This window comes from Phaethon aethereus (assembly GCF_964289735.1).
Source record: "Phaethon aethereus genome assembly, chromosome: 4".
In the NCBI taxonomy this organism is placed as follows: domain Eukaryota; kingdom Metazoa; phylum Chordata; class Aves; order Phaethontiformes; family Phaethontidae; genus Phaethon; species Phaethon aethereus.
This window is the reverse complement of record NC_138578.1, coordinates 73,843,349-73,915,437: the sequence shown is the minus strand read 5'-3', so window position 1 is coordinate 73,915,437 and position 72,089 is coordinate 73,843,349. Positions and strand designations below refer to the sequence as shown.

General features: G+C 45.9%; 2 protein-coding genes across 2 annotated transcripts; both read left to right on the top strand.

The window, feature by feature from the left end:
• Window positions 1–37,212: 37,212 nt before the first annotated feature.
• Window positions 37,213–40,314, top strand: LOC309405059 (homeobox protein HMX1; the record flags this gene model as incomplete). The annotated part of the gene is made up of 2 exons (XM_081999742.1): window positions 37,213–37,477; window positions 39,098–40,314. The coding sequence occupies 2 exons, from the start codon at window positions 37,213–37,215 to the stop codon at window positions 39,670–39,672; spliced, it is 840 nt and encodes a 279-aa protein (XP_081855868.1). The 3' UTR covers window positions 39,673–40,314.
• Window positions 40,315–47,470: 7,156 nt separating this feature from the next.
• On the top strand, window positions 47,471–48,830 carry LOC309404968 (homeobox protein Nkx-2.6-like; the record flags this gene model as incomplete). The annotated part of the gene is made up of 2 exons (XM_081999625.1): window positions 47,471–47,651; window positions 48,247–48,830. 2 exons carry the CDS (start codon window positions 47,471–47,473, stop codon window positions 48,828–48,830), a joined length of 765 nt encoding a protein of 254 aa, XP_081855751.1.
• Between the last annotated feature and the right edge of the window lie 23,259 nt (window positions 48,831–72,089).

Here is a 72,089-nt window from a genome sequence, read left to right as displayed (position 1 = left end):
TTCTCGTCTCTTGTCAATGTGCTTACAGTGGTAGAAGTAAGATTAAATTTGGGCTCAGAAAATATTCCACTAATATGCAGCGGCAATCAATGTTATAGCAATGGTAATAATAAGAAACATACAAACCAGCTGGTGCTTTTATACTATAAATGCTGCACAAATGCTTATTTAAAAGAGAATTTCAGAAGCAGAAATATTAATTTAAAAGCACAAATCTCTTCTAACGGGAGCTAGTTCAAAAATGTTTGGTAGGGTTCCTTCTCATGAAGATTTTAAAGGATTTGAAAAATGGTTTTGACCTAAATCAGAATGTATAATTTTTATTTTTTCAACAGAAATCTTCCCAGAACAGCCTAGGTTGAACAAAACATCTTGTTTCAGTAACTTAGAGCAATATCATTATTTACCTTTATTGTTTAAAAATGAAAAGCGACTATTAACTGAAATATGAAAATAAAAGTTCTATCACATGAAAAAATCCAACCTTTTTCTATTTTATGTATAGAAACACCAGAAATTCTCAGGCATAAAGATATGATTTTGTTCAATTAATGTTTTTGACTGATTTTGATTGATTAAATATTTCATTAGCTTTCGACTGGGCAATAATCAGATTTAGGCATGTATAAAAAATTAAAGCTCTTGATTTTTAGGACAGAAGATTTTTACTAAGATGTATTCCGATATATTTGAATTCTGAATTACTGGATTAATTCTTTGGGTCTGTGCTCTGCAGTAGATAGGATTACAATAATGGCCCTTCTGGCTTTAAAATTAATTGACTGCATCACTTCATATAAAATCATTCGCTCTTTTCTATGCTGAATTGCAAAAGATAGAAGGCTCCAGCTCCAAATCAAATACCTGAAAGTGCACAGAAGGTTTTTATTTATTCTCAGTGGGAGCACTGGGCAATCAGTATTTCTAAGAAACTTCAGGAAGTTGATGAAAGAAGATAAGTGCATCGGAAAAAATCTGACACTGGAGATTATCAGTGGGCATCCCGTAAGCATAATACACCCAAGGGTAGCACGGCTTCCAGGCACACGTCTGGTGCCCACATCAGGCTTACACACCCTGAAGTCAACACATCTTAAACGTCCTGCATAAATTTTCACTATAATCCATTTCTTTGTTTTTCCCTGGACATGCGCTTTCTCTCTGTGACTCCTTCCCAAAGCTTTTGATTTTTTGAGCATTTCAAGGCTGGCGTTCTTTTCTCCAGTGTGCAGGTTGAGGCAGATGCACCTGGGTTTACAGAGCTTTTAAATACTGTAGTCCCTGAATCTGGGCAGTAGAGAGAACAAATACATAATGTTCAGCAACAAAAGAGGGAAGAGCATTTCTCTTCTTCAGTTTTCTCACCATCTGTATATTTTTCAAATTTAAGTCTGTTTTGGGGGAGGTGTAACATTGCTCTCCTGGATATTTTTTCCCAAATCTTGGAGTTTCAACTGACCTAAGTGATTTGTCATTCACCTGGATTGGTCCAACTGTCACAAATAGTCTCTTCCACAAAAGCAGATCTTTTTTCATTTTCTTGCCTGAAATTTTTTTTTCCCTGTGTGTTCTTCCTCTCGGCATTTAGTTGGGTTTTTTCCTGGTGTTGCTCTATAGGGATCTCTAACCTTGAAATCCCAATCCTTACTGACAAACTTGTCTTTTGGTAGAGAGGATCACCATGGTCCCTAAACGTTCCTCCCTGTGTGAGTGTTTCAAGGCTTAACAATCTTCCGCTCTTCCTGGTTAGGGATTTATATGGCAAGGTTCTGCCATCACATGCTGGATCTCAGTTACCCAGGAATTCCGTGCATACTCATAATAAAGCCAATTCAGAAATTCACTGAATCAGAATTCACAACTCGGACATAGGTTGCCTAATTTGTCTTGTCACCTTTAGAGCAGTAGATAGGAGTATTTGTCTTGGATCCTTACCAATGAGGAAATTAAGGGGAAAAAATAAAGGCATTTACCAGAAGAAGTGTAAAGGTTCCTTACGAAGATTATTTTTTTTCCGTAAATAATTGCCATTGTATCAGAATCCCCCAAAAGAAATTCTTCCCTTTGTCCTTCCTGAGGCATGAGAAACGCTGGGGAAGTCTTCTCCAGGACTCGTAATATCCAAAGTGAGACATGATTCACTACCACGGTGATAGGGGAGGGTACATTTAACATTCCTTCCTGAGTGAGCTTCCCCTGTAGTCCTAACAAAACAGGGTAGAACTGTTTTGTCAGTTCTACAAAGTCACACTTTGTAGACACACAGTCACACTCACTCCTCTTGAGGCTTTTCTGCTGCTTACAGTCTAAGATCCACAACAGTGTTTTCTAACTCGAAATCAGGAAAAAGGAGCGGGGCATATTATAAGAAAACACTGCTAGTGAAGTGCTGTAGAAGAGCAAAGTATTCCTGACCCCACACAGTGACAACAGTAGAAATAAAATTTTCACTGACTTCCTCTGCTGTTCACTAGGCCAAAGTTTCTCCAGTGGAAACATGCACATAATTCATGAAAATGTTACTTGTCTTGGCTTTGTTTTATAGTCACGCTCATGCTCTTTTCTTTTTCAAGGATAGTCTTATATCGCCGATGACACATGCAAAACAAACCAACAGCCGCTCTGCAACTCTCTGCTGGTTTCATAGTCTCAAATTCAGGCGAGTTCAGTCCAGATGTAGAGGTAACAAACACATGGACAACCACTATAAGGGTCGCAATGCAGTAAAAAATATAAAGCAGTCTTTTCTGTTGCTGTCATTGGGGTCCGAGAGACGAACTAGCGGCTGGTAGCAAGCCATAGTCAGCTTTTCTGAAGGGCACGTGTGGTAATACTCTAATATAAGTCCTACCCAAATGTATGAGATAGGTATTCACCCTTTTGACCAAGGAGCAGTGAATAAAAATAGAGGTGTGATTTGTATCTGTATGTGGGGTGCTGAAATCGATACAAAAATCATGTGTCCAGAGTTGGTTGTCCCAGATTTCTGAAAGATTTCTGAAAAGTAGGAAGCAGTAGAAAATGGGGGAAGGGAAAAAGAGCATGAAAAGAATAACAAACAAAAAAATGTCTGGCAACTGAAAATGAAGCCAGACAAACTCAAATTGCAAAGAAAACAGGTTTTAACCATCATGGTGATTCAGCAGGGGAATGTTCTACCAAAGGCAGCCATGTGAGGTCCATCTTTTATGTCCTTGATTGAAGGCAGCCTGCCTTTCTACAAGAGGCACGTCTGCCCCATAGAAACTGTGCCTCTAGCCAAGCACGAGCTAATCGGTTCAGCAGGACAGAAAGCAAACAAGTGAAGTTTGCAGAGGTACAATAGATTGAGCAGAGCCCCTGATCTAAACCTCCTTGTACTTCTGCATTTAAAAGCTTATATAAACCACCACCTCCAACTGGAAAAAAAAAATGAAATCACAGTTGTCCTTGGCTGTCAGTCAGTGTTGGCAAACAGGGGGTAGATTTCCCTGAACAGAAATTCCAGTCCCTACTGGTTTCATCCAAGAGTTTTCCTGCTCTGGCGGAATAACATTTATCTTTCTTTGAATGAGTTTTTGCCACTTAGACCAATATATCTTGGTTAAGATAAGTAGAGAATAGTCTTTGGATCTTAAGGCAGGGAAAAAAACAAAACAAAGAAAAAGAAATAGTTCTTTTGATTCATGGGAACCAAGGAGGAAAGTTGCTCTTGTAAAACTGAGGACTAGAGACTGCAATAACTGTGTATTTTTCAAGAGCATTTGGCAGGTTAGCTGGTGCTAAATAGTGATGACAAAATGTTCAACAAATCAAAAATATTCCATCTGTTCACTAGAAAATGGAATTCTGTGAAGCAAGACAAATAACAGGAAATACAGAATTCTTCCCCTCCTCAAGACGTTTCGACACTAGCCTCTCAACCCACCCACTTAACTGGTATTAAAAATCATTAAACCCGGTCTTTGAAACCAACTACATCTAGCCCAAGCCTCAGCAAAGCGGAGGGCAGGACATCGGAAGGGCCATTCCCAGGAGACGTGGCTAAAAGCGGGGCTGAGCCCTGCGTCCCCGCGGGGATTTCAGCACAGTAGGCAGCACCGCTGCAGGGCATCTTCAGCCTCTGGAGGCAAGAGGAGTCTTACTTGTGAAGAAACCCAGGCTCTTTGGGGAGGAGCGGCTGTGTGGGCTCTGCTGGGCTTTTCCTTCCACCGCCGTCCTCCTCGCCGCGCCGTGCTCAGGTGGGTGGCTCTGCGGGGGCACGGCGTGCAACAGGAGAGAAAAGGGGCTGCCTGCTCAGCAGTACCGCTCCGTGGCTGGTTTTGACAGCAACGCTTGCAAAGGCTGTGACAAATTCCCTCCGGTGAATTAATCTGGGACTCCCTTGAAGAAAAGTTGGGTGAAACAGACCTTTTCGAGCTGCCTGTCACCTCAGGCAAAGGAAACAATCTTCCCTGGTTTGATTTCATGCCTCTGCTTGAGGTTCAGCTTTACTGGTACTAGTTTTAAGCACACACGTGCCAAGTGCACAGGCTGTGTGCTACGTATCGCGATGCCCTTCTAAACCCTTCCTTGCTGCTAGCCTCCATCCCATCTCATCCTACTTCTCAGCAAAGACAGCTCCAATTTCTACCCGTTTCCATCCACTTCAAACTGACAATGTTAATTCATCTCACTAATTACTAAGGGTGTAGCAGAGGTACGAAGAAAAAGAACAGATACTGCAGTCTCCAAAATATCAGAGTCCTGTGACTGCTTTGAGGTATAGCTCATATATATATGCTTTTATATCTCACATATATATGCAACTCATATATGCTTTGAGATATATCTCAGATATATAGGTGTATATCTCAGATATATAGGTATATATCTGCAGATACCCCAACAGGTATTAATGGCATTTCTTGTATTTACAGGTAAATTGATTTTCTTTCTCCCAGGAAAAGAAAGAAAATGTAAGTCTGAAGATTCATCTTCTGCAGTATCTGAGAATATATTTGATTGCAGTAACCAGGTTCCAAACCATTTACAGTGAGAGCAGAGGGGACCGAACCGAGGAACCGCAGTGACTGCTGGTGTCCAAGTTTGATGACGATGAGGATCAGTTGTCTCCTGACGCAAAGTACTACACGGCTGCACATAGCCACAGCAAAGTGTGTAGCTCACTTGGTAGATTCAGACATCAAGGCTTTGAAAGATTTATGGAAATTTTAAAATCAAGTGACTTTAAGGTAATGTTTTTCAGGATAAAATTCTAACTCGCCCAAAGAATTGTCCCCATCCCTCTGGCAGACGCTGTTTTTCCTCAGGGGGGGACAGCAAACCTTTCCTGAGTCATATCCACCCAGCTTTGGGCCCATGAAACCTCACGGACAGGTGGGACATCACTCTTCCAGGTGCTGCATCATCCCTCAGCAGGGTGTGATGAGGTCAGCTTTTATGTCACATCAACCAGAGCTCTGCAGGTAGCAAGAGTTGGTTCTAAATGTTGGGGTTTTTTTCATTTTGGACTCAGAAAGGAGTGTCAAAAAAGGAAACTGTGGGGGAAAACTCCTCAGCCCCTCTCTGAACTGAAACGAAAGGGAGGTTTCACAAATGACGAGTCACTGGAACATAATTCTATGATGCTGCCAATTATTCATTTGCATTTTGAATCACTTTGAGATCCTACACGTGGACAAACCCAGAATTTTAGCTAGTATAAATGCATTACTCTCAATGCAATGATGCTACTTTCTTTCCTTAAAAAACATAATATACTTTTAAGGAAAGATTATACTTTGAGCAGGGTACTTTTCCCTAACATCTGCATAGAGGTGTCTCTTTTGGGATAAGATCTTGTTTATAAATGGGGCAGGCATTCTTAGCAGGCAGGAACAAAGAAAAGCATTTTTATTAGCAGCAGGAACCACATGAACAGCTTTGACCTCAATTTAGGATTTAGCTTATCATTTCACACAGAGGCTTGCATCAAGAATTTGACACTGGTGCCCTTTTCTAATTTGTAAAGCAAACTAAAAGGAAAATAATGGAGTACGGATAAGTGCTGTTCATGAACCACTGAGCAGGCTCTATTCCATTCTGCCCAAATTACTCCACAATCAGTCAGAAATCTCACGACAGACTAGGTTGTCTTTTTGTTATTTTTATTCCTCTAGGAAAAAAAAAAAGGGGGGCAAATTAAACTGCCAGGCCTGTCTGTCCCTATCCTGCTGGTGACCAGGAGTATTGTGGAATCGGCATTCCTTGCGCTCATCGCTGCGTCCGCGGAGGGAAGCGCTGCCGGGGCGTGGGGGGAATATTCGCCTGCGAACGTTAGGGCCACAGTCGTGTGATCGCAGAGCAACCTAAGGTTAGGTCTTAAGCGTGGTAAAGCCCTGGCAGCTTTGCTCCAATTGGCTCCATGACATTCCCTGCTCGGCCGTGATCCTAATGGCTTGAGACTGGCTGAATTCTTCTAACCCCAGCAATTAGTTCTTTCATTTTCTAGAACTCCACTCACTTGAAGTGTTATTTTTTGCACACGGAGGGCGTGTTGGAGTTGGGGCTTAACCAACCCGAATGTGCTCACTGTGTGAATCATCTTTCAGGCAAAGCCACAATGCCCTACACCCCCCTCCCCATGCTGACTCAGCTGGATTTTTGTCCCTGACAGCAACAAAAAAAAAGATTCACAGATTTCATTAGATTTTCCTGAACAAAAAACCAAGAGCTGTGCGGGAGCAAAACCATCCAAATGATCTTACCAGATACATGGTATTGATGTCTCAGCAAGGGAGAATTTTAGTCTTTCTCTTCTCTAGCTGAAGGATGGCACAAGGCAAGCCCAAATAGCATTATTTTTGGTCCCCCCCAGCAATGACACCCACTTACACACCAATATCCCGTTCCTCTGTGCCAGGGCAGCCTCACAACTTAAAGCTCCTTTGTAGCCACATTTACATGGGCACCCCTTCCCCAGTCCTGTACCTCCCTGGCAGCTACTGCTGAAATAAGGAAGACTTTTCTAAACACAGACAGACATCTACATTGCTCAAAGTAATATATGTATATATTACATGGGAACTGCTGAGTGGCTTTTCCTCACATTGCTGAGAATCACGTATTTCCTCCATGCATTTCACAATGCCAGGCTTATGGCCCCTACCCCTTGAGTTATGAAAGGGTTTGCTGTGGTTGATTTTATGGAGCACAGCAGGACCAAGGGCTCCTCGGGAACTCTGCTTTCAGCTGCGCTGCCCTGGTAGGAGGGAAGAGCAAAGGGTATGCAATATGTGTCTTTGAATCAATTTGTGGATGTACGGAAAACACATGCAAACACACAAACTGCCATCTGTTTACATGGTTTTGTATCATTTGGGGGAAGAAGCAGCACAACAAAGGAGGTTTAGGCTCTGACTCTTGTTGGGGAAAGTTGGATGTAGGACAGGAAGAGAAAGTGAAGACAAATTAAAAACCCAAAGCAGGGCAGGTTGCAGGCCTAGCGAGGAGAGAAATATAAATATGACTGAGTGAATAAAGAGAAAATACGTGCCATAGCTGTCTCCTGGCTGTGTCTTCCTCTCAGTTTGTTGCCCAGCTCTGCTGGTCTGCTTGGTGCTCAACACCGTTGTGAGTCCCAGGTTTCCCTGTCACGCTGCCTTGGCATGATACATCTGGAAAAGTGTGTGCAACCACTGTTCACGCTCCAGATGTGCCAGCCTCATGCCAGCCTCATGCCACCAAGCTCTCTCTGAGCTCAAGCACAATTTGACTGCTGACTTTTCTAGAGATTTATTCTCTCTTTGATCTTCTTGTGACACGTAACATTTTGGAAGTGATGTTGTCTGTGACAACCCATCATAAAGACTAGTTCTGGAGGGTACTTTGGAGCACTGGGAGAATACAGCTGTACTGCCCACAGACCTGACTGAACTGAGATGGCATCACTGGCAACTTGAGCAACAGTTTAAAATTACTTTTGAAGCCAAAGCAGTGCACTTCAAATTAAATAATGTGTGATTAAATCTAGCCCTTGCCCTTGACTCAACATTAGTATCAGGAAGGCTTGCTCTGATAACTCCTCCCAAGCGATAGGTCAGTGTGAGGGGAGGATGGGGAATCCTTTGCAAGGAATCTTTAGCTTGCAGACATCAACCAGGTGTTCAGAAACAGAAAAAACAAGATTGGAGGGTCACTGAAACTTGCCAAGTTCAGAAAGCCTTCTTGCTAATCGGCACACTGGTGACGGAAAAAATCAGCACGGTTTTCCCAGCTACGGCCTGCCAGATCCATGCCCTGAGCATGGCTAAGGAAGCCTGTGCAATGCGAACCGGGGGTGACAGGGAAAGGCTGAGCCCTTCGCCAGCTGGGCAGGTCTCACGATGGCTAGTAGGCACCCCGCGTGGGGCTGCGGGGCTGTGACATGAGGCTGTGGCTGAAGTGATGCTTTAGCCGTATGTCTCCCATTCCCGGCAGTAGCCGCAGTACCATTTGCATTTCCAGGCCCTTTCACAGCCCTTCTCCAAGGTTAATTTAAGCACAGTCAGCAAAAGTAACTCGTTCTGCAGCTGGAAGAGGGAAAGGATCAGAAAATGTTCCCAGCTGTTTTGGTGTGTCTGTGAAATGACCCTCTTGATCTGATTCTTCTGGACTCATCATTTTCCTTCTATCCTCTCTGCTGACAAGTCTCGCTGCAGAAAAAAAGAATAAAAACCATGGCTCAGCAAGTTTGGCCCGAAATGGTAAAATCAAGTGATAAATTAATCCATTGCAGGCAATGCAAGCCTGTGCTCAACAAACTGCCCTTTGCTGAAGACAGGACTACCTGTGCCTTTGCTTTCCCCTCCATCTGCCAGCAGAGCGTACTAAGGGGGTGATATTCCTGTTGCAGTAGCTCTTTCCTATGGTTGACTCCCCAGACTTAATCTTCATTATGCAGCAGGCAGGAGTTAATTTTACAACTGGGCAAGACAATGTGAACAACAGAGATGAGTTTCTAGTATCTGAGGTGGGAATGGAGGAGCAGGAACTGGGATGTGTCTCAGCACCATGTCTGCAGCCCATGGCCAGGACTGGGAAATTCAGAGAGGAGAAACCCATGTGCTCACAGTCCACCTGGCTTGCAGGTGGCAGAACCAGGCACCTCCAGAGGATGACTTGGGGCCCCTGTGCTGAACTGCTGCCTGGAGGGTCTTAAATCCTTTCATTGTTTACCTGCGAGACTCACTTCCATCCAGGGGACCTAAATTTAACACTCAAGCTTAGCATGAATATGCCTCCTGATCACCGTTACCTTTTGTCCAAAAAAAAAAGATATCTAAGAAATGTGGGATGGGGTAATAGTTTTGAATAGGAAAATTAAAATTAAAAACTTTGAAAACAAAATATACAGCTCTGAAATGACATTGTGAAGTGACACAAACGCTGCCATTTCTATACAAAATGTCTCATTTTAATTTTTTTTCCCCAGAAATACACAGTTTTGATTTGTCTTATTTTGAGGTGACGACAGATAGCCAAATTTCCCAAAAGAAAGTCTGTTGGGAAAAATGCAGCAACATGCTGGCAGAATGGAGGATTTATAGCAAATTATCTGTGTTAAATAGCTTAAATATCTTCCTTGCTTTCTTCTATGTAATCCTATAATTGGTTTTCTGGTGCAGTTAGAAATAACAGTTGTTCTTTAATTCTTTGTGCCTGTTACGAACAAAAAAATGCTAAGAAAATGTTTGCTGAAACAGTTCAGGACCATGTGAGAGTAGGAGTGATTCTTCCTAGAGGGTACTTCTCATTCCACTTTGACCTTGATAGGCTATAGAAATACCTGAGTAGTATCTTTTCTGGCTCAGCACATTTTTTAAAAACCCCACAGTTGTGCTTTCTTTTAGAAATCTGCATTAGCTAAAAAAACCTTACTGGATGGCCTAGTTTCCCGTGGAATTATTAAAAAAACAAAATGTGCCTTGGGCAGAATGACCTTATTCATTGCATTCCTATTGCCTGCAGCTCTTCCTCATGCTTTTTACTGCTGTGATGTGTTGGATTGTGTTTTGCATCAGTCAGTGGATAAAGTAAGGAACTGGACATGGAAGTGGGAGCCATGTGGGAGACAAGACCTTTCCAAGATATAAGTTCCCATCAGTGGGTGTGTGGGCTTTCCCATCCATTCAACTTCATCCGTTCAACCTTCTCACCAACTTGAGCAGAAGCAGCAGAACGTGCCCTGGCAGCTGCAGTCTCCTGGGAAGCGCAGGTTCTGCCTGTGTCTTTTCCTTCCTAGGCGACTATTTCTAATTGTTTGGCAAATATATGAAGGGTAGACATCAATGCCATCAGCTGTAAAAATGTGTAGGTGACTACACCTTGGGGATGGGAAAAGTGGGAAGACAAGAGCTGCCTCCCTCTGTCTCAGGACTCTGCTAAAGAGAAGCATCCATCCAACACAACCCCCTCTCTCACGTGCCAAGGGCTTTCGTCCACGGGGACTCAAACACTGGTGGAAAAATAGACAAACCATTGAGCTAGAGCTTTTGCAAGGTGCCTGGTTTTCACTCCCTCCCGTTGGAGCTGCTTCACTTTGTATAGGCGATTAAATATTCATCGGGCCAGAGAGAGAAAAGCAAGAGATTGATTCTATTGCCCGGTTGTTTGGATGCTCACCTGGGACGCGAGAGATGCAGGGTCAAGTCCTTGCTCCGAAGATGATTCAATTATTTATACAAAATGGAAGAGCTCCAGCAAGAACGATGTACGTGCCGGCAAGCCTGATGGCCCTCTCCTGCACTGCACCAAACCTCTTCCCTTTTAGCCGAGGCAGTGAGTTGATGCAGGTTTTCTCCTTGCCAAGTAAATGTTTCCTGTTTGCACTGTGATTTGTTAACTTCTCATTCTTGCTCGCTGAGCCAGGGCCAGCTTGGGCACCCTGCTCCACGGCAGGATCGATGGCCGAGGCTCCTCGCCGAGGGAGGCACCGGTCCCTTGCCCGCCAGAGACCCATTTCTCACAAGGGCCAAGGATTAGTCTGTTACTAAGCCATGTGCCCACCTCGCTCCCTGCCATCTCGGCTCTCTTCGCCGTCTAGGCAGCAGCGGAAGCCCCGGCGGCTGCAGCGAGGGCCGTGCTCTGAGAGGCAGCAGGGAGCCCGAATTTCCACAGGGATTTCCAGGGCTGGCAGGGGCTGCTGTGAACCGAGGGGCCGTGAAAATAAGGAACTTCTTCTATCATAAGGAAACCTGTAAAATTCTCTCACCCTGCTGGTTTCTCCCCAAGTGCTTGTATGTGGATTATTTATTTTACTGGCCTAAAGACACTGTTGCTCCTGTTATTTTTTCTGGCAGCGGACACCGTTATCTAAAATTAATTGAGATGGAGAACTAGCCTTTTCCCTTGCAAGCGCTGGTGGGAATGGCCTGTGCCATGTTATCCTCAACACATGAAAGATCTTGATTTCAGTAGCCTCCCACAAACTTTAAAAGTGTCTGGATTAACACAGTGATTAAATAACCTAGCCTGCTTTACAGAAAGGATATTTAAGTAGCCAGCCTCTAACACAGCCAGTTTTCCATGGGGTGTTTAAATTGACCGTGCCACCTTCAACAATGAGCACAATAAAATACAGTAGAAATATGAATATTCTTTACAATAATTATTTTAAAAAAAAACAAAGCCAAACAAAACAAAATTTTTAAAATAGCTATTATAAAAGAAAATATGTAGTGCTTATACTTGCTATCAAAATCTGGTGCTGTTGATTTTGACTGATGGCTTACGCACTCAACAGAGATGGCATTGTTTACTTTCTTACCAAGTTTACATTCATTATTACTGCTAAGTTTTGTGTTAACACATGCTGTTTTAAACTAAATGAATTTCCAAATACTGGTTTGAAGTTGCTAATGGCACCATATGTACTGCATTAACTTGCATACTATTTAAAGAAAAAGTCTTAATTGTACTACCATCGCCTGAGGATATTTTTGCGGTAAGCAGTTAAGATTCATTTTCTCGTTCATGTAGAAAACCACTTCATGAAGACTTTGGAATACAATAACTTTTGTCCAATTTATGCATTTTTGCTTTGATCATTTGGATTAAGGGAAAAGAGAACTATCATTTAAAATCTGAGTATCTCGATAAGTGTTTAATGGTTATTTCTAACTAATAGTTCCTTCCCTATCCATAAAACAAAGAACGTAACAAAATGTAAACATTGACTTCTAAACTTCACCAGTGAGTCTATTTGTCCTCTGGTTCCACCGCTAAGCAGTCCACGGAAGGTGTAAAATAAGCAATATAAACCCAAACGTTGGCTGAAGGATTTAGCATCAAAAAAACCCTCAAAAAACTAACAACCCCATAAGTGCATCTAATATTTGGGAACTACTGGAGGTGAGAGCCCTCACTTTAAGCAGGGAGGTGAATCGCGGGCGGCCCGGCAATGTGTCACATCCGTGCCACCAGCACAGCCACCCACACCAGGTCCTCCTTTCGTGGGGGTCAAAACTCACAGCTGCTGCATGAAGCTGTGGGACTGGTGGGATGCAGAAAAGGGTCCTTGTTCTTCTGCTCCTCGCCGGGGCTGGACCCATCCCCGGGTGTCCAACGGCGGAGGAGTAAGAGGCTGGGAGGCACTCCGCCAGTCCCACACTTTGACATTGTTTCGGAGTGATTTGTTCTTCATGACAGGGTCAAGCTGCTGTGAAAAGGTTAAACAAACGGACTTTGTAAGCTCCTTTTAGGAGAAAGCTGGCCAGAAGGCCCCTTTAATCACCAATCCCCCTTAGCCCTGGGAAAAGGCATCGGCCAGACTCACTTGTGCGGCTGCGGGGAGCCGGGGTGAGGGTGGGGTGGAGGCTCCCTGCCCTCCTGCAGCCACCTTCGGATGGAAAAAAAGAAATCCTGCAAGGGAAGGTGTTTAGCTGGGAGTGCTGGTGTGCCTCCCCCGTGCTGAGGTGCCGCCGCAGAGGAGGAGGAGGAGGACGACGACATTCCTCTGCGGCCGGTGTGTAGCCCAGCGTCCCTAATGCTGTCTGCACCCATCCTGTCAGGAGGGTAATGAGGGGAAAGTTCCCAGACGAAACAGAAAAGCACCTCGGTCTTCAGCGGGGGCTTGGAGGAACCTTGTCATAGCAGCCTCCACCTTCCCTCCGCTGCGGCTGCAGGTCTGGGCTGTGCTGGGAGAGGAACCCTCGCGGGTTAATCCCCACACACCGGCGGCTTTTGGTTCAGCTTCTCCTGCCCCATTTTAAGGTGTGACTATCTACCGGATACCCAGTGCATTGTGCACCTGAACTGCACCTTCTTGGAGCTGCCCTAGAGCAGGCAGGGTTTCTCCTAACACGTTTTTCACGGGAAGGCTTAATAAATAATACCGGCCCCACGCAGCAGCCAAGGGTGGTGTCGTTCCTCCCGCTGCGGGCTGGACGGGTGGTGGAGGCGGCAGGAGATGGCAGTGAGGGTCACTGGCCCAAAGCGGCGTATGGAAGGGCGAGAGGATGTTTGGTGGGAGCCGAGCTGGGCAGCCAGGGTCACAGGCGCTGCGCGCTCTGCCCTGAGCTCCCCGGCCCTTCGCAGCCGCGTGATCTGTTACCTTGGGCCCTCGCCTCCTTCCTGCTCGCACCACGAAGCTTCCTCCTTTCCCACCCTCCAACCCCAAGCCTTAGCTACGAGCTGCCCGACATCCACACACAGACATGGGCTTTGCGGGAAAGCCCAGGGGCTGTTATGAGCAAACCCTGCCATCTCCCATGGCCAATTCCAGCCATGCCAGGACCGTGTTTCCACCTGTTTCCTCCCTTCAATCCTTACATCCCTCACCTTATTCTCTTCAGCTGCTTTCTTCTCACCACAAGCTGCTTTGGTAGTGATTTTCCACTGTGACTCCAAACATATTTGGTTCCTACTCTCCAACCTGCGACTGTTTCATCCTCCTCTCCTTACTGCATTCACCTTCCTAACTTCCTTTCCTTCTCTCCACCTCACTGTCCACCCATCCCACCGCCTTCTTGCTTCACATACACTCTCCCCCTTATGTTGCAGATAAATTCAAAATAAAAAAAGTTCCCACCTCCCTTCTGTTAATTGCCATGCCCCATCAGAGGTGGCAGAGAGTGCTTGTCTGAGCACTCCTCACCTATTCCAGTGCAAAATAAAACAAATCAATCCAGCCAAACCATAAAGCTGATTTCCCCCAGTTGCCATGGAAGAGAGACTGGCTGTTACAGAGTTCCAGCAATAGGACCAGCTGAGGACCATGACTCCCCAGTTGTTCTGGCTGGATGCTGAAGTGCATGAGTGCCTCTTAGGGTGTCAGCGAGAGTCCCCTGACCGTGCTGCCAGGCAGCAGGGGCTTTTCTTTCCCCTCTGAATCAGGATTTTCTAGATCTTCCTACTTTTCTGAAAATCACCAGGAATCAGCAGACAGGTTAATAACTGGAGAACAGTTTGAGGGGATTTGTTTATGAGGAGCTTCTTTAATTCCATTCAAACTTTGCCTAAAACATCTTTTGCGCCTATGTTATCCATGACATCACTTTCATTTGTATGTGAAATGTGTCCTCCATGACCAAAATTTAGAAGGACACTACAGTGCTTCTTTACTTCTTCAAGTAACCTTCTTGATGATTGAAATAAAAATGCAGATCATCGTCCTATAAACAGGTCAATTCTGCATCCTTTCTGTACTACTGAGGCCATTTCTCGGGGAATAACTTCAGTGTCCAAGGCCTGGATTACGATTATTCAAATAAAACAATGAAGGGGAGAATGAAAAGGTTAATACTTCCATTTAGTAACGTAGATGTGAACTTAGTAGCCTAACCACCTTCTGCACTCCTCTGACCTCTTACTGTCATACAGCTCATGCTGAAATAGCCGTCGTATTTCACAAAGCTGGAATGGATTTGGTAAGAAGCCAATCTTGCAGTATTTCTTCAAAACACAGCAAAATGGACAGGGTAGCGACTGCCAGCTAAGGACCCGGTACTGAGCTAGTGAAGTCAGCAGCGGCTCTGCCAGTGATTTGGGTGTGAATTAAGAGCCTGAGTTCCCAAGGAATCAACATATTTCTATCACCATAGTCAGTCTTCAGCTGAATTTAATCTCCATCCTGCATCAACTGTCAGCCAGCTGAACAGTTGCCTTGCCTGTGGGGATGATAGCTTTGTGGCAACGAGGCACTGAAAGAGAATACAAGAAATCATCCAGGACACTCTCCCACCATCCCACCCCCGTGTGGAAGTTAAGTAAATCACTTTAGATAATCTCTTACGGGTATTTCTTCTAACCTGCATTTCTGTAGCACAAATCCTGAGATTTTTATCAAATCCTTTTCTTGAATACCACTTTAAGAGACAGACTGCATTTCTAATATTTATCCTGGTTTTCTTTGCATGTATTTAAGTGATTTCTTCTTCTTCAGTTAGTCACAAGTGATAACCAGCAAATTTAAAACAACATTTTACATACAGAAAACTGTTGTCTCCCTACTCTTTTTTTTTTTTTCCAGTTTAAACAAAGCTACATCCTTCACCCCTCATGTTTTCCAGATTTCCTTTATCCTGTAGACTCTTTCCTGTTGATCAGTATGAGGGCAGCCAAGATTCCCAAACCTGCAAGCAACATGCAAAAATGCCATTAGGCTGGGAGCTGTGAAGCACGTACCTTGGAAAGATGAGCAGGGAGGGAACCAGTGCTCTGGAAACGACTTGCAGTGCAAAAGGATGTGGTTCCTGTGAAAAGTGGTTCCTATGAAAATCTGGAATTCCTACAAAAATCTGAAAATCTGGGGCAGCTATTCCCCAGAGTGACTCAGTGAGTGCAATCACACCACAGCTCAAGACACCTTGTTTTCTCTATATTGGGGATTTGGACTATTCAGTAGCCCCAAGGCAAGTGGAGACTGATGTCTCCAGGTAGGAGAGATACACTTGGACTGTTCAAGAGCAAGAATGTGGCCATCCCTGCTTAAAGCCTCTGTGTACCAAATCCCTTAAAAGAGAGAGACAAGTCTCTTAAAAGAAAGAGAAATTATTTCTTGGCCCGAAATAATGTTGCCACACATGTCATATAGACATTTTCATCCAGATGAATGATACACATGTTTTTGCATTAAGCTTAATTTTCTCTTCCTTGTCAAAAAGATGCAGATGCCGCAAACATGCATCTCTACTAGTGGTGCATAGAAGTGGTCCTGTGTGTTATCCATAATTACATATAGGATCAGATCTGAATTAACTCAGCTTGATGCTCAAACCTAGACCCTGAAAACATGTGGTTTGTGTTTTGGAGTACTGAAGCCTAGGCAGTAAGTTCAGTCTTCTCTAATTTTGTCATGTGTTCTTAACACTAATTGCTTGTACGTCTGACTTTCCAAAAACATGATCATAAAGAGCAAATTTGCAAAGTTAATTCCAGCATTTCCTCACTCTGATGAACTTTGTAGGTAAGATCTCACGCTGATATTAATGAGTTCCCAAGCAGTCAAAATTGATTTCAGAAAGTAGTAAAACTGGGGCTTACATATCTTACAGAGCTGGAAAAGCTCCAAAATGTAAAACCTCAGAGATGTTCAGAGTATGAACAGATTTGCATCTCCCTAATACCAAGGTCCATGAAGAACATATCACATTGCCAGGAGACAGCCAGGGGTTACAGCCTACCCCAAGAGTGACCTTTGGTTTGTGTCTCACGAAGTTGTGCAAGCACAGACAATATTAATCTTTGGCAATAGTTATTTTCTAGTTTTGGCACAGAGGGGTCAGGTTAGCATGTCTGTTGCTACAGCTGTTATAGTTAGGTGCAGGAAATTCTGTCGGCAATATAGTGATACCACTTCTGAGACCCCTGATAACTTAAATACTAACTCAGAATAATATCTTACAGCTCCAGAAGGCTCTCCAAGAAGGGTAAAAGACAGAGATCACCTTCCAGATTGGAAGAGTCTGGTGTATGTTGTATTCTGATTATCTTTTATACATTTTATTTACATCTGCCTTTTTAAAAATATTGTCGATGTTGACAGTATTGTGGGACAGAACAGAGTTCAGAAACAGCGGCCAGCATTTTCTGGGTAAGAAGAAAACAAAAACGTGGAGGAGTGATGTGAAAGGCAGTGAGCGTGGGGTAAACCAACATAAGAACTAAACACGGGGTAGTAACAAAAAGGTTTGGCTGGAGAAGGGCTCAGCGTAGCCTCGGTGGTGAGGGAAAGAGGATGAAAGTGTGGTTGCAGAAGCGAGAAGAGAAAATCTTCTGCAAACTGCCTGTGCAGAAAGTCAGCTGTCACTGACATTTCATGGGGAGTTCTGTGTCCACGCTCAGACGCTGTTATCACGGCTCACAGGGAGCAGAGCACATCTCTCTCGGATTTTTCCCAGAGAAAAATACTTGTTCTGTTATTGATTTTCACCAAAAAAAATGAAGGTAGAAGTTTCTTATGTGATGGATCTGAGCAAGGCTCCAGAGCAAAGAAATTACTGAGGATGCACACACTAGAGAAGCATCAAAACTTATTTTAAAAGACCTTTGCCTTCATAAAGTCAAACCTGGAAAAGATCAGGGAGCACCAGGACTCAGGGGCTTCCTACATGACACCTGTGTAGCTGGGTATGTACCTTTCATTGGACAGTCACCTATTTTTTGCGTATTAATTTAAGACCAGAGTCTTTGAGTGCTAGCAAAAAAATTAAAATAGTATAAGATTTTTATTTGAACGAAACCAAATACTCTGGAAATGCTCTCTTTCTATTTTTCCATTTTCCAAACAGCCAATAAAGACAGCAACACCTCTGAATATGAAAATTTAAAAAACCGCGAACAAAAAGACCAAAAAATCTTCCCCCTAAATCCGAAGGAGGGAAGAGACAGATTCCTGAAGTAAAATTTTTTGGAAGATCCCCCTTCGGGAGGGCTCTGTAAGGATCCCCTCGCCCTGCGTCATGCTCTGCTCTGCGTTCGCCTTCAAAATTGACGGGATAATCATCATTTTTATTCGGAGGCGAGGGGAAGTGATCGAATAAACAACCCCCGGCTGGCCGGGACTTGGTTACTCTGCAGCCAGAAGCCGCGGCTCGGGTACCGGCGCCCGGCCGGGACGCGGGGCCCCGCCGGGAAGGGGGGTCTCTGGGGCGGGAGTGCCGCAGAGGGGCGGCCCGCCCGGCCGGAGGGCACGGGGCGCTGAACGAATTCACCTCCCAGCTGGGCAGAGAAGCTGCTTTTTTATTTGAGATGGGGCAGAATTTTACTCCCCTGTCTCCCAGCCCTCCCTGCCTCGCCGCTTGCCAACGGGACTGCCCGGGGGCCGCGTGCCCCGGCTCGGCGCTGGGACAGCGGTGGGGACCCCGAAAGGTGTCGGGAGGGGGGCAATCACCTCATTGCTTCTGCCTAAGGGAGGCCGTGAAACCCGGGGCTCCAGGGCCGAGAGGGTCTGACAAAACTAAATGAACTTGAAAAATTGGTTTCCCTCAAAAAATGAAGTGAATGGAATGGAACGGAACGGAACAGAACAGAATACTATAACATAACATAGCGTAACATAAATAAGTTAAAACAAAACAAAATAATTTCCTCTGCCCCTGATGGCTCTCAGGAGTGGAAGTGGGCGCGGGGCGCAGCACCCAGGGCATCCGGTGCCGCTGGAGGAGCGAGGGGGACCTGCAGGCGCTCCGGGGCCGGTTATGGGTCCGGACTGTCGGGGAGAGCTTCAGGATCCCTCCTCGCGCTCCTTCCCGACAGCAGCTCCGCTCGTGGGGGAAAAGGACACGACAGCTGGAGACGCAGACGTGGGGACCCCCTGCTCTGACCCCGAGCACGGCCGGGAGCTGGTCCCGGGCCTGGGGACGACACCGCAGGAGCTGCGGGACCTGCGGCTCACCTGGGAGCCGGGCCGGATCGACGGGGCGGAGGCAGACACGGGTGGCAATTCCGCTTCCCCAGAAGCGGCCGTAGAGGGTTTGGGGCTGGTCTGAGCATCAGCCTGCAGTCGTGGGGTCGTCGGGGGCTCTGCGCTGCCCCTCTGCCCCCGGCCGGCCCCTCCAGCGTGGCTCGGTGCTTTCCCACCCTTCCCCTCCCTCCCGGCCGGTACCGCAGCCTCCTCCGTCTCCTTAAATTAGCCCACAAAGGCCATCTCTCGCCCAGAAGTAGGACACAGGAGCCGGAAGGTTTTTGTCGTTGGCTGCAAGACATCAGAAAGCCCCTGTTCATTATGAACAGCCCAGTTCCTACCCAGGGGCGGGGGGGGGGTGACGGACGGTCCTCCTGCCCTTCTCTATGCACACCCCGTTCCCCCCAACCTTGGCAGGGCGAGACACGGCGGGCCCGCCCGCCCCGGCCCTGCGCCGCCTTCCCGGAGGAGCCTGGCCCGGCCCCGGCCCTCCCCACGGCCCGGGGCTCTCCGGGGCCCAGACGCTTCCCCGCCTTACCTCCTGCCCCCGGGCGAAAAGCAGCGACCCCCGCCCGGCTCGCCGCCCGCAGGGGGAGCCCTGCGGGCAGGGCCAGCCCGGAGAGGCAGGGAGAGGAGCCGGAGAGGGACAAAGCAGGGGTGAGGAATAACCCCTTTTCCTCGAGAGAAATGCAACATGTAAAGAGCTACACGTCTGGATTCCTCCCCCCGCCCCCAACACGAGGCGGGGGGGGCCCGTCCAGGACCCCCTGTGCCCCTGGGACGCCGGGAGCCCAGGACAGGCCTGCCCTGCTTGCACTTGCTCGCTCTCTCACTCAGTGATCGTCCCACTCCGTGGCTGTGTCCAACAAACGCACACTGAAACCTGTAACGTGCTGCCTACTGCAATATTTCTTACAGACGCCGTGCAGAGGTTAACCGTGATTTTGATGAGAACTTTTCGATGAAATTATCTTCTTGCTGTAAAACTGTGTGTACTGAAACTTGGCAAATCTGGCAGTTTTAGTACTGAAGAATTTTTCTTTCCCAAAGACTAATGAAAACCTCAAGTGTCACCACGTTGTTGGTCTTTCTAATGAAGCAAAGGCAGGAGAACGTGTGCTTTCCCATCAGTGCTGCAAGATGCAGTACCCACAGTTGAAGGGATCCCATGGATTTGAGGGAACATGGTGAAGGCAACGCTGGATGTGAAGACCCTCCCTAAAGTAAAGCATCATCCTTCTCTTCGCAACAAGAGGGCAGGAAAGAGGAACTGCATCTTTCCTCCATTTATTACCCAGCAAACAAAGGGCAGAAACTGTTATTGTGTTTCTTAGAGGCTAAACATTCCCATAAAGAACTTAAAGTCACTTTACAGCCCGCCTTGCACAGATACCATGGGTGGGCAATGTAAGGGATGGGGCTCTGTCTGCCTCCACTTCACCTCCCAACAGCTCCAGACCAGAAAACTGTTGTGCAGGACTTTGCTGTTGATTTGCCTGTGGACTATAGAAAAAAATAAATAAATTGAGGAATAAACAAACAATGCAAACGACATTTCGTTAGGGTATATAACAGTAGGTGATTACGATGACATTATAAAGTGTACTGAGTATTTCTCGTTGCATTTTCTTGTGATTTTAACACTCACTGAGCCCAGATTTGTTTGGTTTACAAGTGAAACAGAAACAGCTGCTAGAGCCTAATAACTCATCTATTTCTTTTGACTTAACTACATTTTGCTTGTCTTAAGAACATATATTCAAGTCAAGTAGATAATGAAATATAATTTATCTAGAAAATTCTTTGTCTCTTTCAAGGTTAAAAACCAGAGAATTAAAATATGCTGTTTGAACGTACTAATGGAAATAAAGTAGGTCTTTCTATCGAGGAGATTGAAAAAAAAACAAAACACATGAAAAAGTTGAAATAAACAATATGAAACAGGTGTTACAGTGAAACCTTTTAAAGAAAATTTAAGAGCCTATCTGAGGAAAGATTCGATCAGACACAAAGGGTGCCACTGGGAGGAGGTTGGCTGTCGCATTTTGAATTGATAGCCTAATTTTGACACGTGTCAAAACTTGAAGACAGTGCCAAGGGAAAAACCAGGAGGAGAAGAATTTGCTGCAATTTCAGCACCAGAAAAAGAGCATTCCCGATGTGAGGAAGGGCTAGGTCGCCGCTAGGTAATTGATAGGTTTTAAAATGTGCCTGAAGATGGTGCTGTTTAGATGGCAGAAGTAAGGTCTCGGACAGCTGAAGTGATACATTATGAAACAAAAATTGCTCACCCACAGTTGTGTAACAGCAGATTCCAAAATCTAAAGAGTGGAGATGCATAGAGAAAAGGCTTAGCAAGCAACTTGATTTTAGAATAATTTCACTGCGGTACAGCAATTTCTGGTAAGGTGAAATTCCAGTCCCCCATCGGCAGCTCTCCCTCTCCCACTTCAGCCTGGCTGCAGTCCTGCTGCCCACCCTCCCCACGCCCACCCCAGTACAGCCTTTTCCCACTTGCATCTCTGCACCGTGCACCCTAAGGAAAAGAGGAGTCAAAGGGAAATACTCACAGCTGATTTTTATTCAACAGATGGTGAAGGAATTTAAAGTGGAATTTCCCACTATGTACAAGCTTTAATGTTATTAAGCTTGATTTTAATGTGAATGCAAAGCGATCTGCTATAGTTTATGACAGTCAGTTCTACTCTCTTGGCCAGACTGGGAACCAGATTTTCTTCTGATGGTTTTAATAAGGTAATTTTTAAAAGGGCACCAAGAACTGGACTAGTAGATTCAAAAAGAAATGCACTGGCATATGTAAGACACCTCCCTGCAATTAGCAGTAAATAATCTGAGGGGAAAGCTAGCTTTCTGGCAAAATACAGTTCTTGCAGAATTTATGTTTTCTGCTAAAATGTATAACGCTTTTTAACACCATATGCCAATCTGGGAATCTCAAGCATAGTAATTAGCTTTGAGTTTTTGGAACACTTCATAAGGCCTGGATTAATCCCAACTGTATTATCTGGTGTCAGTTACTGTAAGTTGGAGACGCAGCATACCGAGTTACCAGCCAGTGAATTGTGCAATGATGACCATATGCCATATGCTATTTTGTGTCTTTTCTGTATACATATTCCACCTATAACTTGCCCTACATCCAGTTAAGGGGAAAGCCATGTTTGCTCCTCACACAAAGCAAAGCGCACTGCATTTTGCATACAACGGATGTCTCCCAAATGGCAGGCCTTAAGTTAACCTCCTGGCAAGTCATTGTACTGAAGTGCATGTTGCTTTTTTTTAGTAAAATTTTACTAAATTTACTTCCTCCTGAGAAAAATATTATCCCAGTGCTAATGGCCAGCCATAGGACCTTAACCTTAACCTTAATCCTTCTTAGGGTCCCAGTCGTGAATGGAAGTGCAACCTTGGCGTGGATTAAGGTATAGGAAGCCCTATAGGAAGCCTGTTGTCATCTCCTGTGCTGCCTCACTGTAACAGCTTTGGTTTTGCTTCTCCCATCAATAGTCCCTGGTCTGTGCTGCCCTGTGTGAAGAATTTGTCGGAGCAGGGTCAGCAATCCACATTAGTCTTGCGATGAAGACTCCACTTCAGAGGAGTCAGGAGCAGCTGAGAGGTTTGCATAGGAGCCTGCCTGTACAGCTCATTGTCTCATGGTACTTTCATTATCTATCTTACTTTTTCCCCAAACCAAGTTGAAGGTGACCTCCTAAGCGTCACTAGAGGGACTGTAAATAGACAGCTAATGCAACTGAATTGCTCTATCATGGGGTTTTGCTTTCTTGATCCGTAGCAGGAGCATGTAGCCCTCACCCCAGGGAGCTTCTGCCCACAGGGCTTATATCCAGCAGGCAGAATCAAACCCAGAGTGAATAGTTGCCTATGATTTGATGAATCTCTTTGCTTTCCAGTGTGTCCTCTGAACAAAATACAGACATTAATGATGGCATTTGTCTCATCGCTTTTGCAGGTGGGAATCTGTTGTCAAAGCAATATGTCTGGTGTCTTTTGAACCATATAGCATTAAAAGGTCCTGCTCTGGCACCACCTGAGTCTCCCAGAGTTCCTGTGTCATATTTGAAGTCCTATGCAAATAACTTGGATGTCTTTGGGAATATCAAAGGGCACTAAGTTGCCACATTGAAACAACCTAACTAGGTTCGGGATGTGTGTACCCCAGCCAGTCACCATGGGATCTCCTCCCAGTTGGTGGAGGGTAGTAGGCACTTTTACGGCACAGCGTATCGTATGAATGTGTTCTGTGGATGAGATAGGCTGTGTGCTAGGTTCAGGTGTTTTTGTGGTGTCTAGGATAGCTGTAAATGGCTAGATTATAGATTATTTCCACTCCAAATAACCCAGGTTCTGTTCTTCTGCTTTGTGAAGCAATAAAAATGGAAGTGGTGCTGGCGGACCCAAAACATCTGTGTTTCTCATTCTCCAAAGGCCTCACAGATTTTCGTTGGGAGAGACAAAATAGCTTTTCCAAAAAAGTCATGAGAATGCTTCTCAAGAATGTGATGATGTTTCCAAGGCATTAAAAGGGGGGAAAAAAACCAACTAAGGAGGAACACAAACTCATTCTTTCAGAAGAACCTTATTGGTGGGTTGTCCATATGGAGTGGTTTGCTCTGTGTTGTGTTGGGGCTTCTAATTTAGACCCAAGGCTAAGCACCCAGTAAGACGAAAAGATGGTGACCTAAAAAGAAGAAAAGGCTCTGGGGAGACCTTATTGCAGCCTTTCAGTACTTAAAGAGGGCTTATAAGAAAGATGGGGACAGACTTTTTAGCAGGGCCTGTAGCGACAGGACAAGGGGTAATGGTTTTGAACTAAAAGATGGTAGATTTAGACTAGATATCAGGAAGAAATTTTTGACAATGAGGGTGGTGAAACACTGGCACAGGTTGCCCAGAGAGGTGGTAGACGCCCCATCCCTGGAAACATTCCAGGACAGGTTGGATGGGGCTCTGAGCAACCTGGTCTGGTTGAAGATGTCCCTGCTCACCACAGCGGGGTTGGACTAGATGTCTTTTAAAGGTCCCTTCCAACACAAACCATTCTATGATTCTATGATCAATTAAGACAACAGGAAAAGAAGGAGACATATGAGGCTATCAGTTTTCAGGCAGTGGTGGAAGAAGGCAGGCTAAATATTTATTAGTCCAAGATCAGAGGTTGTCTCAGGTAGGGTCAGAACTTGAACACAGTATTCCTTTGACTTCCCTAGTCAAATGACTTGTTTTCATCTTTGTACGCACATGTGGTTTTGGCAGTGTAGCGTGTAGGATTTTTTCAACTAGATGTGAAATTTAAGGCAGGCTTTATAGCAAAACTCCGTAGGTTCTTTTTTTTTTACTTTTTGTCTTTTTTCACATTTCTTTTTTCTTCTTTTTTTTAATAGACAGAAAGACTGTGTGGCTCATGAAAAAATCAACACTTGGAAACACTATTCTTTGAGTTCAGTTATTAACTTCTAAATCATTTTTAAACCAGGTCTGCTTCCTATTTTTTCCATTTCCAAATATAAAATATGTCACTGTTTTGTCTTGTGTGTTAAGATGTTAGATCAATATCTGAATAATTAAATGCAGCAGGACAATGAACGGTTTAATTAGCCTTGAGGTTTTCAGAGTATTAGCTATTAAAACTCAATAGGAAAATTGGCTTGCTCTGAACCCTTTTATTTATAAATTGCAACTTGGCAAAAGTACAGATCTAAGTTTATTATGCATTTGGATTGCGAAATACAGAACTGCTAGGAAAAATCTTAATCCATCTAGACCACAGCAATCATTTTTGTTTGGGATCGGTTACAGGCACTACGCGCTCGCAACATCTGTGAACACCCCGACGGGTTCAGAAGTACCAGGACCGGTTTGGAGCCCTTTAACACCACAGGACCTTACCTGTGTTTCGCTTTGACTCAACTTTGAGTAAGGGAAACGAGAAAACCGCAACCCTGGGCCCGGGTTGAAGGCGCTTTACGGAGGTCTGGGCTTGAGCCGGGGAGGGCTTTGGCCTCGCGGTGGCACTGTGATAAGGCCTGTTGGGTCTTCGGTTACGCTAACGCAGCGAGGTAGCTTTCTGCCCTGGTTTTTAAGCAATTAAAGCACATCTACACATCGTATCTATGGGCGAGGGTTATCCAAGATGTTCTGCTATGTCATTGAATTGTCACTTATGTTTCGCTTACATTAATATTTGCGTTTTCTTCCATGCAAGTAAATACAGGCACACGTTTTGAAAGCAAATGAAAACACTCTGATAGAGCAATCCAGTACAAGAAGAGGAAACTAAGAGGGGGGGGAGATAAAGATTTTAATCTCTTTCAAAAGAAGCACAGAGTCATCAGACGCTTTTTTTGTTGACTTTATTTACACAAGGAAAAGATGCAAAGTGCTGATTCCTGCTAGCAAAAAAAATTTCCCCGGGTGTTGCTTCACAGGTGTACTCTTTCATACCAAGGCAGTCTGGCTAAACGTGCACCTGGGAGAAGCATCAGGTAAGACTGCAGAATAGAAATAAATCAAGTCCAGAACAAAGATCACATGGCCTATGGTCAAAGATCACTGTCTTGAAATAGGTCAGATCCAGACACTTACTCAGAAGATTCCCAACTCGGGGAAAGGCACAGATTTTGGACTATGTTCATCAGATCTCATCCAGATGCAAACTACTCTTGCTAAATGAAAGCCATATAAACTAACATGCCAGCTAATAATTTCCCCGATTCAGACTCTGTGAAAGACCACCTTAGGATTTTTACACTTCTTTTCTTAAATATGCTGATTATGGCAGAATGTTAACTAGTCTGCATCTACATATCCTGCTTAATTTCTGATTATCTACAGACATTACCTTTAGGACTTATTAGTGTTTGCAAAATTGGTAGCAGTAATCTAACCTGGAATATTAATCTGAGTTCAAATGGAATCTAAACAATCTATAGGTCCCCATTAGGTGTCAGCAAGGCTCCTAAAGCTCTCTAAATAACACTGGGGGTTACTTAGGATCACCAAGATGCGAGTACTGCTTAAATCCCAATTAAGCCTTCCCATGCCTCATGCAAACAGTAGATTTGGTCCTTATGGAAAGAAGTTGTCCAGATTCCCCAGACGGGTTTCTCAAGGATAATCCACACTTAAATCTGTACCTTGTAAGGCTAACATAGCTTTTTATGAGCCAAATCTCAGTGGATTTCAGATTTTTTTAAATTGGCCTTAGTAGATATATCAAAGGGGAAAACCTGTATGTAGGATCACTTGGAATATCAGCACAGGACAGAAAGCAACAACCCAACATCAGACAAAAAGATGCTTGCTGTTTCTGACGCAGAATCAAAGTCTCTTTTTAATCCACTGTTGATCCCAGAGGTGCCCACAAGACTTCACTGACCATCACAAAGTCCAAGGAAATATTTAATTGTCACTTTTTTTTTTCCTGTGAGGTTAAGTTACACATAACCAAACATATTTAATTCAGAATAATATAGTTGTTGTGCTTAATAAAACAATTAAAATTATGCTGGAAATTAAGAGTTCCAGATGAATCAATTGGGTTTTTTCCCCTGTGGACCAAAATAACAACAAATCTAAGCAAACACTGTGGTTTTTATCCTCAACTGAACTGATTTTGACTGTATCATGTAATAATTTCAACACAATCACACTAAACTTGCCATTTTATGTAAAGGCGTGGCCGCCATGCACCTTTGTTTTGAGGCTATATGCATATATTTTGGAGGATAAGCAAAAGATAGAGTGATGAGTCAGGTCCTTAGTCTGCTTCTGCTGTTCTTTGCACCTAAAAGGCAGTGGGGGAAGAGGAAAGGACTACTCCAGCTAGACGACCTACAAGCAGCTAGAAAATGAAGAAATAAAGGTAGGCTTCATTTCAACCAGCATCAACCAGCTAGAAGTTAGGTGTTCGGTTTAATGTTGTTGTCCTGTACAGTGACCTTTGGCAGCACGTGCAGTAACGTTCATCCTTGTTGAGTAGGGGTGCACGGAGAAGGGAGATGGGTCACCCTCTGCAGGTGCCCCTCTCACCCCTCCGCACAGAAATAGTCAAGATAAATCTATCAAACTTGACATCTGACTTCTGGCTGGCTCCAGCCCCAGGTGGGGATCATGGCACGCTGGAAACATGTGCTTCTTGCTGTGGACAGCCACTTTGTTTATCGCACGCGTCCTCCATCCCAGCTAAGCCCTGTGGAGACCTGGCGGTGTTCGGGCCTTTGGTCTGACAACCAAAAAGTACCGATAAGATCTCACTCAGTCTGAATATCCTGATTGTCAAGCGTTTAGGAGACACGCGAAAGCAAAGGCTGTGCTTGGCATCTCAGAGAGCAATTGCAAGCAGATGGTGGACATGTTTCTCTTTTGCTAAATGTAAGAGGACAGCTTCCTAGGCTGGACCAAGCCTGGATGAGCCGTCGGGGCTGCCAAGGGGATTGAAACCCCCTCACCCTAAGCAAGGAGCAAGGCAGGGTCAGGCAAGCTCTGCAAAAGGTGGAGAGAGAGCACATAATGTTTCGGCAGCTCTGAGATATACGACAGAGCGTGTTACCTGCTGACAGCTCCGGAGTGGTGGGGTGCAAAAAGATGCCGAGCTCCTGCTGCAGTGGGGTGCCAAAAGCCCGGAGCGATGGCGTCATTCCAGCTACTTCCCCTCTGCTGTTTTCCCTGTTGACCTGTGCGGGCAGCGAGACAGTAGATGCGAATGAGGGAAAGACTTCTTAGCTCATCTGGTTTACCTCTTTGACAAGGTGGACATATTCCCTCCATTTGCTGCATGGGGACAGTCAGCGCTGTGAGGAAGCACTGTTTCAGATCACCTGGAATAAGCTTCCGAAAGGTTCCTCTCATGCACCTCAACAGCACAGTTGCTGTGAAGAAATAGATATTTGCAAAAAAAAGTGGCTCTGGGATACAAGGGGCGTTAAGTGTCAGCCCCCCCGACCCCAACTTGCCAAATGTTGTTCTCCTTTGCTGCACGGAAGCCCCATTCAGGCACAAGCCTTGTTTGCTTATTTATTAAGTACATATGTTTTATGGAGTCTATGATCTGCAGAAAACATTCCAGCTTTTGGACCCAAGGGCAAAATCCTTCTTTCCAATCTGCACAGCCGATCTTTATGCTGATATTTTGCTCTTCCTAAGGGATTTCCGTGCAGTGAGGGAAAGAGAAATATCAGAGCTCAAATCCACCAGGTGTATCTCAAAGGAAAATCCTGCTTTGTTGTCATCCTCATTGCATCCCTCAGCAAAAGGAGAAATGCAAAAAGGAAAATGCAATAGAAAATGTGATGGCTGATATTGCTAATATTTAATAAACTGACTGTTTTGAACTAAGCCTGGTGGCTTTTTGCAATAAGATGTCAGTTCCATCAGCATTAGCAGGACTTCATAGCTCAATGAAGGGATGAAGATACTACTCTCACACTCAACTTAGGCATTTTCTGTGAGAAAGAGCAACATTTTGGAAAAGGCTTCCTTTCCACTCTTTAGATGTGTGTGATCTTGGATCACCCCTCTAGTTTCTCTTCCTTTTTTTTTTCACCAAGTGTAGTCATTTCCAATAAGGTTCATGAAGGGTTTCTGCTTTTGAAGGTCCCAAATGGCTTAAATCACTCCTAGCACAAATGCACTCTCTATTGTGGAAACTGAAACCTGCCACACCATAAGGTGATCTGTATATTAGAACCAGATATCCTCTCACATCTAAATTTCCAAGCAGCAATGTGGTATGTTTTGAGTTAGCCTACTTTTAGAGTGGCTCATCAGATAGTGATATAGCTATAAATACTGCTAAAGGGCTGGTGTTTGCCAGGCTTTTGCAGGGATGCCGGCTGGGGAGAGGAGGACGTGTAGGCAAGAGCTACTCTCTCCTTTGCAAAACTCATGTCACCTACCCAAACTACCACAACTGCACACCGTGATGACAGGGCACCTTTTCTTTCTACTGTCTGAGGAAACTGCTGTCCCTTGCCAGATGAACGGCAGGGTTTTGGGTGCTTCAGATTGGATCCATGCTGGCCCAGTCCTCTAGTCCTAAGTATAAATGGCGTGACACAGCTTGGGTCTGCAGACTACATGCTCTTCCACTCCAAAACAGGGTGGTCTGATATCTACCAGGAGCAGTCCATGGACTTTATTATCCTATAAATGCCCTGACATAATCTGGAAGGGGACTGATGATAGGCCAAAATCTGCCAGGCAGTAAGTGTACAGTGAAGACTAAGAACAGGCATTTGCCTAAGCCTGTGCCATGATCCTTTTTAGCTTGTCTATACACATTCAGCCAAGAAAGCCAAGTCATATGAAACATTTGAGCAGGACAAGGGAAGACCAAGGGAAGACCAAGTCATCCGCGACTTGGAGTGGAGAGGCCACACCATTACAGTGTCCTCACTAAAGAAAGCAGTCCCATCTCCTACTGAGTCCCTTCTCCTTATAAAATTCAGTTAACTGCCTCTTCTCTGCAGAGCTGCCCTTCACCCATCTGCACCATGCTATGTATTGTCATGAAGCAGCAAGAAAGCCTCCCCAGGACCAGACAGTTGAAAGGGAGCTCCTCTGACTTTTCTTATATGACAGTTACCCCCTGAATGTGTGGGCAATATTGGCTAGATATGCTTTGTCTTTAAAATGAGCATAGGATTAAAAGGCTAGACTAGAGGTCTCCACTTACTTTGATTAATCGCCCCAGCAGATGTGGGAGGGGAATTTTGCATGAGAGAAGGAGACAAAGGGGCATTGGCACCTCTTCCTACTTAGTCGGTAGGACACACCCCTGTGACACACAACAAAGGTGCACCTTCAGCTCTCCTTGGCCATCTCTCCAGTACTGTCTCCATTTCAGCCAAGACTTTACCTTGGGTAAGACATGGATTTACAAAGTGTGATATGGAAATTTTCCTGCAGCAAGTCCACTTATCGCTCCAATTTCAGATAACTGGAGTGTAGATTTTATTATTCATAGCCAGAGGCCTGTGTAAATTGCTGGGTCGACTTCTCATGTCTTTGCAAGGGCAGAATGTGGGCCATGGTGTTCAAGTTTCACGAGGAATTACTGTGGGAACCGGCTGCGCCGTCCTAACACAACTCGGGGAGTTTGTGAAGTCAAAGGGGAATCTTATGAGAAGGAGCTGATATGGTTGGGTTTCCTGCCGAGCCCCACTGAGATCCCAGGGAAGATAGCACATCTCAGTGCCGTTTGCCGAGAGAAAGCAAACAGAGCTTTACCACCAAGTTCACTCAGTGTTTGACCCAGCCTTCCTACTGCTTCAGGGTTTTCTAGGACTAATCAGACTTGATAACAAAATAATTCAGAACAAGAAAGTGAATGCATTTGGGGTTTCCATGGATTTACATTAGTATCTGAGCTCATTACAATATTAATTTTGACTAGGTCCAGTCCTTTCTAAAGGCATTTCAACACTACTTTCATTCTATGTGAATATGTAATTTTTGTATACCATAATAAACATATTTGTATGTATGTAACTGTATATATCTCCAGATACATATCTACGCATATGCTGGAGAATTGCAAAACCATTTATAATACATTACAGAACCATTTGAAAATTACATTCATCCTCAGATTTTAATGAGTCACATACATAAACGTTAACTGCTCATTGATTTCTATAAAGATTATTTCTGAACTGACCAAAAAATTCATGGTTGTATATTTGTATATATATCATTGGTGATAGAGGTTTTTTGGGGGAATCTATATGCCTCACTCAAATATAATTTGCAAAAGTATAATTTTCACATAACAATGAAAAATACTTTCTTTGTTCTAATGGCAGTTTTAAAGCTTGATATGCTGTCCTCTTTTATGATGAATGAATTACAAGTTAGTGGAAGAGAGATACTTTCTGTCTTCTATCTATGCAGAGCTCACTTGCTTCTTATTAATTTAACTCCCAAATATAGTTGATTTTTTTCTATATAATAAAGCTCTGTGTAATTTTCACAAGTTTTCTTAAAACTTTCCCTTAGAATACATAATTTGAATAATTTTACTACCAAAGTGTAAAAGCTAGTATAATTTTTACCCCAATGTTAATGTTATTTGGGGGCTAACTTTGATCCATGCATCAATTTCCTTTTACACAAACTGTAAAAATACAAAGGAAGTTTTGTACTGTAAGTTCTTAATACTTTCTTTGATTGAATTTGGCTCTGTCCTGGAATTAATCTAAAACTCCTGAGTCAATCAGATTTAAGAAGGTATGAGTTTTTACTAAATTCGTTAAGCTCCAACTGTTTTTGAAGTTTGAGCTAAAAATCCAATGTATCAACACATGGGGAAGTTCATTACAGTCTTGACAGTGGTTTAATGCTCCACTAAAATCATTCAAGATTGCATAAGGGAAGGAGAACAACATTTTAATGAAATTTTACTTCAGAATCCTCAACTTCAAGTTCTGACAGAAAATCTTAAGTTGACTTTATCTCAGACTAGAGATAAAGTCTATCTTACTAATTAAAAATAATTTGATTTTCTTATCTTGCATAACACAATAATCAAATGTTAAATGTTATTTCAAAATTTAAACAGTTATATTCTGTTGTGACAGTGCAATATTTTTTCCCCCTAGATCTTTTGTTTTAGGCAAAATCAGGAGTTGTGTGCAGTGTTTCATTTCAGGAGACCTTCATTTTCTGAGAGAAAATAATTCCAAAAGTTTTATGGATAATAGATTAATGTTCAATTGCTCTGAAAACTTACTTTTTTTTTTTTTTAACTGTGTGTCTGTATTTTCCAACCTGATTGTTAACAGAACAAAATATCCATGGTTAGGTCTGGTAAGAATCTCTTTCCATAATGCTCTTTTGTCTGTATAACAATAATAAAAGCTTTATTGGCACCTATTTCACATGACCTCCATAATTCTCCTGTGGCTGACCCTAACCAGTACCAATAAAACCATGCATTCTCTCACTGTACATACATACATACAAAAAAAAAAAGTAATGTTAAAACTGTGTAAGGAAATCAATGCCAAAGACCTTTCTGGAAAAGTCACTTTAAAACAGGACTGTATTATAATTGTTAGCTCATTTCAGTAGGGACTTTTTTTTTTAAAAGATATCATATAATTTGCTGATGATCCATATTCTCCCTCTCTCCCCATCTCCAGTTAGACAATTAATAAATATTTCTGAAAGGGCTCTGGAATTTTAACAGATGGGAATAGATATTCCCCAAAATCATTCTTGAAGTGTTTTCTTTGTTAATGTATTCACATACCCAAGGATATTCCCCAGTTTGATAATTTATCACGGGTTAAAATACCACTCACTTAGCAAGGGAACAGCACGTAAGCGGTGTGATTCATGCTCCCAATTGTATGCCGTCTATAACGAGCAATAAATAGGCGTCACGGACAGCCAGGACATGCCACGGGCTGGAAGTTTCCATCCGAAGCACTTAGTGACTCTGTGAATAACGAATACATTCATGGCAGTCAGCATGGCTTATGCAGCTTCCTTGAAAGGGGAAAAGTTCTCTGCCAGTATCACTGATGGTGAAGAATTCAGTAGGGTTGAGTTTATAGAGATCATTCCTCCCACCCCCCCCAAAAAAAACCCAACCCCCCCACATAATTAGCAGTTTCTCTGTTTCCCCGTCTTCAGGGACTCCTTAAAATTTACTGCCAATTCAGAAAGGAATTCCACAAGGTGTTGCTGCACTGAGGTGCTATGTAACCCACATCTGAAAGGGTTTTAGGGTTTTCCACCTGCAGGAAAAGAAAGGGTTCCCACTGCCGTGTTGTCCTCGTCCTTTGGGGGTTAACTGCTGGAAAGGCCACACAAAATGGGGTATCTCCGTCAGGTGCGCACAGGACCCTCAGCCAGGCGGGGGGGAGGGGGCCGGGACACCCCTCTGACCCCTCCTCTCCGTTTGTCCCAGCAAGGCCCAGCAGGACGCGACACCGCACCCCCCGGGTCCTGCTCCGCATCTGCGACTTTTTGAGGGCGGCGGAGCCAGAGCAGAGACCTGGCGAACTCCATGCAGGGATGAGAGGTGCCCCGGCGGGAGAGGTTTGGGCCGCGGACCCCCTTCCCCCAGCACCCCCCGGCAGGAGGAGGAGGAAGATGTTACACAGAGCTTTAGAGGCCAAGCAACCACCTCCTGATTGATCTTTTATTTCATTTTTTTTAAAAGTAGGTCTCCAAACCATCCCACCACCACCTCTGCTCCTCTGAAGGAGCGTTGGACCCGCAAAGCACTGCTTGGCGGTATCTGCTTTGGTGTTTTGGTGGCTCTCGGCAGTTTACTGACGATGTGAATACAGTCCTTATTAGTTGTATTTTTATAGCTAAAAAGAACCTGGCTGAAAAGCTATTTTTATTTATAAGTATATGCATACACATATATACACATACTTAGATATATTTAAAAAATAAAATATATATCTAAAGACATCAACCAGAGGCAGATGTTGGCCAAGAATTCCCTCACCCGCAGCGCTGCCGCCTGATCTGTTGGGAGGGTGGGAGGAACTGGGCGACCTGTTCAGCAGGGGGAAGGGAGAGATGATGCCCCGGCCCAGAAATCCATCCCTGCCCGCAGCGCGGGGGGTGAGATGCGTTCTGCAACCATCCGGGCTCCGAGCCTGAAAAGCCGAGCGGAGCAGAGGTTAGGTAGCGAGCGCTAGAGCCTGCCTTTCATCTCATTTCTATTTTACGAGACAGGGAGGCAGTGGGGTGGGGGCAGAGCAAGGGGAGACATCAAGCAGCCGCGGGGAAATCGCATTCATGTTGCGGGCGGGCCCGCTCCGGTTGGTGCGGGAGGTGCCAGGGCATCACCGCGGCTCACTGGAGGCACTTCTCACACTCACATACACCTTTTCGTCCCCAAAAGCAGCCCTAGGTCTGCCGATTCCTTCCGGAGCCCGGTCCCAAATCCCTAGTCCTGCCTGCTCCCTGTGTGGCAGCCAGCCGTGCTTCGCACCCGCGCCGAGCTCAGAAGCCCAAGACACAGGAGCCGTCGGAGGTGGTGACGGAAAGGGGATATACCACGGACATCCCACGCCGGTGATCGGCACGGACTGGGAGCCGGGACGGCTCAGCAGGAGAGATCCTCACGGCAGCGGCGCCGGGACTGCAGGCCGCAGCCCTTCCGGAGGTGCCCCGGGTCTGGAGGTCTCCAAAGCCTGGGAGAAAAACATGTACCTGGGAGAGGAAGCGAGCCAAAGATGGAAAAAACAAGGTGCCGGCCACCTCTGCTCTCAAAGCCACCTCTGCCGAAAGCCCGGGGAATCCATCCGGCCCGCCGGCGGCAGCTCGCTGCCCGGTGAAAGCCTCTCCACTCGGCTGCCTGCAAAAACATCACGGGTTTACCGTGCCGCGAAGCGATGGCCGTGGGGGAGAAGGCGGCGGGGGAGGGAGCGGTCCTGCCTCGCCGCGGCCACCCGCAGCCCCGCGGAGGCGGCCCGGCAGCCGCACCGGCACGGCCCTTGCCCGACGGGAGGGTTAGCCCGGGGCGATGGCAAAGCACAACGGGACACACTCCCCCCCGCCCCGCGGCACCCCCAGGCAAGCGACACCGTAAGGAGTTAAGGCAGGGGCCCGGGATGTCTTTCTGATATTAAGTACGAAAATACCGTCGCTGACTGCTTTTTCTGCTCCCTGCAGGGAGCCATCCAGTAAACACACGCTCTTCTCCTCATCGTAATAAGCACAAAGAGTATTAAGCACAAAGCGTTGGTAGTCGTGTCACTATAGCAATGTAAAAGGTACGTAAACATAACTACAAGCTTAAAAAATAGCCCATACACACGGACACTTATGTACAAGAGTTGTATTTGCAGGTATAGAATTGTACTCATCCTGATTTTGTGTTTCAGGAGTATGTCTGAGTATACACGACTTCTCGCAAACACAGTTCAGCATTATTGCACATCAGAGTTACACATTATGTTAAAGAAATATGGAGGGGTAAAAAAAAAGGAAGAGCAAATTTACTCGTATTGCTTTTATTATACTGTTTCTAAGTGGAAAGCAAATAATACTACCTAAGGTGCATGACCACACTGTAGGAAGACTTTCTAAAATATGGGTATGGGATACGTGCATATCATTTGCACGTTGTATATAAAATATATAGAAGTAGCCAGGGCCCACGTTTTCCTCTTTATTGCGGAAAGCACACAAGTTTTCTGAGTCTGCCAGTGAAAGATTGCTGACGGTTTAAGGGTGCTTAAGATATATCAGTCAGACTCGTATTTCCTATCCAGCAACACGCACCAAGGTGCGCAGAGTATAGAAGCGACGTTCTTTAACATCACTCCTGTGCAACAAGTGACGAATGCACTTTCGCCCGGTTTACAATTCACCTGACTGCCCTCGTTCTCTGCTCAGGTAGGACAGAAAGCCGAACGCGTCCCTGTATATTCCTGCTTTTCCAGAGTCTATTTCAGAGCTCTAGCTCTTCGCATTTTTTTTCCGGAGTTTTTGGAAATGGAATTACTCTTCTTTCTTTTTTTTTTTTTTTTTTTCTTTCCTGAAATAGGCCCTGACCTCAGAGGTCCCCACCGCTACTCCAGGAAAGGCAGCGGGGCCGCTCCGCGGGGGCGGGCCGGCTCCGCACGGGCAGCAACCGGACTCGCCGTCCAAAACCGGGAGGCGGGGCTTGGGAAAGGGGAGCTTATCCCGGAGCACCGCAACGGGGGACAAGTGGGGACCTCCCGAGAGAGGAGGCAGGGCAGGGGCTGACCCGCAGGTGAACGTTCAGGGGCAGCTCTGTACTCACCCGAACCTCGGCGGGGCTCCGACCTGCGCCATGGGTCGACTCGTCCCTCTCCAAACCCGGCCCGCCTGGTCCCGCGGGAAAAGGCAGAGGGTATAACTCTCCTGCCCCGGCGCCCTGCAGCGAGGGGGCCTTTTGTGGGGTTTGCTGAGGGTCCTTGTCCCGAGGCGGGGGGGATCCAGAAGGCTCGGGGACAGGGGGCAGGCGGAGGGTGGCTTTCCGGCGTTCCACGGAGCGGAATTACAACAGCAATGCTAAATGAAGAAGCCGGGCTGCGGGACGGTAAGGCCGGCAGCCATGTGCTGGGTGCAGGAGCGGGCAGCGCGCGGCCGCTGCCTGCCCGCCGTGGACGGCCCCGTCTTCGATGAGCAGGGGCAGGTTTTCTTCCTAAATAAAGCGTATAGACTATAAACTATATATAATACGTATATATTAAAAATCTGTATGTATATGCTTATATATGTAAAGGAGGAGGTTATGTATGTATATGCATATATATATAAAGGAGGAGGTTAAATGTCGCCAATCGGGCTTCGGGAGACCCTATAAACGAGGGTCCCCGGCCCCTTGGTGCCCGGCACCCTCCCCTTCACCGGCGGGACACTCCGCGGCCGCGGACACCGCCCGCTCCCGGGGCCCGATGTCCCCCCGCCCCCCACCCCCGGCTCCAGTGCCCACCCCCGGGGGCTGCGGGCGGGGGGGGACGACACCTCACCGCTCCGCCGGCAGCCCCGCGGGCCGGTACGGGCTCTCTGAGCGGCGGAGCGCGCATCTCCTCCGTCGGCCGCCGCCGCCGCAGACATGAGAGCACCCGGCGGGGGGCGGGAGGGTGGGGTGTTGATTAGTATTAATGATATTAATATAATTGCGATGTTCGCGGTGCGGATTGGCGCTCTGGGCTGCCCGCTGAGCCCGCTGCAGCCAATGGGAGGGCCGGGGCGTGGGGCGGCCAAGCCCCCCCTCCCCCGGCGGCGGCGGCCCGTGTGCCGGGGCCGGCCCTGCCGCTCCCCCGCGCCGGGATTTGCTCCCTAATTGACCTAAATAAGGAGCTGGTGAGTGGCAGCCCCGGGGCGGCGCACGCACACGCACACACCCCGCACTGCACACACACACGCACACAACACGCACGCCCAGGCACCGGCAGCGGCCGGCCCCGCCGCGCTCCGCGCTTCCCTCGCGGAAATCCCACTTGGCGTGGCGCTCCTCCAATCGCAGGATTCCCCCTCGCGTGTCCACCGTTTAACTCGCATGACATTTTTATTTCGTTATTATCGTTTTCGCGCAGAATCCGGCGCCTCCGATGGGTTGTCGGGTTGCTTTTTTTTTTTTTTTCCCTCCCCGTTCCCTTCCCCTCCTCTCCCTCCCCCCTCCCCTCCTAGCTTGCAGGAAATGATGGCAAACCGCGATCTGAAATGATTACTCCGGAAAAAAAACCTTTTATACCAGGAGAGCATCCACGGGGCTAAGCAGAGGCAGGAGGCGGCCGCGGGGCAGCGGGGAGCCGAGGAGCCAGCCGCCGGTGGAGCCGGGACCCCCTCCCCTCCTCCTCCTCCTCCCGCAGCTCTTTCCGACGATGCCAGACGAAGCCACGGAAAACGCCGGCTCCACCTCCGCCCGCGTCTCGTCCTTCTTCATCGAGGACCTGCTGGGCACCGAGGGCACGGCGGGCGGCGGGGCGCGGCGGGCGGCGGCGGGCGGCGGCGGCGGCCGCGGGGGGCCGCGCTGCGGGCCGCGCTCCCCGCTGCGCCTCGGCGCCCCGGGCTGCCCCCTCCGCGACGCCGCCGTCGGCTGGTACCGCCGAGCGCACGCCGCCTTCCTGGGCTGCGCCAGCCCCGACAGTAAGTCGCCTTTCCCTACCCTTAGTCGCCGGGCCCGGCCGGGGCTGGGGCTCGGGGGGGTGGTGGGGGTGTCTCGAGGGGGGGGTCCGGTCCCGCCGCGGCCCTAGGGACAGGCACAGAGGGGGATGCTCGGGGTGCCCCGCAGCCCTGGCCCTGCCTCCCCGATTTCGGCCGCCCGGGGCAAATCCCCGTGAACGCGCACGGTGCGCCAGGCACCTGGAGCCTCCAAAACGTAAACAGCTGGGGTTACTGGCTCGCTCGGGGAATCTATTCTTTCCTTTTTATTTTCCCCTTTTTCTTTTTTTTTTCCCCTTCAAGAAGGGGGGGTCTTGGCTGGTTGTGACGACCCGGCAGGCCGGAGAGCCGGGCCGGGGGAGCGGCGGCTGGACTGGGCCCCGACCGCCCCCCACACACCGGCCTGCCATGGCAGGGACCTCGCAGGAACAGGCGCTGGAGGAGAAGCCTGGGTGCAGGGGCAGAAATGAACATCTGAAAAAGTTTACGGGCTGCGATCAGTGGTTATTTTTATCCTGATAGAAAAAATATTGTCCCTCGGCGCATCTCTTTGATTCTATACGAGCCTGTAGAGTTGGCGCGATTGCTCAATAAGGAAAGGAGGCGTGATCTGTAATCCAAAGAGCTTCTTTTTACAATGATGAGTTTATTAATATTTTTAATTTATCTCAAAAGTACATCTAGAAACAGAAAGCCACTCAAGAAACAACTGCCTTGTTTTTCTCCCTCTTCTTTTTCTGTTTTGTTTTTTGTTGGTCTGTAAAGAGTAGGAAATAATTTTTTTTCCTCCTTTAAAACTGCAAATGGAAAGCACAACGTTGGAAACTCCACGGAGACACGCAGGGAGGCATTGTCCCGATACTAGACTAGCTGACTCCATCCATTTGGCTTATGAAGTTCAAGATAACGTGAAGAGAAAATATTTCTTTCTTACCTCCCTTTATATAGATACACGCACTACTGTGCTTACCCCCCCTTACACACACCGATATGCTTACATAGGTACTTGTAAGTATATATGTGTACATGTGTGTAAATGTATACACGTGTGTGAGTACACATTTATTCATATGTGTACACCCGTATACATAGTGTGTGTATATATACACAGAGTATTGCATATGCAGAGTATAGATATCTCTATACATATGTACGTGTGTGTATGCATATACATCTACGCTTATATTTATATCTAAAGGTATATGTAAGTTTTATACACGTATATGTGTGCGTACAGGTATGGGCGTACATTTAGATGTGCATACACACCCGCACGTACAGGAGTATGTACGTAGATGGGCATACGCCTATATGAGTGAAGTGCAATCTCGGTGAGTCTATAAGCACGCTTGCGCGTGCGTGCATGTACTCACAAATATTTGGGAGTTTCTCGCAGGAGACGGAGCCGCGGTGGGAGCCTCGGTCCGGGCTCCTGGCCCCTCGGGCGGCCCCGGTACCCTGTCCTTGCTCTCTCCGCAGCCGCGGTATTTTCTCTCCCGCTGAGCGGGGCGAGGGGCCGGGAGCTCCCTGCGGGTCAGCGGGCGACTGGGCGATGCCCCTCAACCCCCGCCGCCCCACTGCCCAGCCCTCTGCCTCTCTCCGCAGCCAGCGACCGGGACTCGCCCGAGCCGCCCGAGGAGCCGGCGGAGCGGGCGGGCGGCGGCGGGCGGGCGGCGGCGCGGGGCCCGGCGGGCGGGCGGCCGGGGCCGGGCGGCCGTGAGGAGGAGGAGGAGCGGGGCGAGGAACCGGGAGAGCCGGAGCAACGCGCCGCCGGCCGCAAGAAGAAGACGCGCACGGTGTTCAGCCGCAGCCAGGTCTTCCAGCTGGAGTCCACCTTCGACGTGAAGCGCTACCTGAGCAGCTCGGAGCGGGCCGGGCTGGCCGCCTCGCTGCACCTCACCGAGACCCAGGTGAAGATCTGGTTCCAGAACCGCCGCAACAAGTGGAAGCGGCAGCTGGCCGCCGACCTGGAGGCGGCCAACCTCTCCCACGCCGCCCAAAGGATAGTGCGGGTCCCCATTTTGTACCACGAGAACTCGCCGGCCAGCGCCTTGGGCTTCACCCTGCCCCACATGTCGCCCCCCTTGGTGGGCTTCTCCAGCGGCGTCAGCTACCCCCTGGGCACCTTCCCCGCCGCCTCCCTCCCGTTCCTACGGTCGCAGATGACAGGACTCGTCTGAGCGCCCACCTGTGCCGGGACCGCGGCCCCCGCGACCCCTCCCCGGCTTCCAGCTCCACCCCCGCCCTCCCCGGACTTTTTATTTCCAATTTACACGTTTCTCGATTTTTCTGCTTTTTGACTTTTTTTTTTTTAAACGTGCAATAAACTTACTTTTGGGGTAAACTCGGAGCGACGCGCAGCAGCCGGAGGGAACGGAAAGGACTACGCGGACCCCAACCATCAGCCGGGAGCGGGCCGGGGGGCTCCCCCCGCCGCGCATCCAAAGAAAATGCAGCCCGGTGGCAGCGGCAAAGCCCGCCCGCCGCCTCGGCCCCGGGGTGACACAGACCGGCGTTTTTCGGAGGGCAGAAGCCCCCCAGACCCTCTCCCCCCACACCTCCCCGCAGAGCTGCCGAGCGTGAGACGAATGTACGGAACCGCCGGGGCCGCTCCCCGGCCCCGCCGCCCCCGCCCCACGGGCGGCGAAGCCTCGGGGCCCCCGCCGCGGCCGTGGGACCTTCCTCGGGCCCTCCGCTGCCGGGGAAACCCTCCATTTTCCCCGCTTGCCGCGGCTGCTCTCCGCGCAGAGCGGGGGGCCCGGCGGATCCCCGCCTCCAGCAGCTTCTCCAGGGCCCTTTGTTTCAGCCACTAAATCCGTGCAGATTTTTCCCCCCCTTCCTCCGTTGCTACTCTTCGTTTTCCTACGATCGATACCCAAGCATGTGCGGATGCCCCTGGTCCTTCTCGGTGCAGGCTTTCTGATTTGAAACAACTCGAAGGCAAATTGTTCGAATTAATTCGCCCCGCTGAAGTCAGAGCTGTGAGGATTCTGTTTCTTTCTTATCGTTTTATTCCTTGACAAACTGTCGGCTAAAAAAATTTACATAGAAATATCTCTCAACATACTGTGATTTACCAGTGGGTTTGCCACTTATGTCCGTCTCCTGAGGAGGCTGAGCAAAAGGCACCTCGGCTTGTCTGTCTCTTACGGGATCGGTTAGTGTAATCGATTAATAGTTCGCACTGGCAATTAAAAAGGAAGAAAAATAATCAGATGGCGGCAGACTGGGGAGTTGTATGGCTAGTTATGCAAGCTAACCTGTAATGTGATATTATATGAAGTATTATGCATGCCAAGCTACTTTTTTTCCTTTAATAACTGGTTTGTTTCCCCCTCTCTACCCACTGCTAAAATGAATATCGGGTCCATCATTGTTTCTCAAGGTTTGAATTTCTTTTTCCGAATATGAAGGGGGAAATGACCTTATAAAACTCAGCCCTGTTGGAAGGTCAAGCTTTGATCGTACGTTTTAGGGCATAATCAGACGTAATTGAACCGACCAGCTCGGAGCACTCGGTGTCCCCGCAGGGAAAGCTGGGTCCTGGATCTACTGGGGTACGTGCATGCGGACCTGTCCCCAGTGAAGGAAGAGCGATCTAATTTTTATTGTTTCCTGCGCTTTGCGTTATATTTGGAGCAATCTCACGGTTTCTTGTTATGAAATCGATCGGCGAGATGCGGCGGATCTTCAGCTTTGATACGAAACCTGAGAAGAAGGGTCAGGGGCGGATTATAACCCCCTCCACCGCTTTTTTTTAACTCTTTTTTTTTTTTTTTTTTTTCCCCTCGCTTTGGCCTGAAACACGGCTCTGGGCATAAGCCTGCACAGTTGAAGGCAGGACGCTGAAATCCTCAAAACCACTCGAGAATGAAATAAATATATATTTTCCGGGTTCCTGAGAAAAGCGCTCACTTTGCCGGGATGCTCGTTTCGACTTGAGCCCCGTTTCTGGGACTTTATTTTTTTTTTTTTTTATTTGCTCTGAAATCCCTCGTCTCACTCGGGGACGTCTTCGCCAGTTGTTTTCTTTGCATATCCGTCAGACACCCGAATCTGGGGCGAAAACTTTTGCAGCCTGATCCCCGAGCAGTGTGAGGAGGACGGGGAAGCGGAGGGGTTGGGGGTGCCGGTGCTCCGGACGGGACCCGCCGCCCTCGGGGGGAGCAGCTGGGGCGGACTTCAGCCTTTTCATGTGCTAAGGGAGTGACTTGGGGCGATGTTTCTTCCTCTGGGCTCCAACACTTTATTTGATACCGTTCAGAGCCTGGCTACCCCTGGAAGAAAGCGGCCAGACCGTTTCCCCAGCCGTATCCAGCCCCCCAGATCTCCCAGTGTTCCCTACTGGAGTGAAATCCTGACTCACTACAGTCATATCAGAGTAGATTGTAATCCAACGCGAAACTTAACACGCCTGCCACTCTCCACATGCCTTTTCTTTGGAGTAACATATGAGATTATTATACTTCTGATTCTACTAAATATTCTTTTCTTGAAGTTGAGTAACTGGCAGGGCTAAATGATCAATCGGGTTTTTAAAATGTGTTTGGACATTAGTTTGTTTGTTTTTTTAAAGATGTGCTGATTATATCAATAAACAGATTTTTTTTCATACACTGTATTTGTAACTTATGATCATAGTAAAATATTAAAAGGTGCAAGACGTGAATTCGTCTAAGAAAAAGTGCTTACTTATGCCTTATTCTGTACATGCAGAAAATGCTTTATAGTGTCTTATTAAAAGTATGTGCTGAAAGTAGGAACATATACACCTCAGGTTTCTTTACCTCGTAGCTTTTTTAATTACGCTTTTCACTGTAGCTGAGGGCAAGCAATTCCTGCAGGGTGCAGGGGAACAGCTAGCAGAAGACTTAGTCACTCCTTAGTACTTTGGCGATTTCAAAGCAGGCAAAAAAAAAACCCCAAAACCAACCAAAACCCACGCCCACCCCTCAAATCGGGACAGCAGATTCCTCGCAGGTTTCTTCCGCGTGTATATTTTTTATTAAACAAATCAAAGAGGTGAGAGTCAAGCTTTGTGCTTCTTCTGCAAAAGACAATGTTCTAAGAAAAAAGTTGACGGACTGTAAAGCTCAAAATAGATTCTCAAAGGCTATTTGCGACATATAGAAACATACGTTGCTGTTTTATAGATCAAAGCAGCAGAATAGCTTTAAAATAAATCCAGTTATACTACAGCTGTAATATTATTATGCGGCATAAATCCTTGTCTGTTGACATTTATTTAATGAATGTCACTACAACAGCTTAGCTAGATGGCACTCCAGAGGCGAGGCAAAGGAAAACCTTGCCAGACTACTTGCAAAGATAACTTGTGTTTATTGGAGGCTGATAAAAATAATTAGCGAAAAGATTTTTTTTTATTAAGCAAACCAAACGAAAATCAAAATACTATCTAAACTGACCTTCTGAAATAAATTCCTGGTGTAGCTGCAGTAAGATGTTATTATTAATTACACTTTAAGTGAAAAGGATCGATAAAGCACCTTGTTAAATGGCTACTTTGCAAATGGTACGTTGCTCACCGCCTTAAGATGGCCTATAACTTTTCTCGTAGGCACGGGTCTAAAATATTCATGCAAATCAATACTTGATAAATCTCATAGGTGCGCGCTGGCTCCACTGTTGAACAATATATTTGGATCGATTCCCCCTCCCTCCCCCCTTTTATACTGCATTACTTCGGAACAGTCTGTCTCTGCCCCTGCGAATGTGCCCGCCGGGCGGGGAGCGCGTCCCGCCCCCGCCGTCGATCGAAGGGAGACGCGCTCCGGACTTCGGCGGGCGATTTAGCGGAGTATTTAGTGCTCTCAGTCTCAGATTAGACCCAGGCAATATTCTTACATTTCCCGTCCCATTCCCGATGAATATAACTTTATGAGTTATATTCATCGGGAATGGGACGGGAAATGTAAGAATATTATGGCGGATTTCTTAATGCTTCTTTTAAATGTCCTGAGTTTCTCAAGTCTTCTTACGGATCCTACGTTTTAATTTCTGTGTTGTGAGACACATGAATGTCCATTAAGGAGATATTCATGAAAATCTAGATGTGCGCCTAAAATTTAAAGCTTTTTCCTCTCCTCTCCTCTCTTCTCCTCTCCTCTCCTCTCCTCCTCTCTTTAGCAATTCCAGTTTACCGAACAGCTGAGAATTACTAGCTTTATTGGGAAATCCCCTCTAGGATTTTAACCGCACGCCTCTCCTATCAAGTGCAGAGGTTGCAGGAAGGCGATTTAGCTGAGTACTTTGAACTGGCTTCAGAGGGGAACAAAACGTTTCGAGAGGGATGCTCTGTGACCCCGGGGGGGTCACTACAGAGCCAAATCCGCCTGTGTCCCTCACCTCTGGCATGGAGGAGCCGGCTTGGCACGCTCAAGTCCCCCGAAACGCCTCTTTATGTGTGGCACTTGTAGCTGCCTTCCCGTGGGACTCCAGGGAGGGTTGTTTTCCAGCTAGTGAAACCGTTTTCTGCCCCCTCCCTTCCTGCCCGAGGTGCCCGGCGCAGGGCTGCCTGCGCCCGGGGAGTGCGAAGACCGCAGCGGCGATTTACACCCAGTTACTGCGAAATCCGGTTTCTTTTAGCAGCGTCGAGGTAGCTCCAGCCGCCTGGTTGTTCTGATGAACTTTTCAGACAGCTCTCGCCCAGTCTGTCCCGGGGGAACTGCGGGATCCTTGAGGCCGGTTGTAAGGTGCCGGTGGGAGTGCAGTTACGAGGGTCCTATTTGCAAGGGGACGTGAAAGCCAGAGAGGGCCTGTCTTACCCTCCAGTACGTCGGGAGGTAACGCAAGCCCGATTCTGTAAGCTAAGCAAACCCGGGACTCTCTGGCGTTTCTCTAGAACCTAATCAGATTTCATTTCCATCCGATTTAGATTTAGAGAAGGAGACTTTCTGTGCTCTGAGCTAAAATGGAAATAAAACACGCATGCCGGGTGATTTCTGGTAAAAAGCTTTCCCAGGTAAAAGGTTTCCACTCAGCATGATGTTAGCTTCTACTGCAGGAATATATTATTCGAAGAAAAGTGTTCGCCCTTCGTGGGTTGCCACTGAGCGGTATCGGCCTCCGTGTACCGTGTACATGTCCCAGGCGATAGGATTCCTCCCAGATAAAATACAAATGAAGCGCGCGATTAAAAGGTACCAGTGTTGGAAAATCTCTACCTATTGTAAGGAAAATTGTTGCTTTTAAGCGGAGTGATTGAGCTCCTTGTCCGACGGCCTTTCGGAGCCTGCGGGGTGATCTGCGATGGTGCAGCGCAGTGCTGCGGAGTCGACCCGTGCTGGACCCCGCCTTGGGCAGCGAGACCCCCCCCTTCACTGGCTCAGCCCCGGGCAGCTGATCCTCACCGAAAACGGAGCCTCCGCCCGCGGCTGTGCTCCCCATGCCCCGGGAGCCAGTCACTCGGAAAAAACCTCTGACTTTTGGCAAGGTCTCTCGCCCCGTCGCCCCGTCGGACAGAGCCCCCCCCCCAGCAGCTCGGGGCCAGATGCGGACGGGCTGGGGGCTCGGAGGTTTGCTGGGGCTCTGGAGAGGGTCCGAGGGGCTCCTTTCCCGCCCCCCTCGGCAGAGCTCCTTCCCTGGGAGTGCACTTTGCAGGCAGTTGTCTGGGGTTTGCAGGATACGGGTCTACCTGTTGGCATGCGGAGCCAAGTCTTTGTCACTCCCCCTAAAGATAAAGGGGGCCCTAGCAGAGGGCGTGAGGAGCCCGGTTACAGATCTGGCTTGTAGGACTCGTTGCAGGGGCGGCCCCTGAGGTCCCCCATCCTCTTGTTGACAGTGAATTATTTCCAACCTGCCTGAGCGGCCGGGGAGGTCGGGGAACTGTAGTGTGTTCCCCCACTGCACAGAGGGGAAAAAAAAAAATCGGTTTTTGTAAAGCGGCCAAATGGGGCTGGGGAAGGACAGACCTTTCCCGGCGGACTGTTACCGGGCTGGATCTCCCAAGGCTGGGCTTGGACTGCTCGGGGAGTGGAGAGGGCCGCGGTGAAAAATAGAAGGCCATAAAACTCGTGTCTCCTTCCTCAATATCCTTCTTATGTTCTGCCTTCTTCAAGTTTTCCTTTTTCTCCTAAGAAAATGTCTTCCAGGAAAACACACTGAGTCAATGCATTTGCTGTTTAAGATGGATCTTTGCGGGACTAAAAGGGAAATGCTTTGCAGCAAGAACAGATGAGAGCACCTGGGACGTGCCTCACTCACAGGCAGTGGCAAGGGAGACCGAGACAGGAGGCAAAGACCGACCCGACCTGGCATCCAAGTCTCACATTGCTCCAAGTTTTACCAGCTCACAGGGAATTTCTTAATTTATCTTTTCAGCTGCTTCTTCGCATTTTGTACAGCTGTTCCCTGTCCCTTCTCTCGTCCTATCGTTTTCTTTTAAATGGGACATTTCTCTCCACCAGAATCACCGGTTTCTACTGGAGATTGCAAGACAAATGCCACGAATAGGGCATTTGGCCAATAACGGTGTTGATGGAAGACGGAGATATATATATATATATTTTTTTTTTTTTTCCTGGTGGAAAATATACAACTCTCCAGCAGACGGCTGGGTTAAAATCTGAGTGCATTTATAAAGTGAAACAAATTTTTATGAAAAAGAGCTGAAACTCTCTCTCTCTCAAGTACCAGCGCGTTAAAGTTTAATGCAGTCCAAAGCCTTAAGATGCCCTGGTTTTAGTTCAGGGAATCTCTGGCATCACAATATTTAAGAGCCTGCCAGCACTTTTATTGTCAACTCTTTTTCAAGGGCTTCTCGCTTGCCCTTAGCAGTTTTCATGGTGGAAACCTCGAGATTCGGAGTAAAGGCCTCTTAAGAGCTGATTGGGAACATTTCCCTGGCTTTACACAGGGGTGCAAGGAAGGAGAAGGTTCCCTGCCATCCACAACTGATGGTGGCTCTAAGGCAGCTGGATGCCCTGCCCTGAGTAGCACAAGTGGTTTGTGAAACGTTGCAGTGCTGGTAGGTAGTGGGGAGCAAAAGTTCTCCAGGTAATACAGAAACACACCGATCCTTCCCCAAGCACAGGCGAGAGCTTCTCCATCCTCCAGCATACTTGGATATACCTGCAAGACCCAGCCAGCACTTTCTCACCCTTCCCGTAGCAAGTGCAGGGTCTCAAACAGCTTTTAGCTCTTGAGAACAACAGAAGAGTTCTGCAGACACGCGAGGAGAGGGTGGTGGATTTTGGGGTGGCCTGACACCGTGGGGGTCCCCAGGAGGACTTTCTCCCCAGGGGAACTCTTCATATTCAGCCTGAGGATCTGCAGGTGGAAGGATCACAGGGAAGGGGCCCAGGCTGTATGAATTACTCTTCCCCAGGGCCCCCCCATCCCCTTACAACAGCATCGATAATCTGCAGCAAATGCCCTCAGCAGACTCTCTGGGGTCGTGCCAGGTGCTGTACAAACACACGGAAATGTCTTGCCGGCTCCCAGCTTCCCCTTTCCCTCCTACCCTCTCTCACCGCCATCACTGCCTTTCCTTGTCGCATTCCCCCGCTCTCATTTCCAGGCCTCTCCCTCCATCCTTCTCCTTCACTTAGAGACCTCCCTCCTGCCGTCACACCTCTCTTTGCCTTTCCCGTGGGCTCTTTCGGGCCTGGCTCTGCCTCCCCCTCCCCAAGCAGTGAAGGGCCTGGGCAAAGGGGCAGCCAGCCCTGCCGACCCCCTCGGGGCGCGCACGTCCCGGGCACCGAGGGAAGAGGCACCCCGGCGTGCTCCCCCCACCCCTTCCTCCCCGCTCCCGTCCAGCTCCTGCTCCTTTTTCCTCCTCGCTCCCTCTCTTCCCTGCAGCCTGCCCTCCCTCTCTCCCCTCCCTGCACCGCTCCCCCCGCCCTCCTTCTAGCTCCATCCCCGCCCTCCGCCGCCCCAACCCCTCCTCTCTCCCCACCGGCCCATCCTTCCCTCCGCCCCGGCTGCCGCAGCCAGTCCTGCGGCTCGGCTCGGCTCGTCATGGTGCAGCTCGGGGGCGGCCGCCGAGCCCCACCGCCGGCCCCGGCCGCGCCGCCGGCCTTCAGCATCGACAGTATCCTGCAGCCCGGCCCCCGCCGCCAGGCCCGCTGCGCGCTGCCGGAGGAGGAGGAGGAAGAGGGGCCTGCGGAGCAAGACCCCAGTAACGGCTCCAGCAACTCGGGTACAGAGCCGGCAGCCCGCCTCAGGCTGTCTTGCACGTCGGGTCGCAGCCCGGGCCCCATTCAGGCCGCGGCCCGGCTCCCGGCGGGGCTCTGTCCCGGGCCGCTCCAGCGCCGCCGGGCCGGGGCCGGGGCCGCGGCCGCGCACACGCCCACGCAGACAATCACGCACACGCTCACGCAGCCGCGGCGCCCAGGCAGCCGGAGGAGGAAGGGCGGCTCCGCGGCCGGACGGGAGGAGATGCCGCCGGCACACGCACACTCTCACGCACCAACCTGCTTCCAGGGGCTTTTCCAGGGTGTTTGACCCACCTCCCCGCCGCCTCGGTTGGCTGTCCCGTGTCCGGGAGTCCCTGGCTGCCCTGGCATACAGCTGGGAGAGACATTTCCTTACATCCTTACTGGAAGCTCCTTACCCTTCTCCCCTCTGAAGGGTGCGGGGGCGGCCGTGGCCAGCTCTCGGCAACCCCCTCCCCATCTTGCCGACCCCCCCGGCCTCGGCCCCGCTACCCAGACCTCAGCCGGGCCGTGCGTGCGTGCGTGCGGGGCGGGGGTGCGGGCGGCGGCGGGGGCTGATCCTGTGCTTTGCCGTTGCAGGCAGCGAGCCCCGCCGGCTGCGGGCGCAAGGGACGAGCCGCGGCCTCCGCCCGGAGGCCGCGGGCGGCGGCGGTGCGGGCACCCCACTGCCCGCGGAGGGGCTGCGCGGACCCCGGCAGCCGCCGCGGGAGGCCGGGAGCTGCGGTGGGGAGAGCGGCAGGTTGCCGGCGGCGGGCGGCAGGAAGAAGACGCGGACCATCTTCTCCAAGAGCCAGGTCTTCCAGCTGGAGTCCACCTTCGACGTGAAGCGCTACCTGAGCAGCGCCGAGCGGGCCGGACTGGCCGCCGCACTGCACCTCACCGAGACCCAGGTGAAGATCTGGTTCCAGAACCGCCGCAACAAGCTCAAGCGACAGATGTCGGCGGAGCCCGAGGGGCCGGGGCCGGCGGAGCCCCCCGGGGAGCCGCCGCCCCCCGTCGCCGCCGCGGCTCTCTCCTTCCCGGCCCTTTACAAGGACAGCACCTTGCTCAGCCGCTGCTTGCTGCCGCTGCCCTTCCCACTGCTCTACCCGGGCAGCGCCATCCCCTACCTCTGCCTCCCCGGGCCGGGCAAACACTTCAGCCTGGTGGACGGGGACGTATAGCCTCTCCTCCCCCGGGCCCCGACTTTCTTCTTGTCGGGGGCCGCCCCGATGTTATTTATGCCCCCAGCTGTGTCGGTGGGGTGTCCGCCTTCGCCACAGCCGGAGGCAGCCGCCCCCCGGCCCACGGCGGAGCCGCCTGGGCTCCCCCCAGGCGTGTCCGTGGGCCGCCGACACGTTGTTAAAGCCTGAAAGGGCGCTGCCAGCCCGCCCTCGCTCTTGCAGCGCTTTTTCTCTGGTCAGTACGGAGGAGATAACACGGAGCCACCAAAGAAACCGGGATGTGTTCTGTCTCCCTCCCAAATTATCCCGTGCCCATATTCCAGGGGAGACTATCCTCTGCCTCAGCCCACGGGGACTGCGTCACCGCGTCTGCCCCAGCGCCGTGGCCGTCGCTGTGCCGTGAACCGAGTCACTTTTAATACAGCTTGCTAAAAGCGAAGGCCGCGATGTGCTCCTCTCTCTCAAACTCTCCACCTCTGGTATCCCTCAGATTAACTTCTCCCCATCTTTGACATTATCAAAACGTAGACACCTTTCCTCAGATCTGGTTCTTAAACTGTGGCTTCTCCGAATTTTTTTTTTCCCCCCTCCGGAAAAAATCCAAGCTCTCTCTCTCACACTTTTTCTGCTAACTGGTTCTCAAACTGTCTCGTCTGATGCTTTTGCAGAACAAGACAAGCTGTCTCTCATATTTCTTGTGCTAACCCCACCCCCCAAAGTCTTGTGGGACAATTTTATCTGCTATCCTGGAGTAAAGAAGTGTTGGGGTTTTTTTCCATACATTTCCAAACGCATTTGTCGTCCTTTGGTTTCCAAGTTCACACGCTTTATATTCAAAGGTTGGAAATAAACCCTTTCAGAAAGCTGAAATGCATGCCTTTTCCATACAGTTCCTTCTGGGCAGTATCAAACGAAAAATATTGCCTAGAGTGCATCGAAGGTTTTTATTTTAAAAATAAAGGTTAAAAACACAATCATGGCGTTACGAAATTCAGCCGTGCGTGCGAGAAAGGGCAACTTGTCGAGTTTCCCCCTGGCAAAAAAAAAGCAACAGGCTTTTCGGCTAGATAAGAACTTGGGCTTTTTTCCCTTTCTTTCCTCCACTCTTGTTCCATTTGTCTTTCCGTGGGCAATTAATACAGACGCACAGCGAACCTCCGTGCCGGTGCCTGGTCAGCCCGGGGAGGAGACCCGGGCGCAAGCGGGAGCCCCGCGGCTCAAAAGCCGCTGTTATGATTTACTTCCCAGCCGGGCAAGTGCCGCTGCAGGGACGGCGGCCGGGTGTGATGCAGCCGGGAGCCGGTGCCGGGGCAGTCCCTGCGCCCGCCGAGCTCTGGGAAGCGGCTTCAGCTGCTGTGTGAAGGGTTCTCACGGCTGCGATGGGCTGGGAGCGTTGTGTGACCTCTCCTCTCGCTTCTTAATCGGTCCCGAATTAGTGTCAAGTAGCAGGAGGAGTCTCACTGGGTGCCTTGCTCTGGAAAACCCAGAAATATTACAGAGGCCGTTGCGAGGATGGCGTAATGAAGCGGAGACGCTGAAGGGGACCTGCTGGATGCACTTCTCGGCGCAGGTTCCCCCAAACTGCTGCTCCCGGGAAGGTGCAGACGACGGGTTAACGGCTTGGGTCACACGACCGACCCCTCTTTTCTGACCTGACTTTATAATGGTAGTTCAAGAAATTAAGATCCTCTGAGTCTGCGACTTACTCCGTGGCTAAAAACGTTTGGAGACAACATACAAGCGATGACGTCCTTATGTCCGAGGATGATGTGATAGGGCTCGTGTGTGCCTGTATCGGAACCCCTCTTTGGTTGCTACTTCTAGTATTTCCAGTGTCAATACACTCTTACCTGACTACTGTCAGGAGATTAATCAATACTAAGAGAGGCAAATCCAGCTTTTTTCCAAATCCCTAACGGTGGAAGTTTGATCAGACGCAGCAGCTATCCACTAAGGTCCCTTTCTTTAGTTCTTTAACATGGAACTAAAACTAATTTAAAGAAACTGCCCTTCCACATAACTGCAGCCTCAGATGTCTCCTTAGTGAAAGATAATTATATAAGAAGTGGCTACGCGGCAATTAATCTACTTTTCACCTCATTTATCAAACCATTTTCAGTTCTATTCGTCTCTCTGTTTTATCAATTTGCGGTCCGAATTGTTTCTGGAGTTACAGAGGCAACTGAAAGAAAATACGGACCTAAAAAACAGAGCGAGTTATTTTAAAATAAAACCAGAAAGAGGTCTCCTGCCTGCCGTGGTTCCAGTGCAGCGTCCGACTTCATAACTTGCTGCCGACCAACTCCAAAGCTATGGTCATTAGGAGTTAATATTGCCATCGGTGGGCGCCTGAAACACCCGGGTAGCTTCAGAAAGTAAATAACCATCCCGAAATGCTCATCTCCCATCAAGATACAACTGCTGGTATCGAGGTCATTGGCCAAAAATATTAATCACAGTGTTGCTACTCAGTGTAACACGGCCAGTGGTGAGATGGTTTTCTCTGAAGAAAAGTTCACGATGTATCAGGATTCCCGGCTGAGCAGTCGCTGCTGATGACACTAAATATTACTGACATTTCTTTTAGAGCTTAAAACAGTTGCATTTGCAACTATAAATCGTTCCTACTAAACAAAACATTGCTACTAGCTATGGTACGGCGGGAGATTAGTACTGGCTAACGTATTGATACATACTATACTTTAAAAAATGAAACAAACCGCAACAAAACTAAACAGAAAACCCTCTGTAAGAGCTTGCAAACAGTTTTAGTTAGAAGAAAAAAAAAAACAAACCCAAAATCCCTAAAAACGAAACAGTGCCAGAACTGATTAGTTGGTGGAGCTGAGATTTAAAAACGTGCTGTTAAAGTTTGACATGATGAAAAGATATAGTGCAGCTGGGTGAGAAGGGGGTGGAAGACATGATGTGATTCCATATTGAAGGGATTCTCTATTAAAAGCTCATATACAGTGCTGGGTTTTTTTTTGGTGGGGTTTTTTTTTTTTTTTTTGGTTTTTTTTTTGCATTAGAAGAACAACTAGAGGCCCTACCTGTGCTGGGAGATCCTTTGCGTTAGGCATGGCACATATGTAATGACAGCCTACCCCAGAATACTTTATAAACTGAGTAGAAAAGATAGATATGGCAAAAACCTGGCCCCTGAACCTTCCAGAAGAAGGATCATAATCAAACACAACCTTTCTCATCAGGAAAATATATTTCAAAAACAGTTGGATACATAACCTAAATGTATTGCTCATGAAAGAGTGCAATACAAGGGCTTAAAAAAGCTGCTTCATCTCTCTCTCCTCCATGTCTTCAGAAAAGCCCCAGATGGCTGTTTCTAAGTGCAGCATCTCCAGGAAACTTGATTTTCATCTCACCTGTGATGTAAAATTCCCTGGGATTAGGATGATCAATCACACTGCTGCATGTGGCAGTTTTCTCATTCAAGAGCACGCCGAGAATTAGACGATCCAACTATTCTGATGTAGAGTAAGTCTTCTCGCTCAGCTGCTCTGTTGGAAGGTTTTGCAAAACTCCCCTAGCACTGGTTTCGCCCTGGAGTCTCCTGATCAGAAGGCTGAACCAGGCACTTGCTACTGTTTTGTTTTGCTTTCTGTTCTCTAATCACTGTGTACATAGACATCTTTATGGACCAGCACAAGGACCTTGTGCCAGCCCTTCTCATCCTCTCCCCTGCTATTTGGACTTCTGCTCCTAATCAGGCTGGTGCTCATGTCCACAAGGTGAGGGAAGGTACGGTACAGAGCAGACTATAGAGAGAATAGTTGTGCAGCCTTGCCAGGGGTTGATATGGAATAAAGAAAACTCTCCTTCTGCTTTTCCCCTGCTCCAGGGTTTTTTTTTTTTCTTTTTTTTTTTTTAAATTTATTTGGTAAACCTGCAATGGTAGCTTGTCTTTCCTTTTTTAAGGAAAGGGTTGAACCTTTTGTATGTTCATAAGCAGAAGTAGGGCTTCATCCACCTAGAAGAAGCCTTGCAGCACTACCCCAAAATATAGTGTTCTTTCATGTTCTGCAAGGAAGTCACCATTGGATGTACATGACTAGAATTAGGAAGAGAAAGAAGAGTCATATCCTTACCTCCTAGGGCAGACTCATTTGAATCTAGGCAAGATAGGAATTTAAGAAAGATAAGAATTCATTACAGCATCACAGAAAAGGCACAACATTGATCATCCAAAATCATCATGAACAAGAAGAATCAGTTTGGAGTGGGACGCAGTAAAAATGCTTTCTTTCTTACAGTGGAGGTCCAACTGCACTTTTTTTCTTGAAAAGCCAGTAGTGTCTCTTCTCTGCCTCATTCTGTGAACGTATGTAGTGGGCTCGTTTTGCAGGTTAAACTTGGGCTGGGCCTGATTCTTCTTTCCCTTACAAATACATGGTTAGAAGTCAAGGGTGTGACCTCTAGAATATGTCAGACTTAGAGCTGAATTTGTGAGATTGAGCCCTTCAGATCTTTTCCTTTTTAACTTATGTAAAGTAGTAATATCCTCATAGTTATAATGTGAAATGGTAACCATATTGAAACAATGAGGTATGGATTTGCTGGAGAAGCTTGGAAAAAGGTGAAACTCATTGCTCCATGCATCTACATTTGCCTCAACACTGATGTTGAACATGTGCTTACATCATGAGATGTGATTGCTGACCAGTTCATCTGTCACTTTAAAGTAAATGTCATAAATAAATTGCTTAAAATAAAACCCTGGAAACTGTCTATTACTAAATATAAAGGCCAATAAACAGCATAGTAGCAGGAATATTTATCTTGTGTCCCATTCTGTGTTGCAGTACCTGGGAAATTCTCTGCCCCTAAAAGCAGGAAGCCTTTTATTTCAGAGAAGAATTAACTCTAGAGAAGGCAGTGTATTCTGGAATGGGAAATGGTTATTGCAACATAATCAGTGCACAGGGGGAGAATCATAGCTGCCTCTTCTCTGCTCTCAGCAAATCAATTGTGTTGGTACTGGTCTTCATATAAAATCCAACAGAGAACAGAAAACATTACCAGACATTCTAAGAAAAATGAAATGTAATGGAATGTCCAGTATGAAACAGCACAACATTCCCAGCTATATCATCAAAATCAAGTTATTGTGCATAAAAAGCAGTTGAGAATATATAAACAGAGAAAGTTGGCAAGATCAGAAAATCTGCAGTAACTTGCAGAAGGTACAAAGCAGGAGAGGAAGGCATAGACATGCCTGAAGAGGGCTCTAAAGACGGCCAAAGCATGGTTGTGGATAACAGATTTTCAGGTAGAAGTTTTGTGCTTGGCTGTTTTTAGGACCTAGTGGACAACGGAGGCTGCTTTTACAAGCAGGTATGTGGTCAGAGGGTCGGGAACCGCATCTGGAGTCAACAACCCAATATACAAAATCATGAGTCTACCAGGACCATTGGATCTTGTCTCAGGCCAGAATTGATGAGTGAGTTTGAGGACAAAGGCAGTGGCAGAGCTTTGAGTAAAGACCTCATTGTACAGACCCACATCTGGATTTCAGTTCCCCACAGTCTACTTTGGTCATGTGTGTCATTTGGGACAGTGACGTCTGAGTTGGTCCGGTTGGAGCAGAAGCTACACTAGTTTGCTCAAAACTTTTTCATCAGGTGTTTGTGAATCGTTACAGAGGAAGAAACGACACCTTACTAAGCAACAGCTACTTTCCCACAGTTTTGTTTTTTTCATTAGTTTCATACTCAGATTTACAGAGGTCAGAGGTATGACCTTTATAAAGGATGCACTCATATGAGAGAAAAACTGGGGAAGTTCTTCTTCATGGTCTTCTTCTACTAAACCTAATTGGATTTAAATTATTGAACCAGCATGGCTCTTCTCAAGTAAGGAAGGCATCCTAACAATTGTTGAAGATCAACACTTGATTGAATCTGTATCAGCTTTCATCCTGGCTCTCCTTCTAATATCTGCCAGAATCAGCCCTCCATTTCTTTCAACAGCCAGCTATAGGGTAGCTACAAGAACCTCTGTTCAGCCTGTAGATTTTCTCTAGGAACATTTAAAAGTTTTATTTGTGACCACCAGTGAGAAATGCAAAGCTACCCAAACAGCCAACACACCTGGAAAGATTGGTGTAAACTCTAGATCTTTCTAAGCATCATGAATGGAATATTTTACTGAAGAATAATCTCTTTATGCGATTATTCAGTCTTTTAAAAGTAACACCACTATTCAAATCAGAGTGGAGATTTGGCTACCAGCTAGTCGTAATGTTCTCTGAGTTCCAGACCTGTAGGAGATGTGTATCAACATACACATGTAGAGACTATACTCACTATAAAGTATATACTTCCTTAAGGTAGTCCTGACAACATAAATGTTCCTTATTTCTCATTTTTGTAAATAAGTGACTGTTACTGAAGTTGGAGTGAATCCTTTGTGTGAACAGATTAAGATCTGGACATCCCCATGTTCTTCCATGCAGACTGAGATTTATAATTATCTATACACTAATTCCTAGTCATCAGCTGAGTAAGTAACTGATGCTTATATATTTTGAGTTATAGTTGTATGTGTTTGAACAGATAATGGGACACTGAAAAGTGCTAAATGGTTAAGAAAGTTTTATTTATGGCAGTCTCTGACATTTTGTATGCGTAGGATTGTTTGACAACTTCTCTGACGCATACAGTGACATAACTATCTGTCTTTTTGTACAACACAACTGAAGCAATCTGGAGCTGTTACGGTATATTACTGTGTAATTTCAATGTTTGCTTAGAGAGTCATTAACATGAAATTATAGATGCAAAGGACTCTAATTACTCTGTCGGAAATGTTATGTGGTAGGATGTGCATGCGTTTTTAAAAGAGCCTGTAATTTGTATATTTGTAACTAAATATCTGCATTCAATTTCCGTTATTAGATAATTACTTCACATATGTGTCTATTTCCGCAGACTCCTAAACCTGACTTTTTAATGGATAAGGAGAATGGCACTAGTTTGTATATCCTTGTGTCAACAAGTTTTTAATAACCATGTAGTAAAAGTTGTAAAATCGGGATCCAGGCAAAACAGTTGAAAAGATAGCAGCTAAATTAAAAAAGAAGTATACTTGGCATCATGAATTTCCAGATTGCATCATAAAATCTGTGAAAAAGTACCTGGAAAATAAAGTTATATCTTCATACTTAGGAGCTCACAGAACTAAAAACATATCAAGCAACAACTGTTTCTTGATGTGTCCACGTTGTTATTTCACTAGATGAATTTTATCCTCAAAGAATAATTATTTTATTGAAAAGAAAATTTCTGATTTAGAAATACAAAATAGTTTGAAAAGAAGTATTAAGACTCTCAACTCAGTCATTCAGACAAATCCCATCTTTTATGAAGTCTCCCAGTAGCAGAAACACGATCTCTCAGTCATTTGCATGTGCCAAGAGAGACAGAGAATCTATAAGCATCGCTATCAGAAATAGCAGATGGCTGATACAGTTAGGACATCAATCCCCTTTGCCATGTCGTTGGACTCTGATCTAAATCAATGGGGAAATGTCCCTAAAATGTCTACTTGTCCCTTTATTGTATAATCTTTTGCCCTGGGTCAGATGCCAGGATCAATGGATTCTCATGTTTTCTGTTGAATTCACTGACTTCATGCTATGAAGGGGCTACTTGGGAAGGTGACAGTAATAGCATGGGACTGCACTTGATGAATTGAAAGCGCCTTCCACTGTAAGTCTGGTTGGGGATTACTGTAAGCAAACATCAAGAAATATTGTAAGTGAAAGCAATTTGGGGAGAGGCTCCGGGAACTTCTGAAAGGCATGCATTTTTAAACATATGGCTTTTCACTCTGAAGCTATGTTTTGGTGAAGCGCTATTGTCAGACTTGATTAGATTACTCTAACCCTCACAGATCTGCTTGGAAGCTGAGGAACACATCTAGCAAACCCATGGGGGCATGTTACCAAAGTGAGTCAAGTGGCTTGGAAAGAGTCTCTTTTGATCAGGTCTTTTCTGAAAGAGAATCTGGGTGCTCCTCTCCATAAAACCGCTAAGAAAACCATGGCCTAATTTACTGGAGGCAAGACCTGAGATGTGTCTACATCAGGCTCTTAGAAATGGCTAAAGAAAATGAGAAGCTCTTGCATCTTGTTCGCTAATTTTCCACTGCTGTTTTGGCTTTCTGCTACAAGCCCCAGAGGAATATATTGTTTATATTCTCAGATTGTTTTATATACTCAGATTACTCCAAGGTCTTTTTTATGAACATGCAAGAACATACAATGAAATGTCAGATTCACAAATCAAATATAACACTCTCCCAATATGAATGAAATGAAGGAGCAGGGACTTAGCTTCAGCAGGCTTTGTAGGTGAAGTCCTTTTCCAGTGTCAGACAGCATCAACTTTGCAAAAAATAAAATTAACACAATAATATATCGGTCTGTGAAGTGGAGTTGAGTCTCATTCCTTAATAGAATATATTTGTCTTTTGGCTATGTCTGAGAGTATGTACATTCCAATTCAGTTTTTAATAAAATTAATACTTGCACCTGGCACCACAGTTTTCTAGTGGTGGTGGAACAGATCTATAATTGCAATTATTCTCCTCCTGGGTGATTTAGTTCAACTCCCTGCGTCATGCAGGATATTCCCCTACATTATTTCTACTTATCTAATCTATTATTGAATAGTTCTGGTGATGGTGCCTCAATTACCTCCATTACCTCTCTCCCAGTGCTTAACTGCTCTGTCTGATATGGTTCCCCCCCACCACGCAATGAATGGCTTGGATCGTTCGATGTGTAGTTTTAGGCTATATTCCTTGGTTTGATCACTTTCACATTGTTTGAAACCTCTGCTTTGAAGAGGTTTGCAGTGTCATCAGGACTTGTTGTGTAATCTCTTCCATGCCCAGGCTTATGAACTGGGATGCTGTCCAATCCTTCCACCACTGATGTGGCTTTTCTTCACCCGTTCCTGAAGTCTTTGTTGTGTGTGTTCTGCTTTCTTTTCTTCCCAAATGCATAGGCCAAAAATGCTCATAGTACAGTGAAGTAGTACCCAAGCTGGTGATGTACAATCAAAGTTGAAAAAGGTTTTGCTATATCCCCTTTTTTCATATTTCAGTGACATAATACACTGCAATAGAATGGCAATTTTCCATAGTATTTTTGCTGAGTCAATGTTTTAATAAGTTGTTTGGTTTTATTTATAGAATGAATCTTTTTATCTACCCACCCATCCACCTGTCTGTCTGTCAATATATCTATCTCACTTACACTTCCACTGTGCAATCTAACCACAGTATATCGATAACACCGCATATTTTTCTCACAGGAGCAGATCTATGGCTCATACCCTTATTTCCAAGTAAGCAGCACCTCTCTCAAGAGCATTTGCCAGTGACCCCACTGCCCTAAATATTATGTCCAAGGGAAAATGGTAAAGTAGAAATATAATTTATTATGTATTTAGCATAGAAAAATGAGACCTATCTTGGCTGTAATCTTAAGGCTGACAAATACAAATGTGTCATTGTCGTGGTTTAGCCCCAGCCAGCAACTACGCACCACGCAGCCGCTCGCTCACTCCCCCACGGTGGGACGGGGGAGAGAATCGGAAGAGTAAAAGTGAGGAAACTCATGGTTTGAGATAAAGACAGTTTAATAAGTAAAGCAAAAGCCGCGCACGCAAGCAAAGCAAAACAAGGAATTTGTTCACCACTCCCCATGGGCAGGCAGGGGTTCAGCCATCTCCAGGGAAGCAGGGCTCCGTCACGCGTAATGGTTTCTTGGGAAGACAGACGCCATAACTCCGAACGTCCCTCCACCCCTTCCTTCTTCTTCGTCCCAGCTTTATATACTGAGCATGATGTTATATGGTATGGAATATCTCTTTAGCTAGCCTGGGTCAGCTGTCCTGGCTGTGTCCCCTCCCAGCTTCCCGTGCACCCCAAGCCTGCTCGCTGGCCGGCCAGCATGAGAAGCTGGACTGTCCTTGACTACTTAGCAACGACTCAAAACATCAGCACCTTATCAACATTTTCTCATCCCAAATCCAAAACATAGTGGTACGCTAGCTTCTGTGAAGAAAATTAACTCTACCCTGGCTGAAACCAGGACATTATCCACCCCTTATTCCATACCATTTACGTTATGCTCAGGTACCACACTATCCAATATAACCTCATTAACCACCACCCCCCTTCCCATCCTTTAATATAATACACAGATTATCATCCCCAAAAGTCCCCTTGTCCATAGACTTCCCTCCAAAATATCCGTGAAATGTCTGCTGAGTTCATTTAGTCCATGACTTTGGGCTTCATCCCTTATGGTGGTCACTCAGGACAGGCGAGGTGGGGCGTTGCATGGAGTTACTGGGCACCAAAGCCAGCTCAGGTCAGGTCACTGCTGCACTGGCACTGCTTCTTGTAAGGCTTGTCCTCCATTCATTCAGGTGGTTCCTGCTATAGTAGTTCCTATAACATGCAACTCAAATCATGGGTTACAACAGTTTAAAGGTACTTCCATTACAATCTCCACCCCTGGGCCCTTTGTACTGGACCATAGGGTTTAACATTGCAATACTCCTCCCCTTGCCCCTGCTCCAGCTTGGACTTATCCACAGACTGCAGTCCCTTCCATGAGCCACAGTCTCTCCAGGGGTATATCTGCTGCGGCATAGACTTATCCACAGTTGCAGTCACTTCGAGGTGCACCTGCTCCAAAATGGCCGTCTCCACGGGCCACACTACCTCCAGAGATAAATCTGCTCCAACGTGGCCTTACCCATAGTTCCAGTTCCTCCAGCAGTATACCTGCACTGTTGAGGGCTTCTCCATGGCCACACACTTTGAGGTGCTCCAAGCATGACCTCATGCACAACCAATAATGCTTCAGGGTGCACCTGCTGCAACATAGACTTATCCACAGCCACAGACGCTTCGAGATGTACCTTCTCCAGCATGGACTTGTCCTTGTGCCACAATCCCATCAGAGGTATACCTGCTGCAGCACAGACACAACCATGGCCACAGATGCTTCGAGATATACCTGCTCCTGGCATGGGCTTATGCACGGCCACAGACGCTTCGGGGTGTCCTGCTCCCACATGGACTCACCCACAGGTCACAGTCCCTTCGACTCAAGTTCACAGTGGAGTTCCAGCCTATTCAGTACAGCAGCACAGAAAAAAAACAGCAATACCCCGGCCATCTGCCAGCCCAGGCCCAAGGCCATTGCTGTTATCAGAATCTTCCCAGGCACAGCAGGGTCAGACGATCAGCGGTACAGCAGCAGCGAAAGCAAAAAGCAGCCACTAACGAGCACTAGACTGTAATATACGTAAGGAAGGCAAACCCATGGCAAGCACAGGGGCCTGATAATTAATGGCTAAACAGCAATAACAGCTATAGATTCTATCATCTAGCACATTCCAATCAAACTTGTCATTATCTCAAACCCTTCGAGCCCCACGTTGGGCACCAAAAAGGACTGTCGTGGTTTAGCCCCAGCCAGCAACTACGCACCACGCAGCCGCTCGCTCCCTCCCCCACGGTGGCACGGGGGAGAGAATCGGAAGAGTAAAAGTGAGGAAACTCATGGTTTGAGATAAAGACAGTTTAATAAGTAAAGCAAAAGCCGCGCACGCAAGCAAAGCAAAACAAGGAATTTGTTCACCACTCCCCATGGGCAGGCAGGGGTTCAGCCATCTCCAGGGAAGCAGGGCTCCGTCACGCGCAATGGTTTCTTGGGAAGACAGACGCCATAACTCCTAACGCCCCTCCACCCCTTCCTTCTTCTTCGTCCCAGCTTTATATACTGAGCATGACGTTATATGGTATGGAATATCTCTTTGGCCAGTCTGGGTCAGCTGTCCCGGCTGTGTCCCCTCCCAGCTCCCCGTGCACCCCCAGCCTGCTCGCTGGCCGGCCAGCACGAGAAGCTGGACTGTCCTTGACTACTTAGCAACAACTCAAAACATCAGCACCTTATCAACATTTTCTCATCCCAAATCCAAAACATAGCCTCACGCTAGCTTCTATGAAGAAAATTAACTCTACCCTGGCTGAAACCAGGACAGTCATACATCAGTGATGATGGTGATGGTGTGGTTAGAGATCCTCTGCTGAGTTAATGTGAAGTAACTTGAAATCTACTCCAGCTTTCTCACTGTGTGTGTGCTGGAGAACGGAGTCCAGCTGGGGAGAGCCTGGATGTCACCACGTACAGATAAGCAAACCAGAAACATCTTCTGTCTGAAGATTTCTATGGTTACCTATGTAAATTCTTATTACATCTGCATGTAACACATGCATGAGCATTTTGCCTGTACACCTTTGTTATGTGTGAACAGATGGGAATGACTGGAAAAGTAGCACAATTCCTTAGGGTAGAAGGTGGAAGATAGGTGTGAGGGGAACATACGTACCGTGAAGGCTGCTAATCTCTAGGAAAGGTGTAGTCTGGACTCAGATTTGTGCAGATTTCCTTGTATCACTGCTGTGGGAGAAACAAGTTGCCAAATGTAAAGTGTATAACCTGTTCACCATTTGAGTAGGTTTTCAGAGCTGGTGCTGGTGCCACCGCTGTTGCTTCTGACCAGCAGATATAATTGTCCCTGCTGGAACCCGAGGGCATTTTAGTGGCTCAATAGTCTAATTTGGCCCTAAATAATGTATCTTGCCTTGCTATGCATTTGGTAGGTAATATTGACCCAAGGATGAAAAAAATGAAAAAAATATGATTAAAGGAGAGAGATAACTAATCACGATGTTCAGGATTATGTGGTTAATCTGTGATAGGGTGAGGATGAGACCCCAGGACTACAGAAATTTGGTATCCTCACAGGTGAAAGACAACGTCAATGGTTATCATAACTAGAATCTCAAAGTTAATGTTTTCATTTTACTGTTTCCCCTCAGACAGGAATACTGGCTGTAGATCTGGTAAGAAGCTTTTCAGCAAAGTATTTCTTTAATTTTAAATGCTGATTCATCAGAAACCCATCATGGGAAAGGAGTACTTGGCTGAAATACTTGGCTCTTGGGCATTCTGGAAACACTGCAAAATCATCAGAATTTTTAGATGACAAAATGACAAGTGCTACCCTTGTGATTTGAAATAATACTTTTTTTTTTTTTTCTAAAAGGGGAAAAAAAATTACAGATCAACTGGAAAAATTTTCAAATGTCTGAAAGTAGAAACGAAATATTGACGAAGTAGAGAAACTGATTTTAAAATATTTGTGATTTTTTTCCATTTTTGACAGCTTTATTTGGAATAGGTACATTTTGAAAATCAAAATATTTGTGGGGCTGTAAAATTATTTCATTAACAGATTAAAAAAATCAGTAAGGATTAGAGAGGAGCAAAATTCAGAAAAATTTTCAGTATTTTTTACTAATTTCCTCATTCAAAGCTGTGCTTGGTTCTTGGATTTAAGGCTGGATTCTTGTCATGTTAGAAGCCAATTCAACCCAAAGTCATGCTTTGGGCTCTGAAGACACCTGGATATCCACAAAAACCAGACACCCAAGCCCCATTATATTGCCCAAGTCAACGTATGCAGACTGTTCAAGCAGTATTTCCAGTAACAATATGTTGAAATCAATGTTGATTTTAATTATATTTTGGAAGTACTCCATGGATTAGTTCACAAGCAAAAAATTGAGGAGGGATGCAACATTACATGTGCAAGTGTAACAAATGGAGTCTGACACGACCAGCAAGAATTAGCTCTGAATAGCCCAGTTTTGTGCACTTTGACAGACTTTCATGACTGCTCTCTGGAGCATGAAATAAAAGTCTACAGTGTGACTGCAACTCTGCTAGCAGTGTGCATATTCCACTCTACTTTCTTCATCATTCCCTGGAAAGAGTGAGATGCCCTTTCTCCATGACTTATGCAACCCTGTTGAAGAAGTAACACCCATGTGCATGTTTTATAAATATTTGAGGTAATGTAAACTCTTAAGAACTTGGAATACAGAAACTGAACTGAGCAGAAGTTGTCACACTCCTGGGGAGGAGACTGAAGCCTGTTTCAAAATGTTGTGGAATCTATAAATATGAGATAGAGTGGCATCTAAGCGCAATTTATAGATCCTGAGAAGACAACACATTGCTGTTGGAAATCAGATTCCTTTCATAATTAAGGGCTCGATTCTCCAAGCACTCCAGATGGAAAACTCCTGTTAGGGTCATTCTGAGAAAAACCTTCCAGAATCAGGACCCCACTTGCCTATAAAGCAAAATAACGACACGAAAATTTACTATCAATGGTGAAGCAGTGATTACACCAGGAACCAAGGAAATAATGGAGCCCTGAAAAATAAGTCAGGAATTCACATTTTTGGTTGGCTCTGTAAGAATGGAAAGAGAAGCCAAAGCAGGGGAAGGGAACAGCATTGTTACAACTTTTGGAGAATAAGGATTCGGTGAATGTTACCAGTCTGCAGAACTATCAGTGACCTTTGTTTCTTGCTAGATTAAAATATGTTTAATTTACATTAAATTAATTTACATTAATTTACCTCTATATTGGATATTGCCAATGGTGAGATTCTGGTTTTAAATTAATGTGATCAAAATGAGACCTTTGTACAGAAAGTGTGGAGCAGGTCAAGCTGGCTGAAAATGAACGAAGTGGATTAAAGATGATCTCTTCTCAGTGTAGTGGATGACCGCTTATGATCAGGTGCAAGGATATAAAGCTGTGGTAACTTTAGCTAAGCCAATGTGTCCGCTCCTGAGTTATGGCAGAAGGATTCGCAGCAGAGTCCGGAGTTGCACAGGACCCAAACTGCATTTCTTCAGCCTTCATGAGTAAAGAACAGAGCTATGTACTAGGTCCTGTGTAAATGCTTAAGCTTTACTGATAACTTAGAAAATTTGTGAAAATAGTTACAGGTTATTTGGTATCTGTAATCTAATCTGTTTTACTAATGAACTCTTGATTTAACATCTCTTGTGGTTTGATATCTCTGTACATTTTAAAGATTTCTGCTGAAGGAAGGACCAATACAAAAAAAATCAGACAGATATTCATACTTATCTGCTTGTTTTGCAGGCAAAAAGTTGATATAATCATCCCCTAGACTCAGAGTTAATCTTTGCTGTAGAAAAGAAACCTTAAAGGTAATTTCATTGTCTGTGGACTTTCTGGTGAAAGAAGAAGATGTGGTCTGACTTTGTCCTTCAACACGCTCCAGCTCTTTGAAGTTTGAACTCAATAGAAAAAAAGTTAGTCTTGAGGCTTCTCTAAGCAACACTGCTGGAGAATTGGTCCTTGGCCACTTCTTGACTTATGTCAGTGAAGGCATAAGATTGACTTCTGTTCTGCACAGGACTTGTCTATGTCCAAAAATCTAGTTCTGTGAAAATACTGTGATAAGATTCCTAGCTGAACCTTGCATTTGCCCAATTTATTCATAAATCAACCAAGGAATACACATATGCATTTCTACAATTTATCCTTATAAAACTATTCAATAAGAACTTACAGGGAAGAAAACCCTGCTGAGCTAGTTAATCATTGTTTTGAGAGCAAAGAAAAAAAGAGAACTAAACTATAATTATAGCCTTGGTGATAATGTATGTAGGAATCTTTCTTAATCCAGGCTAATCTTGTTCCATGTTCTTACCTACTATAAAAATCTGAACGATTTTTGACAAGATCCAAAGTTTTGTCAGTTGTTAAGAATTAATTGAAAAAATTACTAGAGCACAGCAGCCATTTCAAAGGGACTGACCCAGAACCAATTAGAATTTTGTAACAATTGACCATTCACCACAAAACAGTTATCATGAGCTTTGGCCTCTGAAGTGTGGTGTTGGGGGTGGGGGAGAATCAGATTAAAGAAACTTTAATTTTTTTCCTCCTTTAACTAAAATATCGTTAGTAGCAGCTTTCTCAACACAACTATCAATCAACTTATCTGGGTTTTAAAGGCTATGCTCAGCTTGCAGGAACAGCAGTACAGAGTATAATGGATGATTATCCCTTGGCTTTAGATGATACACAATATAGGTTACTATCTTGAAAAAACAGGTCAGACATAGGAACATTCTTTATCAAATTGCTGTTGACAGCCCAAACAAGAGATTGAAGAATACCACAAAAAGGTTCTTTCATCTAAAGACAACAGAGTTTATAATTGGTCATTCTTTCCTCCTTCATCCTCTCCTTCTCAGCAGAAAAAAGAAAATTCCTAGTGCAGTTTCTTGAACATGGTCAACACGAGGGTAGGCTGGTGTACACTGAGAAATAGATTCAGTGTTCAGTCTTTCCTCTTAATGTTCAAACTAGTGAGGGGGAAGGAAAAGCCAACAGTGGTCTTAAATGTTAAAAAGGAAGGGGAGCAAGGTAGAACTTTGTGCTGGGTTATCAATATTTTTGGACAGCAAATATGTAATTGCTTTGAAAGAGGAAAGAAAAATCAAAGGCATAAATATTTACTAGATTATTCTATACTATAAGCAATATTCTATCTCCTACCTTCAGTCCAAAGCAAATATACATAGAAGGTACATAACTGTGTAGAAATATGTGTGTTATCACATCATATATTTCACTATATACTGCACATATGTGCACACATAGGTATTAAAACATAAAGGTATTAGATAGCTTGAAAAGGATGTTAGAGAGAGAGATATTTAGTGGTGAAGACTTTTTCCAGAGGGTCACTATGTTTAAGGTGAAAAAGAGTACTCTGTTAGTCTGATTTTCTGCCTGTTTCAGGCTGTTATATTTCACCCAGCTATCTCTCAGTTGTCTTGGGCTGGTTAAAGCATATTTCCAGGAGATTCTTGCAAACTTAATTTGAAAATACCAGATCTGGAAAATTTACTATCATTTCCTTTGGTGGTTTCCTCTAGCATCCAATGCTTCATGAAGAATAGCTAAAAAAAAATTGAGATCAGATCAATTAAATCACTGTCGCAAAAACACTTATGCTTTTGCTTACCCTGACACATGTGAGTAGCTCCACTGAACTCAATATAAAGAGAAATCAATAGAACTGCTCATGTGTATCAAGTTAAATATATGCATAAGTGTTTTTAGATTTGCAGCCTGAAATTGGAAAAAGTCTACAGTAAGATTTTTACAGATTTTATAAATGAACTTCATCCTGAAGGAGATGCATCCAGGAGATTCCTAGAATGCATGAACTGATCCAACTATTATCCTACAAAAATACTCATCTCTGTTCATGTTTCTTTAGCTCTGCCTCAGTGTTCTGACTGGTAATAGCAGAAAAAAGCCCCATACTGAACAAGATAAAAGCTTTATATGGATTCTCTATGCATACTTCTCAAAAGAAGAAGCAACAATAATTGTTAGATGTCTGCAAGAAAGGCAAAGCACCTACAAATTCCTTGTACATCTAAATAATCTTAAACTACTACTAAACTACTTCAAGGACTGAGTAGCATTTGTAGTAGCCATCTAATAAAAACACTTGTTCCAAGATCTAGAGAGAGGAAAAGGCTGTTGTGTGCTTTTTAGTGAAGTATAAAGTCCTTTGCTGACAGGAGCCTCTGTAGGGAACTTTCTTAACTAGGAAGCATAGGACTCTACAGTCTTGTTATTTTTGAGAGATGAGAAAAGCCAGGTCCTGGATGATGGGAAGTTTGCTGATGTAGAGCCTTGTTGAGGGTGAGTTATAGTGTGAGGTCTTTCCATCCCTCTGCTGGAGGGTCCTTCATGCACACATGGTGTTGGTAGTTGATACTTTGAAATAGCTAAAGGGAGAAAGTTTGTGACAAAGCAAGGAGTCTAAAGTTGCTTTACTTCAGGTTTCTTGCATAAGGCTCAGAAAGTTTGTGGCCTATGTTCTATGATATTTTACTGTACATGGCTTTGAGTAAAAAGGATTCTAAGAGAGTAATGAATCCTGTCATCTCCTACCTATGAAATTCAGGGTGTTCAAGGGCAGGAGAGGAGATGAAGTCCTCTTCGCAGTCCTCACTTTGGTCATGCTTAGTGGCGTAGCGCTGGCCAAAACCCCTAATGGGGCAGGGAAAAAGGAGACCTGCAGAACAAGGACCTCTTACCTTCTCTGCTGGTGCGAAGACATGGTGTGGGAGTCACACTCAAGCTTTTTTTCTAGGTAAGTGTAATTCCAGTCACTTCAGTGGATTTATTTCCAATTCATTTAATGTCATTGTGAAAAAAAACAGACAGAAAGTTTGCTTTGGCGCTGCACATTGTGTTGCGTCACTGTCTAGCAAGCTTCCCAATTGCACATTTTTTCAAATGGATGCATCTGCCAGCCCAATACAAACAAAAATAACTTGCATGTGTCTTATGTTAAAGCTGAATGAGAAACGTGATGCCACATCAGTGCTGTCCATTCACCAGTTAAAGCTCTAATGTTTCATTAAAGACATCAGAGAAAGTATATACGTATTTTTTTCTTTCCCTCTTAATGCGTAAAAGATCGGATCAAGTCCTGAACAGCTTCCATTCAGATAACTTTTAGAAGTCCCTTTATTTTTGCGTGGCATAAAGATCCTTTTGTGTCATTTTCTCATATTCCTTTGCATAGCATGATCAGTCTTGTAACCATTCCTGACCTTATTTTCATGGTCACAACTTGGTGGTATTTAACGAGACAAATCCTGAAAATCTCAGCTTGCCTGGGATCTGGAAAACCTGTAATGCTCCAGAGGTTGCACAGACACTCTAGAGATCTTGCTATGACTTAGATGCTTGTTTCTCCCTCCCTTTCTTTCTATCTGATCTGGTCCATTCATTTATCCACTGACTAAATGTTCATTTTTGTGTTGCTCTGCTCTGCCTGTGTCTTAAAGCCGTTAGATGCTCTCCACATTGACTCCCAGTCAAGTTTTCTAGAAAAAGTTCTTTTGTGTCCTGATGTGGAAGCAGAGCACAGTTTACAGGATTCCCTGATTTTGCTCTCAATCTATTCAGTACTTCCCTACCAGGCAGGCCAGTAGTTGCTTCCATACAAGTGTTTCAGCTGGAAAATTGACTCAAAACTCAACCTACCACAATAAAGTGTGTTTTGTTTGGTTAATTTGTCTTCTGGCGATGTCAATGAAGTGATAGCTTTGTGGCAGGCACCACTTCTGTCTATCTTTCTCTTCATATTTTGTTCTTTGTACAATGAAAATAACAAAAATAACTCAAAAAATAACAGCAATATGGTTGCAGGCCTGATATTGCTCCTGGAAAGTGTTTCAAACAACAGCTACTGTTGCTGAGTTTTGGCTTGTTTTTTCCCCACAGTTGTATATGAAAGATGGCCTTTTTATTTATTTTTTTTAAAAGCACAGCAATGTATTTATGTTATAGCATATCTAAAGGCATTAGCCAACCCAAGAGATCCATTGTGTGGCTTTGTGCTCACAGTATAGAATAGATTTTACTGCTCATCACTGTCGATCTAAATAAGTGAGACAAATAGTGTGTTTTCCTTAATCTGTAGGGGGTGGGGAACAAAGTAAATTTCTGCCAAAACTAAGAGTTGAAACAATCCCAGTGAATACCAAGCTGTGTCTTAATCCCCAGCCCACCCTCATCCTTACGTTTTTCATTTGTAGGTGGCTTTTTGCTTTTCATGAATGCAGGAGAATACTCTTCATTTGGATTCACCTCTCTCACCTACCTTTTGCTGTGAGTTATTATTCATCAGAAAGCTGAAGGGCTGTCATGGTCTGTGTAACGCACATTTCATCTGATGTGGTTCTGGCGCCTCACTACGTCACACTTTGAGTCAAGGAGAAGATAAGAGCATGACGGAACATGAAGCGATAGTTTATTCATAACAGAAAAGTTATCATCTACATCTCAAATTATCGTGTTCTTATCCACCTAGCAGCTTTTCCTGGTGCTAGTTTTTTACTGGAGATAGATGAGTCAAGCTATTAGCAGACTTGTTCATAAGAGGTCAGTTATTTCTCACATTTGTCAGCCAAGACTGATATTTTACCAACTTCATCAACTTCTCTCAATGACAGACCTCCCAACTGTAATGCTGACCGTAATAGCGATAGCAGCAGTGAATGAAATATATATTTCTTACTGTGCTATGCTAAGGAAGTAATAAAATAGACAAGGCTTGTGGGTTGATGCATCTTGTAGCTGCCATGACTACTTTCCCTTTTCTAGTGTTCCCTTTTATTGTGATTAATACTGAGTTTATACAACTTAGGAGTGCATGATAGAAAAATTTTCCCATCTGGCTCTGTTTCTGCAGGTTTAAATTATGGAATGAAGATGTAATGTGCTTTTACCACAATGTCCTCTTGATGTATTTCCAGTTGTAACAGAGAGCAACTCACAAATAACTCAAGAGAGTTTACCATCTTTTTCATTTAAGAGGAATGTCTAGAAAGAGACCATGATTTCCTCAACATTCATTGTAAGATATCTGTTATTCCCATCTAAATAAACAGTGTTTGAGGGTTTTTAGTTCGTGTGTTGTGTTTAGCCCACACACACACAATAATTCTCCATGGGAGCTGTGCTGATCAGTGGTAATTGCTCAGGTGAGTAATGTAATGTTGAGCTCATGGCTGTGTACGCCAGTAAAGATTTATGAATGCAAATAGAAACCTTGGCTCCCACAAGCACTCATGGTGGGTCTCCACATTCATTTCCCCAGAGTGTCTCTGCTCATGAAACCTGAAGGTATAGATTGATTCTGAAATAGCTGGACGTAAACATATATGAATTTCCTATAGTGCAAGTGAATCCAGTGCAGTGACTGGAGTCCCCTAGGAGAGCAATGAAGATCCAGCTTGGGGGGTCAACCGCAGAGGAAACATTACTGCTGGAGAGATGGTAGCTAGACCCAAATATTTTGATCATACTGATATCCCTGTGAACTTTAAGCCCATTCAGAATCAAAGGAAATTATAGGAGAAAAATGATGAAATACCACCACCAAGGAAAGGAAATATAAAAACAAGCAGAAAGGGAGCTAAGAGATCAGCACACAGATACCCAAAATATGAAACATTCTGAGGCTGCAGAATAGCAGTAAAGCTGTGATGTGAAACATGGATGCTGCTAAGAATAGTTTGAAATAGCTGAAGGTGGAAATTAGAAATGAGAAGGCTATATTTGTCAGCATGCTGAGACTCTTGGAAGGTGCTCAGCACTGTTAGCTCTTAACCTGACTTACTCAAACTGCCCCAGGTCATTTATGACCCCATTGCCTCAGTTTCCTATAAAGTCCATGTTCAACTCATTGTCACCAAGTGTGTAGTAGAGGTATAAACAGAGGGTGAAAGAGCAACTTTGGATGTAAGAAACAAATCTGAGATGTTTTCGTCCCAAACGTTTTTATTTACCCATGGTAAATACGAACACTGAATACTCTGAAGACTTTCTGTGTCAACAGGAACAAAGGTGTGACTTTGGCAGCTGGCAGAGAGCTCCAGAGGTGAGAGGCTGGAGTCAGGGTCTGGTTTTGCTGCTGACTCTCTGCCTCCTGTGGGGGAAGAGGACAAATTACTCAGCTCCTCTCCTGCCTGTCCATGGCTGAATATGCACCCCATGGCAGTCCTCTGAAGTGCCCCTGTCACTGCAGACAAGCTTTCTAAAGAGCTTGGACCTCTGCACATCCTAGCTTCCTGACCTCAGTCTGAATATCTGTTGGGAAGTATTCCTTATATGCATTACAACTGGACTATAACTGCACAAATGTACCACAAAGTGATCATGTTTGCTTCAAATTGCCTTTGATCTAACTTAAGATGAAGGCTATGATGAAAGGTCAGAGAGAGGAACAAAAAAGGCAAGTTTGTGTAGCTAGAATAGAGCAAATGTTGCATATTTTGGTTGCTTTCAGCAATCTGCAGATTATTTGTCCCTGAATTTAATGACATCAGCTGTATGACAGGCCTCTTGGTTTCTTAAGCATGAGCTTTCATTCTTGGATTGGATTAATATTGGTCAAGAAGTAGCATTTACCTTGACTAAGGTATTGAGTGTAGGACTCACTGTTTTGGGGCAAAAAAGCAATTTCCAGTAGACATATGAGGATTAATTTCCTGTCTGAAATGCATTTATATTGACAGGCTTATTAAAAGGGAATTGGTAAAACAGAAATGGAGAGGCTATGCACAACATAACAGGTAACAGTCATGTTACCTTTCCTTTCAGGGCTTTGCTTAGATTTGGCCTGATTGTTGGAAGCTGAGGCATGAAATTTTGCACGAAAAATGCACACAACATTGTTTTGAGTATTTTGGAAGGAATTAACACTCCCGCATGTGTCGGATGCAGTAACAGTTCACCCCAATGCTTGGCTGTGTGTCTCCATGACCTACACAAACAGTGATTCAGGATATGGTGTGCAGTTATAGAGCTGCATGGGAGAAAGAAAAGGCAGGAGCACAGGTGGGCAGCCTGGAAGTTAGAAAATGAGGTCAAAATGTTAAAAAGAGAAGACCAAAATAGATTCTATTCAATGACACAGTGATTTCTAGGTGAAAATGTTAAACAGTTTGAAACTGAATTATTATTCCCTGAACTCTCCCTCAAAAAAGGTGAGTTTTCTGCACTATAAATAACAGGGGGATCTATAATTCCTCTTTATTTTTGATACCAGTAAAATGAGGAAGTTTGGGGTGAATGACTTCAAGAAAAGTATTTTTCCATTCAACCTGGATTTCTACAGAAAGAAAAAACTATTTTAGCACTTTTTTTCCTGAGAAATACTTGCTTCAGTCAAGAAAACTGAGATAGAAAATTTGGTGTGTCACTGAAGTAAACCAAGAAATTTCTTAGAAACTTAATTTCAGAAGGTAACTCAGCTGATTTCCCACATCCAAATTAAAATCTTCTGTGACACCTTTGTTTCTTCCTTTGCTTGACACAGAACACGTAACTGTAAGTGCTATGGCAATATAAAACAAATTGTGGATTTGTCATGTCATAGTTAGCAAATCTGCTTCTAGATATATTCAGGCCATTTGGCCTCAAGTCTAGGCTGAAGGGTTTGCTGAGAATCAGGACACTTTTGAAAAGGCTGAGCTACTTTGGATAATGCAGCAGTTTAAGAAAGTAAAACCTTTTATTAATATCATAAGAACAAAAAATGCAACCCAGGATTTTAGTTATGTAAGAGAAAACTTGGCTTTGCAAGAGGAAGTTGACACCCCGCCTCTCCCCCCTGCCCCACAATTATTTTTTTGCATAAAGGAAGACAGAGTCCAGGGACCTGACAGGGGTTTGTGGTGAGGTGGGTGGTGTGGTGAGGTCTCTTCTCCCA